The 72,089-nt window shown below is 45.8% G+C and overlaps 2 protein-coding genes across 2 annotated transcripts; one reads left to right on the top strand and one right to left on the bottom strand.

Annotated features, from left to right (window-relative positions):
• Positions 1–24,698: 24,698 nt before the first annotated feature.
• LOC127313168 (ABC transporter C family member 8) lies at positions 24,699–31,097 on the bottom strand. Its single transcript, XM_051343717.2, has 13 exons — positions 30,804–31,097; positions 28,749–30,700; positions 28,325–28,645; positions 28,155–28,241; positions 27,453–28,067; positions 27,158–27,322; positions 26,740–27,034; positions 26,440–26,654; positions 26,053–26,358; positions 25,717–25,780; positions 25,371–25,610; positions 25,052–25,219; positions 24,699–24,973 (listed from the first exon to the last, which is right to left on the bottom strand). Exons 1-12 carry the CDS (start codon positions 30,976–30,978, stop codon positions 25,110–25,112), a joined length of 4,545 nt encoding a protein of 1,514 aa, XP_051199677.1. The 5' UTR covers positions 30,979–31,097; the 3' UTR covers positions 24,699–24,973; positions 25,052–25,109.
• An 8,255-nt stretch (positions 31,098–39,352) lies between these two features.
• Positions 39,353–40,720, top strand: LOC127315335 (uncharacterized). The gene has a single exon (XM_051345830.1). The coding sequence runs from the start codon at positions 39,353–39,355 to the stop codon at positions 40,718–40,720; it is 1,368 nt and encodes a 455-aa protein (XP_051201790.1).
• Positions 40,721–72,089: the final 31,369 nt, after the last annotated feature.

Raw genomic sequence — 72,089 nt, 5'->3', positions numbered from 1 at the left:
ACATCTTGGAACTCCTTCAAAAGAGACAACAAAGACGAAGAAAGTGTTGTTAAGTTGTTAGTCTCCGAGGGTGGCCCCTTGCAAATGAGCACATAGTGCAATTTGGTGGATGGGTTGTGGTGCACTCCTCTCATCTCACTCTTGGTAGCTATGAGGATACTCTTCATCTCACTCACATATGGCTTGTGGCGCTCACTTTCTTTTTGGTGGGTCACTCTCTCACCGCTCATCTCACTAGTGATGGTAGCTTCCTTAGCCCTCGCTAAAGCCTTTGCATTGTCCGCAATTACTTGGCTAGGAGTCATTGGGCGTAGGATGAATGTCTTGTCGCCGACCTTGAAGCTATAGGCATTTGTGTAGCCATCATGGTTTGCTCTTTTGTCATATTGCCAAGGTCGACCAAGTAGCATGTGGCACACCGTCATGGGCACGACATCACAATCAACGGTGTCTTCGTAGGCGCCAATCTTGAAGGATATTGTGACGGTGTGTTGTATCTTCACGTTTCCATTGTCACTTAGCCATTGCACATGGTAGGGATGGGGGTGTTTCCGGAGCGGAAGGTTGAGCTTGGAACATAGTTCGGTGCTTGCAAGATTGTGGCAACTCCCTCCATCGATGATAACCTTTATTGACTTGCCATTGATTCCGGCTCTTGTTTGGAAGATATTGCATCTTTGGTCTTCATTGGGGAGTGCATGGGTTGTCAACACTTTGGTCACCACAAGTGATGGGCTTGCATCATGCACACATAGGACTTGCTCTTGGTCTTCCAAGTCATCATCTTCATGATTGGTTGCGGCTTGTACCAAGGCTTCATATTCACCTTCACTCAAGTACTCCACATCTCCATCATCTCGAGTTATCATAACTCTTGTGTTCTTGCATTCAAAGGATTTATGTCCTTGTGCACCACACTTGCAGCAAGTGATGTTACTAGATCCCGTGGAAGCTTTGGAGGACATAGTTGATTGGTCCGGCTTGAAGCTTGTAGTCTTGATGACACTTCTTGTTTGCTTGGGAGGATCCTTGGAAGCAATAGCACTTGTATTTTTGATGCTTGAAGAGGTACTTGATGCATTTCTTGCGGCAAAGAAGGACTTTGTTTTGGCACTTGCTAAGTCTTCTCGCACTTGGCGCTCGGCCCTTGTAGCTTGATGAAGCAACTCAACCATGTTGGTGTAAGGCAAGAACTCCACTATCCTCTTGACGGGAATGTTCAATCCATTCAAGAATCTTGCCATAGTTTGCTCTTCTCGCTCATCCACATTGGCACTCATCATGGTCATGTGCATCTCTTTGTAGTACTCTGATGACCCACAAGTATAGGGGATCGCAACAGTCTTCGAGGGAAGTAAAACCCAATTTATTGATTCGACACAAGGGGAGACAAAGAATACTTGTAAGCCTTAACAGCGGAGTTGTCAATTCAGCTGCACCTGGAAACAGACTTGCTCGCAAGAGTTTATCAGTAGTAACAGTTTAATAGCAGTAGCAGTAGTGAAATAACAGCAGCAGAGTAACAAAGACAGCAGTAGCGATTATAGTAAACAGCAGGATTAAAATACTGTAGGCACATGGATGGATGAACGGGCGTTGCATGGATGAGAGAAACTCATGTAACAATCAAAGCAGGGCATTTGCAGATAATAATAAAACGGTATCCAAGTACTAATCAATCAATAGGCATGTGTTCCATATATAGTCGTACGTGCTCGCAATGAGAAACTTGCACAACATCTTTTGTCCTACCAGCCGGTGGCAGCCGGGCCTCTAGGGAATCTACTGGAAATTAAGGCACTCCTTTTAATAGAGCACCGGAGCAAAGCATTAACACTCCGTGAACACATGTGATCCTCATATCACCGCCATCCCCTTCGGTTGTCCCAATTTCTGTCACTTTGGGGCCTCGGGTTTCGGACAGCAATACGTGTATACAACTTGCAGGTAAGATCATAAAGCAATGAATATCATAATGAATTGATAACATGTTCAGATCTGAGATCATGGCACTCGGGCCCTAGTGACAAGCATTAAGCATAACAAGTTGCAACAATATCATAAAAGTACCAATTACGGACACTAGGCACTATGCCCTAACAATCTTATGCTATTACATGACCAATCTCATCCAATCCCTACCATCCCCTTCGGCCTACAATGGGGGAATTACTCACACATGGATGGGGGAAACATGGCTGGTCGATGGAGAGGCGTCGGTGGTGATGATGGAGATGATCTCCTCCAATTCCCCGTCCCGACGGAGGGCCAGAACGGAGTTTCTGGCCCCGAGACGGAGTTTCGCGACGGTGGCGGCGTACTGGATGTCTTCTGGCGATTTCGTCTAACTCCCGTGCGTTTTTAGGTCGAAGGCGTTAAGTAGTCCGAAGGAGGGCATCAGAGGCCAGCCGAGGGGGCTACACAATAGGGCGGCGCGCCCCCCTCCTGGGCCGCGCCGGCCTAGTGTGTGGGGGCCTCGGGCCCCCACCTGGCTTGCCCTTCTGGCTCCGTCAATATTCTAGGAAAATAGGACCTTTCGCATAAATTCTGAGGATTTTCCTGAAAGTTGGATTTCTGCACAAAAACGAGACACCAGAGCAATTCTGCTGAAAACAGCGTTAGTCCGTGTTAGTTGTATCCAAAATACACAAATTAGAGGCAAAACAATAGCAAAAGTGTCCGGGAAAGTAGATACGTTTTGGACGTATCAACTCCCCCCAAGCTTAGCTTATTGCTTGTCCTCAAGCAATTCAGTTAACAACTGAGTGCGATAAAAGAACTTTCACGAACACATTTGCTCATATGATGTAAATATTCTCATGATATGGCAAGTACTTAAGCAATTCATAATAAGATACATGCAAATAAAATCATCTAATAGCTATATCAATCATGGAAAAGGTACCAACAAATTAATAAAAAGCATCATGAATCATGTCTATCAGCAGGATTGCAATGTTCATAAAAGGATATGATAAAGTGGTATCTCGCTTGCCCGTATTTGTACAGCAAAACATAAATGCCCGGGCACCTTCGAAGTTCATGGAAAGACTAGAAGTAGAGATTATCAAAGATAAAAGCATCAAAGTTATACCACAAATTAATCATATTTTGGGACAAGCATATTATACTAAGAATGACAGTTGTGCTCTCAAGAAGTACTCAAAGAAAGGATGGAGACTCAATGTAAAAGTAAAAGATTGACCCTTCGCAGAGGGAAGCAGGGATTAACATGTGCTAGAGCTTTTCATTTGTAAAACAGGAGTAAAATTATTTTGAGAGGTGTTTGTTGTTGTCAACGAATGGTAATGGGTACTCTAACTACCTCATCAACCAGACTTTCAAGAGCGGCTCCCATGAAATTTATTTTTGGGTGGCACTCCTTCCAACCTTGCTTTCACAAACCATGGCTAACCGAATCCTCGGGTGCCTGCCAACAATCTCATACCATGAAGGAGTGCCTTTTTGTTTCAGTTTTATTTAGATGACACTCCTCCCCACCTTTGCTTTCTCAAGCCATGGCTAACCGAATCCTCGGGTGCCAACCAACAATCACATACCATGGAGGACTGTCTATTTATAAATTTATGAAGGTTAATTAATTGGGGCTGGGAACCCTGTTGCCAGCTCTTTTTGCAAAATTATTGGATAAGCGGATGTGCCACTAGTCCATTGGTGAAAGTCCGTCCGGAGTAAATGACAAGATTGAAAGATAAACACCACATACTTCCTCATGAGCTATAAAACATAAACACAAATTGAGAAGCATTTTGAAGGTTTTAAAGGTAGCACATGACAATTGCTGGCGCAAAGTTGACGTGGGAGTTAGAGATCTCTGTGGTGCAACTTTTCTTCAGTTCCCCGGCAACGGCGCCAGAAAAAGAGCTTGATACGCGTACAACACGCGTCCGTTGGGAACCCCAAGAGGAAGGTGTGATGCGTACAGCGGCAAGTTTTCCCTCAGTATGAAACCAAGGTTTATCGAACCAGTAGGAGCCAAGAAGCACGTTGAAGGTTGATGGCGGCGGGATGTAGTGCGGCGCAACACCAGGGATTCCGGCGCCAACGTGGAACCTGCACAACACAACCAAAGTACTTTGCCCCAACGAAACAGTGAGGTTGTCAATCTCACCGGCTTGCTGTAACAAAGGATTAGATGTATAGTGTGGATGATGATTGTTTGCGAAAAACAAGAGAACGATGTGCAAGAGATTGTATTTCAGTATAGAGAATTGGACCGGGGTCCACAGTTCACTAGAGGTGTCTCTCCCATAAGATAAACAGCATGTTGGGTGAACAAATTACAGTTGGGCAATTGATAAATAAAGAGGGCATGACCATGCACATACATATTATGATGAGTATTGTGAGATTTAATTGGGCATTACGACAAAGTACATAGACCGCTATCCAGCATGCATCTATGCCTAAAAAGTCCACCTTCAGGTTATCATCCGAACCCCCTCCAGTATTAAGTTGCTAACAACAGACAATTGCATTAAGTATTGCGCGTAATGTAATCAGTGACTATATCCTCGAACATAGCACTAATGTTTTATCCCTAGTGGCAACAGCACATCCATAATCTTAGAGATTTCTGTCACTTCCCCAGATTCACGGAGACATAAACCCACTATCGAGCATAAATACTCCCTCTTGGAGTTACAAGCATCTACTTGGCCAGAGCATCTACGAGTAACGGAGAGCATGCAAGATCATAAACAACACATAGACATAACTTTGATAATCAACATAACAAGTATTCTCTATTCATCGGATCCCAACAAACGCAACATATAGAATTACAGATAGATGATCTTGATCATGTTAGGCAGCTCACAAGATCCGACAATTAAGCACAATGGGGAGAAGACAACCATCTAGCTACTGCTATGGACCCATAGTCCAGGGGTAGACTACTCACACATCACTCCGGAGGTGCCCATGGCGGCGTAGAGTCCTCCGGGAGATGATTCCCCTCTCCGACAGGGTGCCGGAGGCGATCTCCTGAATCCCCCGAGATGGGATTGGCGGCGGTGGCGTCTCTGGAAGGTTTTCCGTATCGTGGCTCTCGGTACTGGGGGTTTCGCGACGGAGGCTTTAAGTAGGCGGAAGGGCAGGTCAGGAGGTGGCACGAGGGCCCCACACCACAGGGCCGCGCGGCCAGGGCAGGGGCCGCGCCGCCCTAGGGTGTGGCTGCCTCGTGGCCCCACTTCGTCTCCTCTTCGGTCTTCTGGAAGCTTCGTGGCAAAATAGGACCCTGGGCGTTGATTTCGTCCAATTCCGAGAATATTTCGTTACTAGGATTTCTGAAACCAAAAACAGCAGAAAACGACATCGGCACTTCGGCATCTTGTTAATAGGTTAGTTCCAGAAAATGCACGAATATGACATAAAGTGTGCATAAAACATGTAGATATCATCAATAATGTGGCATGGAACATAAGAAATTATCGATACGTCAGAGACGTATCAACAATTTACTTGGAATGGTTTGAAATGTCATGCATAGGTATTTATGGTGGACACTCTGGAATAACTTGGTTTTCAGGGGTTTGGAAGCACGAGCAGCGTTCCCGCTCAGTACAAATGAAGGCTAGCAATAGACTGGGAAGCGACAATCAAGAGAGCAGTAATGTCATAATCATGCTTGCGACAAAAATAAATTAACGGAGGCATAAAAGTGATACAAGAACTCTAAGGTAAAGTAAATCATCGAGGCTTAATTGACATTTGTTCAGTCATATGCATGCGTGAGCATGTGCCAAGTTGATTCAAGTGAATTATTCAGAGGAGGATACCACAATATCATACCTATCTATGAATAAAACAATGCAAGCAAATATTTATGACATGCTACTCATATTAATAAATTGGAGCTGATCATGAGAGATCATGAACTACTAGACTTTCTTAAATGACATATACCTCACATGAACCAACTAAGCATGCTCACATGGATGAGTATATGTACAAAAATGAAAACAAATAGAGTTCATACCAGCCTCTCACCACAATCGGATTGTCGTAGATCGTCGTTATTGCCTTTTCACTTGTGTAGCTTGAATAATATGAAATGAAAACCACGCTCCAGCCACCGAAGACCATTGAAATCATAATGAACTTTACAAAACCAAAGAAGAACAGCAAATATTTTTGGTGTTTTCGAATTAGAAACAAGAACAAAAGGAAACAAGCAAACAAAGCAAAATCTTTTTGGATTTTCTTATAGCAAACAAACGATAGCAAATAAAGCAAAATGGGAATAAAAAACCAAGATAAACAAATGGCGAAGAGAAACAACAGAAATATTTTTGGTCTTTTTATGTTTTAGGAAAGAAACAAAGCAAAAACAAGAGAATGAAAACTAGAAGAAACACAGAAAAGCAGGATGGCAGAAATCTGCCAAAACCTGACAGCAGTACAGAAATCAATTTTTACAAAAATCTTCCGTTGCTCAGTTAGAAAAGTGTTCAACTAATGAAAGTTAGATAACAACCTGGGGAACATGCACAAAAATTTGCAACTCAAAATAACGTTCTGGCTGTGCGCACGAATTTTTTTAGTAACAGTCCAGAATCTGTTTTCAGGGAGCACTTCCCCAAATATCATCTCCCTCTTATTAGAAAACCACTTAAAGAAGCTAAACAAGTATATACAAGTATCCAGCAACCATAATATGCAAAGAATGAGTGATGCCGGTATACCTCCCCCCAAGCGAGGGTTAGGGTTCCATGTCGGCGAGTCGTACATGGCGTGATCATAATAAAGTCCTTGTGCAGAGGAATAGCGTGGAGGCTCCGTATGACCGTAATGTTGATGCGAGGAGCTCGTTGCATCGGATGACGAGTCGAGGTGTTCCTCGGCCTCCTCTGTGCCGCCTCTTGCCTGATGGCCATCTCCCTCCAAGTATGCATTCAGTTCACCTTCTGTGACTGACCAATTCTTCCTGGAATCAAGGTTAAACAGAACAGGTGCAGGCAATCCTACTAGTTTTTCAGTTTTCTTAATTGTTCTCCAAGTTTTCTTATAAAATGTTATCTTGTAAAACAGGTTACTCAAGTTAGACGAATCAGAAACAAATTCATGTTTAATCATGGAGACTATATCAAGTTTTTCTACGGAAAGCTGAAAATCAAGATGGTGAGGTTCTACACCATGCATATCTAATAAACGAGAGGCGATAAGACCTCCGCAAATTCCTCCCCTCTCACGGTTAGTAGAAAGTCTATAGGCTATCAAAGCTCCCAAGTTATAAGTCCTATCACCTTGTAATGCAGCAGCTAGAAAAGCTAAATCTTGGATAGATAACTTACTTGAATTCTTTCTAGCAAGAACGCACTTAGTGATGAAATAAGCAAAGTAACGAATGGCTGGGAGTTGAATACTACTGATTTTACCACCATCCTCTGAGAAGCTTCTTCCATGACAAATCATCTTGTAGAGATTCAAGAGCTCTTGCGGCGATCCCCTCATCTTCTCGCACGATCCCCATTGCGGCACTCTAATGGCTGCACAGAAATCATTGAAAGGCAAGTTGACAGTTTTATTATAAATTTTGTACCGAACCATGGGGTTAGATTGAGACCAATTGAATGCAAAATCCTGCACTACAGGCATAGTCAATTTTGCATATTGGCATGGTTCACCAACAACAAAATCATTCAATCCTGCACGGAAGATTAGATCCTAAACATCTCGCAAGATTCCTGCACTCCTCATAAAATCTGTGCACGGGTAGTAAGAGGGGTATACTCCCTCCTCGCGGTTAACTCTCATAACCTGTTGTACCTCCAATTCTTGTTGGTTTAGTTGATGACTACTCCACTCCATTTTCTAAAAAATTTCAACGGACAATGTAAAATTTGATTTGGTGACATATAATTGAGGGAAATTACCATAGGAACTTGCTAGAGTACTAAACATGCATCAAAACTAATTCTTACAACTTAGAACAAGCATGCAAGCTCACTAAACATGTTATCTACAGCAGCAAAATATTCAAAATATACTCAACTAAACAAAATTCTACTTGGACAATCGGAGGAGTCACATACCGGAGAGCAAATGTTCCAAATTTCAGACAGAAATCTGGGCTGAGCAAAGAGATCGAGAAATCTTGAGCACTTGAACAGAAACGCGAGTGAGAGAAAATGAGTACGCGTTTTTTCGGGAGAGAGAGTGCAATGAGTGAAAGAGATGAATAAGTGGGGCAAGGAGGGGCCCACACAACAGGGTGGCGCGCCCCCCTTGCTGGCTGCGCCAGCCTGTGGGGTGCCACCCTGGGGTGCCCCACTGGTCATCCCCAGGTGTTCCCAGGTGCCTCGTCGAAAAATAGGACCAATGGTATAATTTTTGTGAATTTTTGAAAACTTTGAAAAATGCACATTTCTGGGTGTTAAATTTATTATTACTGGGCAGAAAAAGATTTTGAAATCTCTAATTAACTAAAGAACTTTGCAAAACAAAAGTGCTACAACAAATAGATCAAGTGGAGGAAGAAAGAGATGTTGTTTAGTTCCTCTATGCATATAAAATGAATTTGTTAACAAGGTTGATCAAGTCTTGCCACCAAATAAATTTTACATAGCATAAGAAGAAATAAACCTCAAATCAATCATGTTACCTTGTATTGTATTGATATGGATCCAATCACAAGAGTTTGATATTCTTCTTTAGGCTCATATATAGGACAATCAATAGTTCCCACTTTGATAGTTCTCACATTAGAAATTGTATTAACTCCACATGCTTTCTCAATCCTCTTGGGAAAATAAACGGTATGCTCCTTATCATCGACATTGAAAGTAACTTTTCCTTTATTGCAATCAATAACAGCCCCTGCGGTGTTAAGAAAAGGTCTCCCAAGAATAATAGACATATTATCATCTTCAGGCATTTCCAACACAACAAAATCAGTTAATATCAAGCAATTATTAGTAACTTGAACAGGAACATCCTCACATATACCAACAGGAATAGCAGTAGATTTATCAGCCATTTGCAAAGATATATCAGTTGGTATCAACTTATCTAAATAGAGTCTCTTATAAAGAGAGAAAGGCATAACACTAACACCTGCTCCCAAATCACATAGAGCAGTTCTAACATAATTATTCTTAATAGAACAGGGAATAGTCGGTATACCTGGGTCGCCAAGCTTCTTTGGAACCTTACCATTGAAAGATTAATTAGCTAGCATAGTGCAAATCTCCTCATTGGGAATTTTCCTTTTGTTAGAGACAATATCTTTCATATACTTTGAATAAGGAGGCAATTTAATAGCATCAGTCAAAGGGATTTGCAAGAATAAAGGTTTCATCCAATCACAAAATTTATTATAGTGTTCTTCTTCCTTTGATTTTAGTTTCTTAGCAGGAAAAGGCATTTGCTTTTGAACCCAAGGTTCTCTTTCATTACCATGTTTCTTAGCAATAAAATCTTATTTAGTATACTTTTTATTTTTAGCATGCTTTTCAGGTTCATCTTCAACCTCTTCTTTATCAGAAGCATCATTCTTATTGTTATCTTTATCATGTTCATTACCACTTTCAGTTTCAGCATCAGAAATAGAAATACTATTAGGATCATTAACATGCTCAGAGGATTCTACAACAGTTTTATGTTTCTTTTTCTTTTTCTTAGATGGAGCACTAGTTTCAGTTCGTTGAGAATCTTGTTCAACTCTTTTGGGATGCCCTTCAGGATATAGAGGATCCTGGGTAGAAACACCGCCTCTAGTTGTTACTTCATAAGTATGTTTTTCTTTAGAATTATCTTTTAACAAGTCATTTTGCACTTTAGTGAGTTGATCAATTTGAGTTTGAACCATTTGAAAATGTTTAACAAGCATCTTAACATTATTGGAGGTTCTCTCCACAATACCATGCAATTCACCAATAGCTCGAGAATTTTCCATTAAGTGATCCTCTACTCTCATATTGAAATTATTTTGCTTAACAATATAATTATCAAACTCATCTAAGCATTGAGCAGGAGGTTTTGAATACGGAATATCTTCTCTAGTAAAGCGTTCAAGAGAGTGTACCTCAATCATGGATGAAGGGGGAGTGATCTTACATGAATCTTCTATGGGAGGTAAATTCTTCACATCTTCGGATTTAATACCCTTCTCTTTAAGAGATTTCTTGGCTTCCCTCATATCTTCATCATTTAATTTAATCATACCCCTCTTCTTCAATATCGGTGTCGACGTTGGTTCAGGTGTAGACCAATCATCATGATTCCGGCCTATTCTCGCCAATAATTCTTCAGCGTCGTCTGGAGTTCTTTTCCTGAAAACACAACCAGCACAACTATCCAGGTATGCCCTAGACTCAATGGTTAGTCCACTATAAAATATATCAAGTAAATCATGCTTTTCCAAATCATGGTCAGGCCGAGCTCTAATAAGAGAGCAAAATCTAGCCCAAGCCTCAGGCAATTTCTCTCCATCTTCCCGATCAAAATTATAAATTCTCTGCAAAGCAATATGTTGAGCACTAGCAGGAAAGTATTTCCGGAAGAAAACATCAAGCAATTCTTTTGGACTATTAATAGAATCAGGTGGCAAACTATATATACCAAGTTTTAGCATCATCCTTTAAAGATAAAGGGAAAATTTTAGCAACGAAATAAGTACGCTTCTTAACATCATCAGAAAACAAGCTACTCAGAGTAGATAGCTCAATCATGTGTTCTACAGCACTTTCTTTTTCAGTACCACAAAAAGGTGTTTTCTCAAGAATAGATATATGAGACAAATCAAGAGAAAAATCATAATCCTTATCCTTAATATTTATAGGAGAGGTGGCAAATTTAGGATCAGGAGATAGTTTATATCTAACAGTATGTTGTGCAAGCAACCTTTTAATTTTTCTTGCATCAGTAGTAGCATTGCATTTATCAATAAAATCATCATCAAGTTCCACATAATCTTCATCAAGATCATCACTAGAGTATTCAAAAGACTTAGGTGAATTAACAGGTGTAACATCATTTTCGTTAGGAGTTTCAGTATTTTCAATTCGTCTAGACCTAGCAATTGTAGCATCTAGAAAAGATCCTAACGAACCATTATTATCAAGCACAGCAGAAGCATCATCAAAATTATGAGAGGAATTTTCAGATCTTGCAGAAGTACCAGCATGTGAAGCATGTGGTGGTGAAACAAGTTTATCTATCACAGATGGTTAATCAAGAGCAGCAGAGGTACTCAGAGTTGTACCTTTTCTTGTAGTGGATGGTAATATGGCGACTTTAGTATCGCGAGGTTTACCCATAATGGAGAATTTGCAGCGAACAATATCAATCCAAGTGAACTTCCAAATAAAGCTATGCTCCCCGGCAACGGCGCCAGAAAATAGTCTTGATGACCCACAAGTATAGAGGATCGCAACAGTCTTCGAGGGAAGTAAAACCCAATTTATTGATTCGACACAAGGGGAGACAAAGAATACTTGTAAGCCTTAACAGCGGAGTTGTCAATTCAGCTGCACCTGGAAACAGACTTGCTCGCAAGAGTTTATCAGTAGTAACAGTTTTATAGCAGTAGCAGTAGTGAAATAACAGCAGCAGAGTAACAAAGACAGCAGTAGTGATTATAGTAAACAGCAGGATTAAAATACTGTAGGCACAGGGATGGATGAATGGGCGTTGCATGGATGAGAGAAACTCATGTAACAATCAAAGCAGGGCATTTGCAGATAATAATAAAACGGTATCCAAGTACTAATCAATCAATAGGCATGTGTTCCATATATATTCGTACGTGCTCGCAATGAGAAACTTGCACAACATCTTTTGTCCTACCAGCCGGTGGCAGCCGGGCCTCTAGGGAATCTACTGGAAATTAAGGCACTCCTTTTAATAGAGCACCGGAGCAAAGCATTAACACTCCGTGAACACATGTGATCCTCATATCACCGCCATCCCCTTCGGTTGTCCCAATTTCTGTCACTTTGGGGCCTCGGGTTCCGGACATCAATACGTGTATACAACTTGCAGGTAAGATCATAAAGCAATGAATATCATAATGAATTGATAACATGTTCAGATCTGAGATCATGGCACTCGGGCCCTAGTGACAAGCATTAAGCATAACAAGTTGCAACAATATCATAAAAGTACCAATTACGGACACTAGGCACTATGTCCTAACAATCTTATGCTATTACATGACCAATCTCATCCAATCCCTACCATCCCCTTCGGCCTACAGCGGGGGAATTACTCACACATGGATGGGGGAAACATGGCTGGTCGATGGAGAGGCGTCGATGGTGATGATGGCGATGATCTCCTCCAATTCCCCGTCCCGGCGGAGTGCCAGAACGGAGTTTCTGGTCCCGAGACGGAGTTTCGCGACGGTGGCGGCGTACTAGATGTCTTCTGGCGATTTCGTCTAACTCCCGTGCGTTTTTAGGTCGAAGGCGTTAAGTAGTCCGAAGGAGGGCGTCGGAGGCCAGCCGAGGGGGCCACACAATAGGGCGGCGCGCCCCCCTCCTGGGCCGCGCCGGCCTAGTGTGTGGGGGACTCGGGCCCCCACCTGGCTTGCCCTTCTGGCTCCGTCAATATTCTGGGAAAATAGGACCTTTCGCATAAATTCCGAGGATTTTCCTGAAAGTTGGATTTCTGCACAAAAACGAGACACCAGAGCAATTCTGCTAAAAACAGCGTTAGTCCGTGTTAGTTGTATCCAAAATACACAAATTAGAGGCAAAACAATAGCAAAAGTGTTCGGGAAAGTAGATACGTTTTGGACGTATCATACTCCTCAACGGACTTGAAGCTTTGCTTGAGTTGAGTAAGCTTGTTGAAGAGGTCACGCTTGTGGTGGGTGGGCACAAAGCGTTTGTGCATGACTTCTTGCATCTCTTCACATGTGTCAATGGGCTCTAAGTCTTCCTTGTCACGCTTCTTGTTCACTTCTTCCCACCAAACATTTGCATATCCTTCAAACTCAAGGGATGCCATGGCGACTTTCTTTGCTTCGGAGAAGTTGTGGATGCGGAATATCTTGTCAACCTTGAGGACCCAAGACAAGTATGCATCGGGGTCTTCCTCTCCTTGGAACTTGGGCATGGTGAACTTTAGCTTCCCAAAGATTTCTTCCTCATTACGATCATTGCGTCTAGGCGGTGGTCTTTCTTCATCATGGTCTTGACGTGGTCGAGGTTGAGGTTGTGGACCTTGAGCATCTCGATTGTTGTTGCTATGTTGTTGACGAGGAGGTGGTCTTCCATGACCTTCATCTTGATCATCATTGTTGTGGAAGCGTCGAGGCATCACACTTTCTTCACTTGATGCTTGGTGATGACTTGATTCCTCATTTCTTGCCCTTGGAGGTGGTCTTCTAGCATGAGGTCGATCATCATGATGACGGCGATTATCTTGACCTTGAGGGCGTTGAGGTTGAACAACATTGATGATTTGGCGCTCTTGGCGTGCTTGCCTTGCTTCTTCTTCATGAAGGCGATGTCTTCTAGCTTGAGCTTCTTGTACTTGTCGTTGCCACTCTTGTTCTTCAAGTGCTTGTTGTTCATTGCGGAGACGCTCTTGTTCCCTTGCTCGAACTAGCTCTTGATCATGTCGAAGGCGTTCTTGCTCTTGTTGGAATTGAGCATTGAGATTGTCTTGTTGGAGACGCTCTTCTTCAAGGCGTTGACGTTCTTGGACAAGTCGAAGTCGAGCTTGCTCCGCTTCTAGAGCTTGTTGGTGAAGCACTTGAACATCCACATTATGGTGGCGTGGGTCTTCATTGGAATCATGGTGAGACGGTGTAGGAGCTCGTGACCTTGAGCTATGAGAGCGCGAAGACCTTGAGTGGTGTCTTCTATTTTCTTGACGGTTGAGTGTATGGAGGATATTGTCCAACGCCGTCTTCATTTCCCTTGTCTCTTGACCTTGTATGGCGAGTGCTGCCTTCAACTTATTGCCTTGAGTTTCAATCTTCTCATTGAGGTCTTGAACTTGGTTGTTGAGGTCAATCCTTTGCACTTGAGCTCTTTCTTCATAGCGGACGTTGGTATCCTTGATCATGGCTTCAAATTGATTGAGCTTGGCGTGGACGGCTTGAGTAGCTATCCAATGTTGGTGCCGCGTCATCGGTAGTTGGTTCCCTTCTCCACTAGACATGGTTACAACTAAAACAAGAACTATGTGGTGGGTGGTTAGGAAAGACTACCAAAAGTGTCAAAACTTGCAAACCAAAATCGAAAAGGTGTTTCAAGGCGGAGGACAACCGATATGTATGCACACACACAAAACCAAAAACTCTATATGGTGTTAGGTATGGATGTGGAAAGCCAAATGGAAGAACCAAACGAAAAGTCTATTGTCAAAAGTGGGTAAGATCCAAAAGGCACAAGTCAAAGGCGGTGATCACAAAAGGCATACACAAGGTGGAACACACACGTGGGACAAAATGGGGTTAGCGCGACTTGGAAAATGAGCACGAACAAAATTGGTCCTAGCGAAGACTACTAGCTCGGTGTCACGCTAACGCAAGAGAGACCGTGGCTTGGTTGAAAAATTGAGAAGCAATAAGATTTGCGCAAGACGCCTCTCTTCTCTTTTCTCTCTTTTGCTTATAAGCTTTGGACTCTTTTGTGTATAGGTAACTCACACTCTTTTCTCTTTTTGTATTTTTCTTTCTTTTTCTCACTACGCAAGGATACTACTATCTGTGTAAGTATGTCACACTTCTTTTGTTTATCTTTTCACACGAGCTTGCTTCGTAGCTTTGCTCAACACACGCACACCCTCACGGTCGGGACGCTTGCGCAATGCTTCGCAACACTAGAAAGCCACTCTCAATAGGAAAGGTACGCAAAAGAGGCTAGGGCTACAAGTTAGAGGCAAGTTATACCACTTGATGAAGGTGGCCGACGATCTTGAACTTGCTATGGTGGTGGAGGTGTCAAATGAACCGCTTGGATCCTCGGGGTGCCGTCGTCGTTGTCGATGTTGCGGAAGCTTTGTGGTAGCTGAAATGGCACACAAACCGAAGTCCAAACACAAGGGGGTTAGTGCCAAAATGAAAAACGAAGGATGCTGTCAAAATTTTGGCTAGCCGGAACTTCCGGTCCTGAGGGGCGGTACTTCCGGTCCCGGGCGGAACTTCCGGTCGCAATCAGATCTGCGGGCTGTTCTTCGATTTGGGCGGAAATCCGGGCCGAAAATCTTCGAATTCGCGGAAAATTTGGCACTAGAAGCTGTGGGAAAGTGGGGGAATTGCAGATCAACACCAAAGACAAGTTTCTATTGGACCAAAACCACCAAAAACTCAACAAATCGCGAGATCCAACCAAGGCCAATTTGGGGCTATTTTTTTGGGAAAAAATTTTGGGAAATTTTTTGGGCGAAATTGGTGGAATTGGGGATTGTGGGGGTCAAATCCGTGTCAACCAAAGAGCTGCTGATACCATATGATAAGGGCTAAGCCCAAGGATGTGCCCGATCTTTACGGATTTGGGTGGAATTCGTGGGGGAGGTGGATTAACGCGATGAACACGAAGAACGCGAGGGGAATCGTGGGGATACAACACACACACGCACACAATCGGTTTTCCCTCGTTGGCCCGAACCACCAACTCGATAGAGGTTGCAGGAAAAGACCTTCCGGTAGAAGTCCCGCAAAGAGATCGACAAATCGAAGCTCGCAAGATCTAGAAGGGTGAAAAGACCGGAAGGTTGATAGAAGTACAAGCAAAAGACCAAATAGGTAGAAGTGCAAGCAAAAGATCAAACAAACGGTAGAAGTCACCAAAGAGATCTTCACGAGTCGATAAGGAGCCCGGGTGGGTACAAGATCAAAGATCTAGGTAGGGTTCCCACAAGGGTGAGCTAAGCTCAGGTTTAATTTCACATCAAGTCTAATCTCAGATCTGAGCCAACAAGGCTATTTATAGGTGGGGGCGAAGGGATAAGTTACACGCTGAAAAGTGCTGTTGTGCTGAAGTTCGATGGGGCGGAAGTTCCGGTCGTCCTGGGAGGAAGTTCCGGTCATGGGCGAAAGTTCCGGCCGTCCTGGGCGGAAGTTCCGGTCGGGGCGGAAGTTCCGGCCAACTTCCGGCCTAGTTCCGAAAATGGTCCATTTCCTCGCAGTAACATCCAGTGTTGTTTTCGCGCAGTTTCGGAACTTGGGCGGAACTTGGGCGGAAGTTCCGGTGGGGCGGAAGTTCCGGTCCCTCGGGGCGGAAGTTCCGGCCTGATGCTTTTTCCTGGGCGCTGGAGGGCATCTTGGAAGCATCTAGGGGGCATCTGGCCGGAAGTTCCGGTCCTGGGGGGCGGAAGTTCCGGCTGGGGCGCTGTAGCTCCATCTTCATCATTTCCAGCTCTCTCTTCATTGGCTCGGTCTCCATGGCTTGTGTCTTGGTCGATGTACCTGATTGAACATAAGGTATTTGCATGAAGTAGCACGCCATCCAAAGGGGTGTCAAAGGCATATGTAGAGAGGAGCGAATTCACCTCTTGGTGTAGAGCTTTGGCTCGAGCTCGTGTCATTGGACCACGAGGAGGGCTTGTTGGTCTTGAGGAGGCGGTGTCCATAGGCCACCCCGTATCACACTCAGAGGATCCTTGCAACAAATGAAGCTAGGGGTTTTCCAGGGATGCTTGGAAGCATTGACTGCATGCATTGGAAATGGAAGAACTGTCCGTTTGCGTGGTAGAGAATGTACAAGGGTCACAAAAATGGCTGCACTGTGATACTTGAAGCAGTGGCTACCCATGATCTCCGGATTTGGCACTCTTTCTTTGGTATGCCTGGATCCAACAATGACATCAACGTCCTAAACTGCTCCCCGATCTTTTCCAAGCTTGTTGAGGGTCATGCTCCCCCGGTGAACTATGTGATCAATGGTCGGCACTACAACAAAGGATACTACCTTGCAGACGGTATCTATCCAAAGTGGGCAACATTTGTGAAGACTATCTCGAAACCCAGCACCCCTAAACTTTGCAAGTTTGTCAAGAAACAAGAAGCTTGCCGAAAAGACGTCGAGCGTGCATTTGGTGTCCTCCAACAGAGATTTGCTGTCGTCCGGTTCCCCGCTATGATTTGGTCCAAAGATCAGATGTGGGAGGTGATGAATTGTTGTGTGTGCTTACACAACATGATTTTTGAAAATGAGCGAAAACATCCGGTTCCTCTGGCTGAGCAACAAGCACCATATGAGAGAGAGAGTCCTCTTGCACAGCCTAATCACCAGGTGCCTCCATCATGGGCCGCCTTCATTGCTATGCGCCAGGAGATTCAAGACTCTACAATGCATCATCAGTTGCAAGATGATCTGGTGGAACACATATGGACGCTCCGAGGCAACGCCAACGCAGACGCCAACTAGTCTGTCATAATGTGTTTGAAAAATTGTGAAATTGTGTGCTTCATTTGTTTCAGCACTTGTTAAACATTGTACTCCCTCCGGTCCGAAATAAGTGTCGGACGGTTAATACACATGCATTTTTACAGATAACCCCTTCTGAGATCAGAAAACTATGGATCCTCGAATCCAGGTGACCGGCTGACCATTGCCGGCGTGCATCTGCACCAGACCACCTCGGCCACGCGCGGGACGCGGGCTGGCGAACTTGACGGGGCACCACGCGCCGGCGAGGAAGCCCACCGCGCCGGCATGTTTCTAGGCGGAGGCGCCCTCTCGTCAGCGAGGATGTGCCGCCGGCATCGATCTGACGCGAGAGAGCGGAGGCCTTCGAATTGGGAGCGGGAGCGGAGGGAGGAGGTCCAGATGGTGCAGCGCCGGCGAGGTCGGATCGGAATCGAGGTTCGCTGGAGCTGCGTACGAGACGGGGGATCGAGGGAGATGGAAGATCGAGGGAGACTTTTTTTCCGTGAGGAAACCAGTCCGTGTGGCTCTGTGCGTGTCCGGCTGTGGCCTGTGGGCTTTTTTTTTTGTATGAGACGGAGATGGAATAGAATGGGTGGACTGAGGGTTAAGTAAAAAAACAGATACGAGGCTGTTTTTACAAAATGTCCTATCAGACACTTATTTCGGATCGGAGGGAGTACTAATTATCGCCGAATTTGTTTCAGCAATTTTCGTACTCTTGCTCGCCGAACTTGTTAAATTTTTTGTTGAATTTGTTTGAAATATGTCAAATGGTCGAGGTTGGGGGTTTTCTGCCGGGGAGACGGCTGGAACTTCGGCGCTCCCCAGGCCAAATCTTCTTTCAATCCGGACGAAAATTTTGCCGGCCGATTTGGGCATGGGGAGCGCCAACGAGCTGGGATGCTTTAACTACAGGTTTGTCAATGAATTGTCCCTGTTGGGCATTTTGGCTTTGGATTTTGGGATGAGCCAAAACGATGAAAAGAGCTCGCTATTTCACCTCCCAACGATATCCTCTCAGTACTGCGAGATCCCTATTACAGTACTAAAGAAACATAAAAAGCTATGCTAGCATGTCTTCCCAAAGATTCAGCTTGAGCACTTTGATTTCCGATGGTCGTTGATCCATGTCATTCACTGCACATGTAATAAAACCCGCTCATGAACTTAGCACTAATTAGTCCCTTTAATTTTCATCATCACTACCAAAATAAAATCAAAGGGCATATTGCACTTTTACATGAGCAACGAAATGGTGGGTGCAGGTTATACTGTGTAGTAGCTCTTTCTACATGGGCACCATAGTTGTAATTTTGGGTGAAATGCCTTGGATAATTCAATATATCTGATATTCATATTCAAGAAAATAATGTGAAAATATCCGCATGTGAATAAAATGAAATAGGGGAATATCTTGATTTATCATACTAATTTGGTGTTGGATTCTCAAATTCAATGTGGATAAGAAGTGGATACAGACATGCTCAAACAAAACTGCATTACCCAATTTCTGAATTTTAGCCCCTTATACCAATTTTCCAACCTAACATTGTAAGAAGTGGGTCAATTTTGTTTTTGTTTGGTCAAACCTAAAAGCTTCAATTTTGTCCATACGAGTTGGATAAAAAACTCGAATGCCATTTGGTGAGTAATGTTTTTAGGCTATTTCCCAAATGAGATGGTATCTCTCTGTTGTTTAGTGGTAGATGGCATCTCTTATTTTATTAGATCCACAATCTGACTTTATTAATTAAAATAAGACAATCTAACAAAAAAGATGACCAACAAGGTACACCCGCAGACTCTACGGTTGTATTCCCTCTCTACTAAAATGTCGTGCGTATCAGTTTCCAAAAATCAAACGATGTAAGGTTTGAATATGTATGTAAAAATATAACAAAAATATAATTTTAAATACATAAAATGTGAAAGTATAATTCATAAGTATTCTAATAATACTGATTTATTGTTATAGATGTTGATATTTTTTTTTACAGATTTGGTCAAAATTTGCATTATTTTATTAAAAAACTAAGATGCACTACATATTTGCAAAGAGGGAGCATCAAGAAGCCACCATAACTCATTCAATATGCATCTACATATTTTCTTCCATTATTAGTTTTTTTTAGCATTTCTCCCATTATTAGTAGGTAAATATAATCTGAGGAGATCATATTTTTTGGATCTATGCCGCTTGGCTCAAGCTTGTTCCACAATGGTGGCCCGATTTAAGGGATTCTTACTGGACCTGTCCTATAGAAGTTTCATCCTAATTGGGCTTAACAGGGCCGAGTACAAGACGATCATCCCAAGCGGATTGAAGAAGCCTTCGGCTGATTGTAAGAATAAAGCCCCAAACCACATGGGACTCCCTCCTCTGTCCTCTCTGCTTCCAGTTCCTCGTTCCCTGATTTTCTCGCGAGAAGATTTGCCGCAGGGTGGTCTCTCCCATTCCCGCCGCCTCCATGGCAGCTACTGCGATGCTCTTCGCGCATCTCGAACCCCCGAGGTCGCGCTAGTTGGCGGTCTCCCAATCCGAAACAGCCAGACTGCATATTCCTCGTGTTTTTTCTTGGGGGAAATTCGCTCCTGACATCTTCCCGGTACGTCCCTAGTCGCCATAAATTGATAAAAAAAAATTGCCATTCCCCCGCGCATTATGCTTCGGAAGTTCTAACTTAATTGCTGATCCGCGGGATGTTGACCTGGTCATCGGAATCAGTAGCTGCACGAGTGAAATTCCATCCTGCTTTTGTAAGGAATCTATTCGACTGGGCTGTTCAATCGAGAGATTTAGGGTTCCAGGTTTTTGTCCGTTTTATTGAACCCCTAATGAGAGGTCTTTCTGATCAATGTATCAAGAACAACATCAATCAATGTATTAATTTAGTCTACTGCATAAGTTTGGACTCTGTAGCCTTGGCAAAATATATGAACATGCGATGGACAAGTTGGAACAGTGGTTAAATAATTTTTTATTATAATAATTACTCTTTATCTCCTTTCTAGTTTTAACATTTGGCTTTATCTTCTCTCTTTCTTTTTCCTAAGTCATATACCAGAGTAGGGAAAGATATACTACCAGAGTAGGCAACTTCTTTAGCCTGGAAGTCATATACCAGAGTAGGGAAAGATACAGAGTAGGCAACTTCTTTAGCCTCACGTCCCTGGCGGCCGTCACGAGGATTGGGTCTGACCACTGCCCTTTGATTTTGGACAACGGGGAGCGAGGGCTAGTACGCTCCCCACGCTTCTTCTTTCAAACGTGGTGGTTCGGGGTACCAGGCTTTGGGGAGCTGGTACGGGGCAAGATTGATTCGGCCATAATGGCCGCAGGGGAGCACAGGTCGAGTATTGACCTTTGGCAGCATATTGCTCGAGGACTCAGGCAGTTCCTCAAGGGCTGGGGGGCCAATCTAGGGAGAGAACGCCGGGTGTTCCGTGAAGACTTGGTGAAACGGATCCAGGAGTTAGATACGAAGGCTGATGCTGACGAGCTGGATGAGGAGGGATGGGCTCTCCGATACAACTTGGAGGATCAGATCATTGCATCGGACAGCCTTGAGGAGGAGTATTGGAAACAGAGGAGTCGTGTGAGGTGGACGCTGGAGGGAGATGCGTGCACGGCCTACTTCCATGCTTTCGCGAACGGTAGGCGCCGGAAATGCATGATCCCCCGCCTAATTACGGGAGATGGGGAAATCTCCGTTCAACAAGACCTGGTGGACCACATCTATGGTTTTTACCAGGGACTCATGGGGTCGGTGGGGGAGGAGAAAGTTTTCTCCTTAGGCCCAAACCTCTGGCCGGCTGAGGAACGGGTTTCTCAAGGGGAGAATGAGGATCTGTTACTTACCTTCACGCCGGCGGAGCTTGACGAGGTGCTTGCTGAGATGAAACCAGATTCGGCACCTGGACCGGACGGGCTCCCGGTGTTGTTCTTTAAGAGGTTCTGGGAGAGCCTTAAGGGACCCATCCTCAACATCCTCAATGATTTTGCTCTAGGAAGAGTTGACATTGCGCGCCTTAATTATGGTATCATTTCTTTAATTCCGAAGATTAGAGGGGCGGATGAGATTAAACACTACAGGCCTATTGCGCTCATTAACGTGATATTTAAGTTTGTAGCCAAAGCATATGCGACTAGATTGACCCCGATTGCTCATAGGACGATCGATAAGAGTCAGACGGCCTTCATCAGAGGGCGGTGCCTGCACGAGGGGGTGCTAGCACTGCATGAGATTGCCCATGAGCTGCGTGTCAAGAAGCTCAAGGGCCTCCTACTTAAACTGGACTTCGAGAAGGCTTATGACCGAGTGAACTGGGAGTTCCTCCGTGAAGTCCTACTGAGGAAGGGATTCTCAGCTGGGATGGTTCACAGGCTAATGCAACTTGTCTCAGGGGGACAGACGGCGATCAACATCAATGGGGAGGTTGGTCAATATTTCCGGAACGCGCGGGGGGTCCGACAGGGGGACCCCTTGTCCCCCATTCTCTTTGACTTTATGGTGGACGCCCTGGCAGCGATCCTTACCAGGGCCAAGGAGAGTGGACACATACATGGGGTTGTGTCCCACCTCATTCCAGGGGGAATCACCCACCTCCAATATGCTGATGACACGATGATCATGATTGAACCTTCGGATATCGGGATTGCGAATCTGAAGCTGCTTTTACTCTGTTTCAAGAACATGTCGGGTCTCAAGATCAACTTCACTAAGAGTGAGGTGATCGTCACAGGGGTTGACGATGCGGAGCGACGCAGGTTGGCCGACTTGCTTAATTGCAACCTCGGGAGCTTGCCGATGTCTTACCTAGGCCTTCCTGTCTCGGACAAGACTTTATCGGTAGCAGACTGGTACTTCCTGACGGAGAGAGTGGGTCATAGTGTTGACCCATGGCAGGGACTATTTCTGTCTTCGGCTGGGAGGCTCGAGCTGACTAACTCCTGTCTGTCGAGCTTGCCGATGTTCGCCATGGGTATTTATCTTCTACACGAGGCGACACATGGGGAAATGAATAAGTCTAGAGCCCGATTCTTCTGGGATGGAGCCGGGAATAAGAGGAAGTACCATATGGTCGACTGGGCGACGGTATGTAAGCCCAAGGAGCTGGGAGGATTGGGAATCCTCAACACGAAATTGATGAACATTTCGCTGATGTTGAAATGGATTTGGAAGCTTTACCAGGGTGCGGAGGGTCTTTGGGCAGACCTGATCCGAGCCAAGTACCTGGGGGGGAACGATATCTTCTCCCCGCTTGTACCAACGAAGGGCTCCCAGTTTTGGAATGCCATACAGAAGATCAAATGGTACTTTAAGCTGGGAGCGAGGCACAAGGTCGTGGATGGGAGACGTACGTACTTCTGGCTCGATTGGTGGACGGGGAAGGGTCCCCTGAGGCTGTTGTTTCCCCGTCTCTTTCAATGTTGTGACAACCACTTTGCCACAGTTGCGGGAGTGCGGGATGCCAATGGGTGGCACATCAGATTTCGGAGGGCCTTTGGCACTGCGGAGGTCGTGGAATGGGAGAACCTATGTAGGATATTCGATCTCCACCCTTTCTCCGTAGGGGAGGACGAGGTGTCTTGGGCTCTCGAGTCCTCCGGGTGTTTCTCCACCAGATCCATCTACGGGCGCATTTCGCAAGGGGCGGTGGTGACGCACTTTAGGGAAGTCTGGAAGACGAGGGTCCCGCCCAGGATCAGAGTTTTCCTGTGGCAGCTCATCAGGAGCCGGCTACCGTCTGGGGTGCAGGTGGCTAGGAGAAATGGCCCGACGACGGGGGCGTGCGCCTTCTGTGGGGAGGAGGAGGATTGTAACCACATTTTCTTCTCATGCCATCTTGCCAAACTGGCATGGGCGGGAGCGAGGGAGCTCCTGCAATGTAACTGGAACCCAGCAGGGGCTGGGCATCTCATTGCGCTTGTCCAGAGTCTTTCGGGGTCCTTACGTAGGCTAGCTTGGTTCACCTTCGCGGCCCAGTGTTGGGCGCTTTGGAATATTAGGAACAAACTAGCTATGGAAGGAAAGCTTATCAACAACCCCACTGATGTTTTCTTTCACATGCACTCGTATATGCAGCGATGGAGGGCTCTGGTCAGACAGAGGGACCGGGCGACTTTGGACGTGGTGATGGAAGGGGTTAGGAGGCTCCAGACTACGACGCGCGCACAAGACCGATGAAGCCAGCCATCTACCTGTACTCTGGGGTGTCGTGTGGGTGTGTGTTGGCTCCTTGTATCCGGGGTCTCTACATGTGAGGACTTGAGTTGAGGCATGTGTGGTGTTCAGGAACCTGCTTGTATGCTATTCGGATATTGTGATTGCCGTGTGGCTTTATTTATATAAAGCCGGGCCTATGGCCTTATGTTTAAAAAAGATACAAGTGTTCTGAAGTTGGCAATGAGGAGAATTATAACAGTAGCTAACTCTGTATCGGCAATGGTTATAAGGAACATCTATATATCAGCTTGTTAAGCAATACGAAATGAATAGGAAGGTTGGACTTGTTACTAATATCCTGTTTAGCTTTGCTAGTTCAGTGTTCTACACTCAAACAGGTCTTACTTGTTTCCTAACATAAGTACTGTTGCATTAACTGTATTAACTTTGTTTACATCGGTAGTATAACCTAAAGTTTTTGTGTTCCTGGTCACTGATTTTGCCTTAACTTTTTTGTAGTGCGCATTCTCTTCTTAATTATGAGTTAACTTCTTAACTTCAAATTCTGTGTCAACTTATTGGTTTTTAGAAATTAGCAAAACAATCTGACTCCATTTTGTTTAACATATTTCAAATGCACAACTTCGCTGAATAACGTCCTGCTCCTTCTGTGGTTTTGAAATCCCAGACTTAAACTTATGCTACTGATCATTATTCGAAGTGCTGAACAATTTTAAAGGTGGGGAGATTATGCAGTTCACTATCTGTCTCTTGTTAATTTTAAATATTTCAGTGAATTTAGCTATCCAACGACCACTAAGAATAACTGGAGAAATCAATATATGCCATAATAAATTGGTTTCATAGTGCTCTTTAATTAGCGTATGTCTAGACATGATGTTGTCATGCTCTAAGGTACTGAAAAGGGATTCTAAGAAGAAACACTACACAGCCTCTCAATCATGTTAGGCATGGAAAAATTTATCAGGACTTAACTGGTTACTTAGGTACATTCTAAGAAAGCTTGACTTTAATGCATAAAATCTTAAAAGTTAATTGGCACTATCTTCCTTTTGAACAACAATGCATTTCCACACGGTTGAACCAACAATCTCGAAATTTGTCAGTATTAGGACACAATATACACAGTAATTTTTTTGTGTGGCATGCCTTGGGAAAATATCGTAAATACTGGCATCTTGACACTTCTTATTTGCCTTTTATTCATATGGACATACAGCTGAAGTGTGCCATTTATGATGCTACAAGTGGACCCTCAATTCCGTTTTGCAATGAATACCCTACGGCCATATATTGGCATGTTTATTTTGGAGGACCCGGCTCAGTGCATCTCACTCGAGCTAGCTCTCTCCATCAACCCTATCTCCAAAAAATTGTCCTCGCTGACCAAAAGTACACTGTCGTTGATGTCTTCGCTATTTCCAGTAATTTCACCTACCAACAACAGAAGATGATAAGGTCAATCTTGCTATAGATGCAATTTAAAAAACTGGAATGTCAATCTTTCAGTACCTTATATCTTAACTGAATCCCTCATCTCGGTATAATGCAGTGGCACGGAATGATAGAATCAGGTCGAGTTCCGCTTGCAATTAGCCCAATACTCCGCCACAAGTTTAGCAAAGGCTGATTCTTGATCTTCCAACAGCTTGGTGGGTGTGTCATATTCTAGAAGCTTACCTGAACAAGTCATCAACACTCATCATCAAATATAATAAGTGTAGTTATTTACTTATAACTTGATCAGGTTTTATGCCATTGCCAGTTTATCACTGGAAACTCAGGGGAATGGGTCAGAGATTTTATCATTTGTTTGTTTTCTATAACGTACCATAGGAAAGTACCATGACCCTGTCACTGTCTGTCACAGTTGGGACCCTGTGAGCAATGGTTATCACGGTGCAACTAGTGAACTGCTGCCTGATGACACTTTGCAGGATTGCATCAGTTGCTGAGTCGATGGACGCTGTTGCTTCATCTAGCACTAGAATTTTGTTCCTACGGAGGAGAACTCTACCAAGACAGAAGAGCTGGCGCTGTCCAACACTCCAGTTATCGCCATCATCACTCACTGCCATAGGCAAGAGGGAGACATTATTTTAACCTTTTGGTAACTCAAACTGCTTTCTACAGTTTTTGTTTTTTAATAAAATATTTTTATTTCTGCAAATACTTACCGACTGTGTCAAGAAGAGCAGCAGTGCTGCTAATTGATCTCTTTAATTGACACTTCTCCAAGGCCTGAAATGTTCAATGTAAGTAGTCTAATCAGAACCAGATACATACTGTACATATAGCAATCTAGTAAAGTTAAACATGATCAGATCTTACAACATTTTATTTCCATTTTTCTTTGTTTATGAAAAGCTTAGATCTTCTAGTGCTTATGAACTACGATAAGAGAAACTTTATTAAACATGGTTCTTTCAGAACTATGCCCTGTAAGACTTTTTTTTATCTCCTTTCATGACTTAATTTATATCCTTTTTGCAGGAACATCATCTATTTCTCACCTCCCATATCTCATCATCGGAATGCAAGCCAAGGGGGTCCAAGTTATTGCGCACAGTTCCTCTGAAAAGTGTAGGTTCTTGGGGGATAATACTCAGTTTAGTTCTTAGATCCTTGAGACCCACAGAACAGATGTCTAAGTTGTCAATAAGTATCCTCCCACCCACAGGATCAACAAGACGGAACAGTGAGCTTATAAGTGTTGATTTCCCACTTCCTGTCCTCCCGACAACGCCAATTCTTTTTCCAGCAGGGAAGGTGCAACTGATTCCTTTTAGAACAAGTGGCGTGTTCGGACGGTATTTAATCTGCTCAGAAGTGTAAGTTACTGCAAGCTTTTCTTATTGTTCTTAATTTCAACGATAATAAGGAAAGGAAATTCTGTTTACCTTAAGATCTTGCAGGTCTATTCTTCCTTCCTGTGGCCATGAAATTGGAGGCCTGTTATCTGGTATTACAGCGGGGGGCTCTGATGGAAGGTGCATATACTGCTTGATCCTCTCAACTGAAATGATATAATTTTCTAGGTAGGAGTAGAACCTTGTCAGGAAAACCTGTGCCGAAGTCAGGGTCAAAGCATAGGAGAGGCAAAGACCCGCAAAGCCTGTAAATTCATTTGAGAAGTGGTCATCAAATCTGCGGATACAGTTTAAAAAGGGCGACGCTCGCTGTAATGGATACATAGATACCTGGTGAAATTAATCCTGGAGGAATCAAAATAAGGAACATTGATGACGTGAGTATTGTCAAGCTTTGCAGTGCTTCTACTCTTATAAGCACCCACTCTTGGGCAGCAACAGTGTGGAAGAACATTGTTGCGTCATTGTCTATGAGCTGCAGATTGTTGCGGATGAACATGTCTGTTGCAGCAAAAGCCCTGATTGTCACCACACCAAGAATCGATTCTGCGGCATAGTTCATGACAGGTGCCTTTGTTGTTCCATTAATTCTGACTAGCTCTCTGGCTGAGGCTACATAGTACCTCTTCAAAAATTGGAAAACAAAGCATCAGGATGTAAGCTCACAAGATCCATTTTATTATTATGCCATTTGGTACTGATTGTTAAGGTTAATTGCTCGCATCAAGGTACAGCAAAGTAGACTTACCTGAACATATACCATGGTGATTGCAACAGGGACTGCCACAATTAGGACCTGCCAAGTTACAGTACTAATGACCAGTACTGTTGTGACGACCTCGATACCGCCAGTCGCCACAAAAGCCATGGAGTAAGGTATGTCAAAGTCAAGAATGCTTAAGTCTGAAGAAGCCTGCAGAGGATAAACTTTTAGTCAGGGACTGATCAGTACTTGAATGCTTAATCTTCGAATTGGAGTAGTTACAGTTAATCTACTACTATGGTTTATCTTATTTGGAAGCATGATAAGAAAGAAACCATACCCTTGTCAATATTCTCCCAACTGGTGTTGAATCAAAGAATGACATGGGTGCCTTGAATACAGAATCCATTAGACCAGTAAAGAATGCTTTGGAGGCCTTGAGTCCCAGAGTAGCAGCAAATAGGCTTCTAAGGTAGGCAAAGCAGCAGCTGAATATAGAGAGCCCTGAATATGCCCCGACCAGAAGAGCACTACTGACATTGATCTGAATAGCCACAGCCAACCAATATGTGGACATAATCTGGAAGCCTGTGAAAAGCACCTGAGCTATACACATCCCGCAGAAAGGTAAAATTCCCTTAGAGACCTCTATATAGTCTATATATGGCTTCCATCCAAGGTTGCCAATCCCCTTCTCCTCCTCTTCCGTGAGCTGGACCACTGAAGGTCCCTTTGTTGAGACTTCGATGTCGCTAGTCTGCCGTGTTGACAGCAATGCACTTGGCATTATACTTTCGTCAAGCACCTGTTCTTGGACTTGATTTTGTTGGCTGGCAGCTGTATCAAGTGCTGTGATTGAGGACTGGTGAGCAGAAACCAGCTTCTCAAACGCTGTCCCGGATTCCAGCAGTTCTGAGTATTTTCCTTGTTGTTTAACTTGACCGCCTTCCATTACCTGTTGAAAAAAAAATAAAGGATCATCTGATAGAAGAATCATTGATTTATGAAATCATGAGCAATCATGTTCAGAAGATCATCTTACCAGGATCCTATTAGTTTCAGTTAGAAATTCAACTTGGTGCGTCACAAGAATGACAGTCTTCTTTGAAAGTGCTGTCATTACACAATCCTGCATGAACATTGACATCAGAATCTCGTATTGAGGAGGAAACAGTTTGTTATTTTTGATAGAGATTTAGAGCAATCTCTTACATAGAAAAGAACCGCGGCAGTGTGTGCGTCGACGGCACTGAAAGGGTCATCTAGGAGGTAGATATCCGCATCGTTGTAGACGGCTCTGGCAAGCTGAATCCTTTGCTTCTGGCCCCCACTCATGTTTAGCCCTCTCTGACCGATCTCTGTTAGGTCACCATGATTGAAATTTTCTATATCTTTGTCCAAAGCACAAGATTTGATTGCCTTCTCATAGAGTTCCTTGTTGAAAGGCTTTCCGAAGAGTATATTATCGCGAACAGTCCCACTTTGTATCCAAGAGTTCTGTGACACATATGCCAGGGAGCCAAATACCTCAACCTGCAAGAAAATACAATTTTAGCATGTACCCTTTCAGATATGAATGAACATGATTAAACCTTTCTATCTGCATGAAGAGAGCATGTATTTTTCTGTCACTTACTGATCCTGATGTTCTAGGTATCTCCCTAAGTAATGCATAAAGGAGCGAAGATTTTCCTGAGCCAACCGCGCCACAAACAGCCACCTTCTCTCCTTGACGAATGGTAAGGTTAACATTCCTCAGCGCCAGATCGGCTGCATTTGCATTCCAGCTGAAATTCCCATCTTGGACATGAACTCGGATATCGGAGTTATTATCTGATGATGCCCTCTCGACAGCTCCTGTGATCTCATCTTCTACGAGAAATTTCTCGATACGGTCCAGCGACACCTTGTACTGGATCATCATTGTCAGGATCTCGGGAAGCATCCTCACCGGCTCAGCCATGACCCTGAGGGTGGCCAGGACCGTGAAGAGCGTGCTGGCATTCAGGGGCGCGCTCCCCAGAATGGCCGTGGCGGTGTACATGACCGCGGAGACGACGGTCGGGGACATCCAGTACATGACGGCGCCGTAGGCCTTCTTCATCTGGGTCTCCTTCAGCCACCTGAACTCGGCGTCTCTGAGGGACTCGACCATGGTCCGGAACTTGTCCTCCCACGACTGCAGCTTGATGATCTTCATGCTGTTGAGCACCTCGGACGTGGAGCGGAGCCTTTCGTCCTGGGCCACCATGAACTTGGCCTGGTACCCTTGCAGAAGCTTCGCGAACGGTACGTTGAGGAAGCCGAAGATGACCAGGGGGACGAGGCCCGGGAGAGCCCCGAGCCTGAGCGCCCAGAAGAGCGTACCTACTGCGAAGGCCAGCTGAAGCGGCGAGCTCCACGCCATGTGCAGCCAGCTGAGAGCATCGCCGAGCCGGTAAGCGTCCACCGCAATGTAGTTGACGATCTCTCCTGTAGAGTGGTTCTTTCTTCCTTGACTGGATAGCTTGAGCTGCTTCTGAAAGATGACCGCCATGAGCGCGGACCGGATGCGCATCCCGGTCCTCCTGGAGTCAAAGAACCAGTGGCGCTGGGACAGCGACTCGACGAGCTTGATGAGGAGCAGGCAGCCGACGAGTGACAGTCCGACGCCGTGATCCCTCTGTTCTTGGCTGCTGTAGCGCACGAACGCGAAGAGCAGCGCGGGGGAGACTGCTATGGCGAGCGTCCTCATGAAGGCGTAGAAGCCGGCGATCATGATCTCCCTGAGGAAGCACTTGAACAGGACGAGGGCGAGCCTGTTGGCGCGCCCGCTCTGTGACTTGTCCTGGCGGTGGCGGCTCCACGCCTCGGAGAACTTGCGCGAGGCCTGCTGCGCGCAGTCGTCGGCGGCGATGAGCGGGATGTCGGCGAGGTCCAGCGCCTTGGAGCGGCCGAGGCGCAGCAGAGGGTTGAGCCACGAGAAGGCGAGCTGGCCGAAGAGGCCTGCTCGGTATAGCTCCGAGTCGTGCGCCGGCCCTGCCTTGTCGATCAGAGGCTCTGACAGGCCGTCGTCGTCGTCCTGACGGGCGTGGCTCCGCCGGAGCAGCGTTGCGATGGCGCTGAGCAGGAGGAACAGGTTCACCGCCCAGGCCAGCGCCTCCGTGACGTCGAGGCCGTACCCCATGGCGAGCATCTCCGCATTGTACGCGGTGATCAGCAGCGAGAAGAGCGTCCACCAGAGGACCGCCACGGTTCTCGCTGGCCTCGTCGGGTGGACGTGCAACGAAGCCGCCACAGCCAGCCATACCAGCCCCCTGACGACGGAAGCCGCGGCGGCCGTCGCCTCCGTGAACCCGGCGACGGCGTACGCGGCCGCGACCGCCACGCAGCAGACGGACACGACGGCCACCTCCCACCGCCGTCTCCCAGCGCCGCTTCTTCCCCGGCCATCCCACTGACCCCTGACGCAGGCCACGAGCAGCGCGGAGACGTAGGCGACGAGGAGCAGCACATTGACGCAGTCGATCAGGCTCCTCTGCACGCACGGCGACGCGAGGTTGAGCCCGCTGGCGCCCTCCTTCCCGCAAATCCAAGAGGACGGCCAATCTGCCAGGACGATCGATGAGCTAATTAAGCCGATGAAACAAAGGAGGGATCAAGAATCAGGAAGGGTTTACAAGAAGAGGGAGGGAAGGTTCGTCGTCCTTACCGAGAAGGGCAATGGCCATGGCCGGGTCGCCGAGCTTATCATCGGCCATTATTCCTGCCCCTCCCATGCAGTGGCCGACGCGACGCCTATTATTGGGTAGGACGAGGAGGAGCCACTGGTTTATGCTGCTCAGTTGGAGCGTAGCTAGACTAGTGTGTAGTGTATTCGTGCACATAGATACGCACGCGCGGACGTATACGGCCAGACGGAGGAGCCGGAATAATGGCCGCGCGCTAGCTGCAGCCTGTGGCGGCCGGTGGACGCCCTGCAAAACTCGGATTTCTCCGCCGTCGCTTTCTGCTCGCGCGCGGCGTGGTGACGATCGAGCTCGTGGAAGTAGATCAAGTCGCACGCTGGCGGCCCCGATGGGGATTTTCTTTGCCACTGGCCCTGCAGGCTGGTCTGCGTACGTATGGCGTGACGTGGCCAAGGACGCGGCTGGCAGATGTGAGACGGCAGGTGGTTGTCGAATGCTCATCGATCGAGGTAGCTTGGATAGCTGGCTAGAGCATATATCGTGCTGATATGGTTAATGATGGGAGAAATCGTACTGATATCAATACCATATTATATTATAACACTAGAATTAAAAGAATTAATGTTAAATATATTTTGTGCATTACTTTTGCTTTAAGATTTTACAAATCAATAAATTTTGTGTGACTGATACTATACATTAGGCTGGCTATAGTGGTAAATATCATGTACATGCGTATGATACTTGTGTATGGTATTTTCTCTATAGTGCCTAGTATCATGAAGTAGTACAATATCATTGTCCTGCTATATTTATTGTCTTTTAAATCTCAATGCAAACTTGTGCACAAGATTTGTTTGGCATTAACTTTTCTCGTGAAATGCGCAGGAGCGAAGCTCCCCTTAGGGCAAGGCAGGGCAGCCGCCCTACCTTGATTTTGATGAATACATTTAGATGCAGATATTTTTTCTGAATATTTTGAGTAGCTGTGCATCAAAAATAGACTCTGTATGATAAAGTTATGTGAACACTATGTAAAATCGACTTCGAACCGGAAACATAGACTCATATTCTATATTCAATGTAAATAACAATGATTCTATATTTCTATTATATAGATTTATCATGAATCTTAGTATATGCAGGCTAACTTTGTGATATTCATTATTCAAACGTGTAGAATTGAGCTTTAGAGATTTCTTGATATTTGAAAGACACATCATGATTTCATCAAAGATATTATCACCTCATTGAGATGGTGAATTGGAAGGGTTTATTGGCGACAAAAATCATTAAGACGTAGTTGCTCAACGATGGATATTGATAAAATTATTCTTTTTTACAAAAAAAAGTAGAGCTTTGGCATTGAAGTGGTATTATTGTTATGTTTTTGGTTCTACATGTATCAAATATGTCTTTGTTTCTATCGTACTAAGTTATTTCGTTAGAATCATATATTACTTTCATGTCTTACGACTACTTTGATATTTGCATCAGTTTTTTAGTTTGCCCTACCTCAATTTTTTTCCATCCTTCGCCACTGGACATGCGCTATGATACATTATCCACCTATGTTGTTCTAATCTCCTCTCCCCTCTTTAATTTTTTTTGAAAGGTATATACGTGTTTCAATATTGGTTAATGGTGTGGGCATTACCCTTCAGGTACTCGACATTGGTCTACCTCCTTTGGCCCAACAAGGGGCCCATGAGGATTGTCATGATCCAAGGTGGGCCCATATGTCAGTTATAACAAATAAGACTTACAAGAAAACGGATTCTTGATGAACAAGGCAAGGAGGCGTCGATAAAGGAAAGGATAGATTAGATCTTGATGTAACCTAGTCGAGTACGTTTGGACATGACTCTCGGGACCTGGCCTCCTATATAAAGGCCAGGAGGGGACATGCCGAACGACACACTTACGCAACCAACATTATTTAGCATGCACCAACCCTAGAAAAAACCTTGCCTCTCCCGCGAGTTCACCATAGCAGTCTATGGGCTGCCCCATTGTAACCTATTTTATTCGATAAATCAAGATCAGACAATCAGGAGTAAGGGTTTTACCTCATCGAGGGCCCCGAACTTGAGTAAATCTCACTCCCTGTTCGTTTGGTATGCGATGTCTCGTATTAACCTGCAGGATTCCGTCAACCCTAAACCCCTCATGGTGGGCCTTGCCGAGGAGCTCCCTCGTTCGTTAAAGTTACAACACACGTAGTCCCATACTAGACAGAGCAAGGACAAAAGTCCTGATACATTTGCATAGAACACCCCGAGAAGAGATACATTACAACTACCTCCTCGAAGATGCCTTTGCAGATCGCCAACTGCCATCGATCTCCGCCACCGTGACGGCACCGCCGGTGACAAGAGGGACAACAAACCTTCATACCCAGGTCCGAACAAGCACCATCACAGACAAAGCCGCTTTATGAGCCAATGAACTTGCCTGCCGCGAACGACAGAACCTTCTCCGATGTGGCTCGTCAGCTGGGGAGCATCCCCATGCTCGTCGAACTCCAGAACCATCATCTTCATCCGATCATATCACAGAAGAGCACTGGATCTGCTTGCCACCATGCACAAACCATGCACCGAACCAACCATGCTCAGGCCGTCGCCATCCTACTCCAAAGACATGACAACCGCCGGCCCACTCCGTCCTAAACAAATCTCGTAGACTCCTAGACGGCGCTGGAGCGCATGCCGTCGAGACGACGAAGCCGGAGAACACAATTCCAAGATGGGGTCGCCGCCGCTGCTACCATATCCGGAAAAAACTAACCTTGCCGATCCGAACGACCAGCGAAGAACACATGATGTCGACTCCTTTACACCGCCGCGAGCAGCCTTGTCGAGATGGGGGGCGTGGACACCTTATTCGCTGGAACGACGGCGCTGCCTCCATTAAAACGCCGCCACCACACAAACTAGGCCCTGAGCCATCTACAAGCCGTAGCCTAGCATCGGGGTCCTCCACTCCTTCCGCTGCCGGAACGGCAGTCGGAGGAGGGAAGAACGCACAGGCTGGCCGGCGGTGGATGGTAGGATCTGGTAACCGCCTTCTCCTACGACGGGAGAGAAGAGTAGCTGCCACATCAACATTTTTGTGGGACCAATGTGCATGACACTAGTTATGATACTAGCACTATGGCTAGCCTTAGAAATAGTACCATATGCATGACACTATCTTATAATACTGCCTGAAAATAAGTACTATGTACCCTCACTAATGTATGTAAGATCTTTTAGACTAGTCACAATTTTTGTCAAAGTCAAACTTTGTTAAGTTTGATCAAATATATAGCAAAATCTATCAACTTCTACAATACCAAATCAATGGTATTATAATCATCATGACTTATATTTTATAATATAAACATTTTTTTTATTGTGGATGTCGATATTTTCTTCTTATACTAACTCAAATTTTACTCCCTCCGTTCATTTCTATAGTGCCTATAGATTTTTGGCATTTGTTTCACAATATAAGGTTGTCGCTTGGCTTTTTTTCAGTTACCCCTCCACCGGTCAACTTCCACACGACATGCATTAAAAAATCCATACAAAATAAGAAACAATTAATTGAGATTCCTAATGCATGGCCCCAAGGATTGCTTAGATTTAGGAAGCAATATTTTTCTTGTCTTAATTAAACCTGTCTGCACATATATGGAGAGTCAACCAGACAGATTTGTGGGATTTATTATGGTAAGTTAGGAAGTTATTGATTTCCCTAATTTTAGTATGATCTCAAATCGTTCAGCCGGTGGGTCTTGTGTAAAAAATACGCTTGCGCTAATTTCTGTGCCAAAAATCTGTAGGCACTATAGAAAGAAATGAAAGGAGCATAATATTTTGATTTTGGCTAAGAATTATATGTAACATATTTTAAAACAGGAAAGTTTATATACTAATGTACTTACATACATGCGAATCTAACAAATTCAAGTCACTAGCACGGAGCCAGGGACTTGTGCCAAATGACAACTAGCATGTCAGCTCTACACATCATTCGATCTGACTACCTAGCTACCGTTGTCATGAGAGGATACCTTTTGTTTCTGATCCAAACAAAGTGGAGAGGATTTGTTCTAGGGAAGAAATAAACAAAAGAAGACGAAATGTACTCTATTGTTCATAATAAGCGTACATTTTTCTTTTGTCATTAGTTAAAACTTTTAATATTTGTCCTCTGTTTTATAGAAGTAGTAAAATATAATATTCAGTATATCACGAAACTACAAATCATAACGAATCGAATGATACCTAATGAGTGTCCTAAATGTTACCATGTTTTCCTAGAAATTGGTTAGTTTTTTAATTTAAAATAAAAGCTAGAAGTATACTTATTTTTTAGCGGACCAATACAGTACAACTTGGGACAATTATTCAGCAGCAAGATATGAGCACAGAATTGAAGGAGCCAGGTCCATCTATCCAGTAATTCACGAGGCATGGCCTACAGCTGATTATAGTGGGGAGTAACTTACACTAGTAACATGGAGAAACTCAATTCGGTTCCCAGGTTGGCCGGGTGCGTATGATCCCTCTACCATAAAACATATTTCCAAGTGTTAAAAAATTTAGACAAAAAAATTTACATGTACATCTCCATAATATATGTGTATTCACCAAGTTTCACGAAAAAATAATATTTTTTGTAGTCTACGTGAAAAATAGAAAATTTATTTTGTGACAAGTCTTTATTTTAGCACCGAATTTTGTCTTTTTACACACGCCACATGACAACTCGTTTTTTCACGAAATGACTTTGTGAGCGCGTAGCACATGAAGATGTACGTGCGGAATTTTTGTTTCAGTTTTTTTGATATTTCAAAATGTGTTTAACATGCATTTCGAAATAAAGGGAGCATACGCTCCCATGTGCCAAAACATCACTCCCAGTAACATGGTAGTAACTTATACTCCCTCTAGCCCAAAATATGTTGCATATAAAATTTGGTCAAAGTCAAAATTTGTAAAGTTTATTTATCTATATTAATAAAAATATACATGTACAACAAATTATAATATTTTCAGAATTGTTATGAAATATATTTTCATATTATGTGCACATCATAAAATAGGCAGGATGGAGTATATATGGTTTCATGCATTGTGTCATTTATTATGTTTTTGTCTTGAGGCGTGTAATGCTATAATAACATAACGTAATGCCTCCATCTCAAAGCTTAAGGCTTATTATTTTTCAAAAAATCAAACCAAGAAAATTTTGACTAAACTTTTAGAAAAATCTGCCAACAAGTATGATATTTTGTAGATATCATATGAAAATATATTTCATTATCTATCTAATGATATTGGATTTGTATTTCACATGTTAATAATATTTGGTAAAAAATTAATCAAACTTGACATGGTTTCTGAAAATAACATAAGCCTTAAGATATACTAGGATTGAGGTAGTAGCTAGTTACGTGCCACTTTACTCTTTTTCTTTGTTTATTGTCATGACATGCCATCAAAGTATCTTGAAGTATGTGATATTACTCCCTCCGTTTCAGTTTATTAGATCTACACGTATCCCTAGATCATTAATTTAAGCAATATAACATATGATATATATTACAAAAAATATATCATTAGAAACTTTAGATTTTAGATTTTTTAATGGTACTTCATATAATTTTTATGTTATATTATTTATATTATTTAGATCAAATTAACGATCAGTTACACGTGCATGCCTAGTAAACTGAGATATAGATCAATTTGTTTCCTACCGTACTACTTATATTAGGACATTATAAATAGTCTACAAATGCCCACACATTTCCAATGACAAACGTGAGCTGTTGCTTTCGAAATTCAATGCAAGTAAAGCGTATATCGCACTCACCTGGACTATCCGTGGGGATCGCTCACTGGCGCTCCAATTTTGATCTCCGTTCGATTGACAGATCGACAGATCGTCAATCGCTGTTCATGCAAGTTGTTTCTCTCAGACAACATCTGCGACCTATCTCATCGATTAATTTAGAGAGTATGCTGTCACAAAAGTCAAAGTACCCGGTGTACCAACGAAGCTATGTTGTTTGTCTGGCAGTGGCTCGTAACTTGTTTGATTAGAGCATCTGCAGCGGGGGCCATGACCGAAAATGCATCTGGATCCTCCTTCAGCGAATTTTTGGTAAAAAGGACCACCTGCCTCAATGAAATGGCAAAAAGGACCACCTGTGAGTGAAAATGGCAAAAGTGCCATGGCGGCACGCTCGCCAGCCGACACGTGGCAGGTGCCGCCGCCGGCTGTGGCGGCAGGCCCTACCGCCGTGGGTTGTGGCGGCACGTCCGCTCGGTCAGGTCGCCGTTCACCCGCCGTTACGGCCATCGACCGAGGTGGGCCCTGCCGCCACGAAGAAGGGCGGCACGCTGACGTGGCCACCTGCCTCCGCCGGCTGTGGCAGCAAGTCAGCTGCCGGCCCGACAAGGGCAGCAGGCCTGCTGCACTGATTCCCACGAGCGCTGATTCCCACGAGCACTGATTCCCACGCATTGCTTTTCAGTTGATTGCTTTGCTTTTTTGCCCTGGTTTTGGCTGTGGCGCTTGAATGGAGGGACTGCAGCTGATGATCTCGATGCTGTATGGGTGTAACTCGCCCGATTCGCATGCATTTGGTGCAGACATGATTCGACTGATACAGGAAATAGACCACCGAAAGTGCTTCAGCAGTCTGACTCCGCATGCTTTAAAAGCAGCTGATGCTCACTCCTCACAGAGCAAGTTCTCACTCACGCGCAGCTACTGCTTCTCTTGCTTCTCTCGCTTCTCTCGTACGAACAGATAGAAAATTAGCATAGCTAGTGATTAAGTGCGTGATTAAGTGCATGAAGGGGCAGTAGAAGGGCTAATACATCAAGGTGAGTTATGTGAGATATTTGATTATATTCGTACATGCACAAATTTTGTTACCATTTGTTGTTTACTGCAGTGTATCTTACTTTAGTAATTAGACATGTAACATTGAATTTGCTTAGTCTAGTGAAATATTATTGTATGTATGAGTGAAATTTTAACATATGAACAAATGAATGAATTTAGGTGGATTGGAGCATATATCTGCTAGTGTAGTATTATTGTATGTATGAGTGAAATTATAACATATGAGGAAAAGAACTAATTTATTGAAGAAGTGAGTACGCACGTTAGCTGGATGATATTAGTTGGAAATATTGTGAGGCGTAATTTATTGTTTGACGAATTCTTATAGGTAAAATAATCCTTTTTAACAATAAATGAGTAGTAATTTTGAAAAAGCCATAATGTCATGTTAAAATATCTGATGTAACGAAATTATTAAAACATGAATATGATTTAAGGTAGGATGTTACTAATATTATTTTAAAAATCTGGTTGTGCGGTAGGTACGATGGAAAAATTGGTAGTGTTCTATGGGGATGTCGTACGTGATGAATTTGGAGGGGTGGATTTCTCGAACTGTGACTCGATGGAAGTTACAGTGATAGATATGGTTAACACAGCATTTGAGGATGTAAGAAAATGCATCCGAGTCCCATTTGGTCAGGGGATGCGTGGCATGAGGATGACAGTTGAGGCTCTTATCTGCGTAGAAGGGAATGATAGGACAGGACCTCCCCGTTGGGGTTTGCGGGAGGTAAAAAATGATACAAATTGGCGTACGTATATGAGGTTTGCAAGCACACCTGGTGCTGCTATGTACAGACGGCCGATGGTGTATGTGAAATTTATTTCAGCTAGTGATGATGTCGGAAGTAGTAGGAGCGCTGCAGAGGAGCAATTGTTCATCACCGCATGCCCTAGTACCGGCCCGTCGGAGCAGCTTGCCATCACCGCTGCTCCTAGCATGGGCCCATCAGAGCAGATGCCTAGCCACCATAATGCTGGCCCAGGATATTGGTCCGCGGTCGTCGACATCAGCGAACACGTGGAGGGATTGCCTGAGGCGTTAGATGATGACGCTCATTCATCTTCGTCTGAATCCTCATCGGACGAAGAAGGCGCCGGTCCTTCCCAGAGGGCGGTTGCAGGTCCAATGGACCCTGACTTCTTACAGACCATGACCATAAGCAATGAATTTCGCTCTGTTCCAGGCCTAGGAGAGGACAGTCTGCTAGTTGGGCAAAGTTTCCCTGACAAGGAATCCGCTGACCAGGCAATAAAGAGGTATGCATTGGGAATATCTCGACAGCACAGAGTGAAGCAGTCTGATCGAAGTTAGCTAAAAGTGATATGTGTCAAAATGAGTGCGGGGTGTAGGGGGAGAGTGATCGCTCGAAAGAGCTCTGGGGTATGTCAGCCCTGGCATATCTCAAAAATAGAACCACATACCTGCGAGCAGGTTGGGGCTCTAGATAACCACCGGAACGTCACCGCAAAATATGTGTCACATATCATGCAAGTGTTGGTGGAAAAAGACATCAATGTCAGTGTGAAGACGCTGCAAGAGACTGCAGAAGATCAGATTGGCTTCCATGTCAGCTCCGGAAAGGCAAGGCGTGCGTAGGAGGAGATCTTCCAGAGGCTGTATGGCACATATGAGCAAGCATATGACCTAGCCCCCAGAATGATCCATCAGATATCGTCAAGTAACCCCGGGACTCAAGTATTCAGGAGACAACGTCAACACCCCAGGGAGCCAAATGAAGAAATACTTGACCGTTTATTCTGGGCATTCTCCCAGGCTATACAGGCATTCCAACACTGTCGTCCGGTGATATCTATAGATAGTACCTTCCTCACTGGAAAGTACAAGGGCACACTCCTGTTGGCGATCGCAATAGATGCAAACAATCAGCTCCTTCCTATTGCATATGCATTGGTGGAGAGCGAGAATAAAGATAGCTGGTTCTGGTTCCTGTGCTGCTTAAAGATTTCAGTTGTCGGAAATCTCCCTGATGTTTGCATCGTCTCTGATCGCAACACGGGGCTATTGAGCGTGCTAGAATTTTTGAAGGTGGCACAAGATCCTGAATGGGGGTGGCCCGATCTAGAGACAAGGTGGTGCATGCGGCATTTGGCAACCAATTTTTACTCAAAATTCAAGAACAAGGATTGGTTCAAGTTGTTCAAGAGAATGTGCATGCAGAAGACAACAGAGAAGATGAATGCAATTTGGAGTGGAATCAATGCAGAAATTGAGAAAGCTGCATTGCCACAGAGAACAAATCGGAGGGGTCAAACCAGGACAGTTAATTTGTCTATGTGGATTGCCGAGAGTTGCCCCGATTTTAGCAAGTGGGCGCTTGCTTACGACTCTGGGGCTCGGTACGGCATAATGACCACCAACATGTCAGAGGTGTACAATGGCGTGCTGAAAGGTGTGCACGCCCTCCCTATCACGGCGCGGATTAATGAAACTTGGAACCGGACTTTGTCGTACTTTGCAGACAGAGTTCAGGTTGCCAACGCTTGGGACGCAATGAACAAGCCATGGTCTGAAAAGATGCAGCGACATCTCAACGAGAAAGTCAAAAAAGCACAAAGCCATGGTTTCCGTCAAATTGATGCACTTAGGAATAAGTGGGAAATACATGTACGCGCCAAGTTTGTGAGAGGTCACCACAGAGGCTCAAGAAAGCATGTTGTCACCCTCGGACCTAGCTCATGTGAGTGCAGTTGTAACAAGCCAAAACTTTTGGGATACCCCTGTAGTCATGTCCTCAAGGCTGCTTCAGCACAGAACATCAGCGTGGAGACCTACATATCTCCGTACTTCAACACATACAATCTACTGCACACATGGAACGGTGAGTTCTGGACATGGGGCATTGGGCAACACTATAGGGATGTATGGCCGGATAAATCCACCATATGGGTTCCGGACCCGATGTTGAAGAGGACCGCGAAGGGTCGACGCCAATCTCGTCATCATAGAAATGACATGGACCATAGTCCGAGTCAACGCAAGCGGATGCAGCGCTTTTTCCCTTGAAATATTCATTGCTCTTAGCCAGGCTCCTCGGCGTGAAGACTTCTTCGTCATCCTTCGGTTTCTTCTTCTCAAACCTTGCTTGCAACCTAAGAAGCTCTTGTCGTAATTCCACCGGAGTTCGGCCAGGCATACCTGCGTGCTTAGAAAAAAGCTTGCCTACCTCAACGAGGAGGGTCACATTCGTGACCAGATCTTCGACATTGTCTATGTTATTGGCACTCATAACTGAAGTAGCAGAGGAGATAAGAGGAGCAGCCATACGTGCAGTAAAACTACGATCTCCCCGAGGAGCCATCTTGTGGCGACTTCGATTGTGTACAACAAATGAATGCCCGGGGAGGGGTTTTATAGCACGCGGCTCAGAGAAAAGGTGGGAAATCTTGGCGGGAATTCATGGCGCGAAATTTTGGCGGGAAAAAATAAGGCGGGAACTTTAGGCGGGAAAATTTACGCGCGAACTTTTTCCGGGAAATCAACATTTATTATTAATACATCTGCCGAAATAAAGTTGGAAATTTAACTTAAATTAAAATACGGCTAATCACTACAACGGAATTTAAGATACGACCCGAAAGTAAAACAGAAATTAAAATACGTAGTTACTACAACAGATCACTCTATTTGCCCTGCGTCCAGCGTGGCCATTTTCCAGTCTTGTCGCCGCGTTCTTCTGCTGCCTGCGCCTCAGCAGCCCTTTCTCTTAATCTCTTCCTTTCCGCTTCACGGGCCTCCCTGCGCACCTCTTCCTCTGCATACCTACGTGCAGCCTCATCATCCATCCGCTTCTGATTTACCTCGCGATTTCGAGCTTGCTCTGCCCTTAATTTTTGGATTTGTCTCTCTCTTTCTGCTTTATCATTAGCAATAGCCTTTTCGAAACGCTCCTCCTCATGGAACCTTGCCCATGCACGCCTCTGTTTTTCCTCCACCTCACGGCGCGCCCAATCAGGCTGCTCCTGGTCTATCTAGTGAAACCAGTTGCAAAGGGGCGGGGGAGACTGCAACAAAAATAACACGGTTAATAAACGAAAATTAATGAAACATACCGCAGGCCTCGAGGATTTTTAATCATGCTTTTAGAACATACCGCAGGCCTCGAGGACGATGAACTTGTTCGTGCGGGTGGATCATGATCGTAATAAGCGCACATGAAATATTTCATGCCGAACTTATCAGAAAAATCCACCACCTCCTTCACCTTCGCAAGGCGGCCGCACCAACACCTCTCTGCTGTAACCCCCGGTGGCAAGCTTGCATTCTTCCCCTTCATCGGCCTAAAATCCTGGTGGGAGCAAGGCACACTCATGCTGGCTAAGGTATAACGACTTATCACTTGTGTACCAAATAACATCGATGGCTGTTTTTATATAGAACTGGACAGATCGAGCGGGAGAATTAGGCGGGAAATTACTGCAATCAGCAAAAAGCGAAGCAATCATCAAAAGCGAAGCAATCAGCAAAAATATTCGTGGGTATCAGTGCGCACGCACTACGACGCGCAGGCCTGCCGGCCGTGTCTCCTGGCCTGGGAGCTTGCCGCCACGACTGGTGGAGGCATCCGCCACGTCAGCGTGCCGCCGCACCCTGTGGCGGCAGGGCCCACCTGGCGTCGACGGCGCAAACGGCGCAACGGACGACGCCCTGGGGACGGACGTGCCGCCACACGCGACGGCGGCAGGGCCTGCCGCCACAGCCGGTGGCGGCACCCGCCACGTGTCGCCTGGCTAGCGTGCCGCCGTGGTACTTTTGCCATTTACACTGAGAGGTGGTCCTTTTTGCCATTTCACTGGGGCAGGTGGTTCTTTTTGACAAAACTTCTCCTTCAGCGGGCGATGCAAAGTGATCGGACCATCCGCGGCAACGTAAACCTAGCTCATTGGGCCAGGTTTGTGTCTCCGTGGACGCTCCGCGGTCGCGCCGAGTGTCCGCTAAAAATGACATAGGATCCATGTGTCAGTGGCAGGGAGGCTGATAACATTCCCGCCAGTTGCCATTCCCGGCGCGAAATATCAAAGTAGACCGGCGCGAGCAGTCCAGAAGCGATGGACGTCCTCGCCGCCGAAGCCACCACCATGGATGCCGAGGTAACCCTCGCACCCGCCGCCGCCCCACACTCCCCTGTAGCCACGACCATAGCCACCATGGAGGATGCAGCTCCGGCGGAAGCAAAGCGGGCCGCCACCGGCGGCCGGGACGCAAAACCGAAGGCGGCAAAGAAGATGCTGTCCAAGGAGGAGAAATACGTCGAGGCCGCGAAGCGTCGCGGCCAGCGCAAGAGCCTGAAGGAGAGGAATGCAGCGGCCGCCGGCCAGCAGGCGTGGCAGATGCAGGTGAAAGCCGGCGTCGCGCAAGTAGGCCTCCATCCGAGCTTAGCGGAGGCCTACATGCTCGTCAAGCGAGAGGGGATCGCCGGCATCGCTCCTCCGGCCTCGTCGGTGAGCTCGGTAAGTTCACAGCTGCGTCCTGGAACTCCCGGTCCCTTGCAGGGCCACCCGTCGTCGCGGTTCGCCTCCGGTGTGGCGTCGGTGCAGTTCAACGGGTCGCCGGTTCCCGACCTCAACCGGACACCTAGAAGCGGTGACTCATGTCCGGGCGCCACACACAAGACGCACTAGCTGCCAGAGGAGAGAATGCCGGAGCCCCGCATCCTATTTGACGAAATGGCAGTGACTGCCTCGACGATAGACGACCCGGTATGTGAGCACTCTCAATGTGTGCGACTGCCCTATATCATGCGTCTGACGTCCGGTCATTCGTAGGCCTATTGGACGGACCGGAATGAGACAGACATCCAGGACATAATCTTCGGCGGTGGCTTCGTTGGCGACGATAGGGACGGGACAGGCCCGCAAGATGAGTGGGCACCGACGCAAGATGCGGAGGACATCGAGCGCGCACGGCTGTTCGCCACCCAGCCCACACAGCCAACACCCGTGTGCGTCGACGACTTTGAGGACGTGCCAACACAGCCTGTCCACACCACGGACAATGCTACGAAGAAGAAGGGGGAGAGCCACAGGACACAAGGATACATCGACGACGAGGACAAGTGTTTGTGCGACGCGTGGCTGGCAACAAGCCATGACTGCATCAATGGCGCCCAACAAAAGGGCAAGGTGTACTTGGCTAAGGTCATGAAGGAGTACAACGAGACGAAGATGCACCCACCCTACCACATCCCAAGCCCTCGCACGGAAGAGTCCCTCGGAAAAAGATGGAACTACATCAAACAAGAGACAAGCAGGTTCTGCTCGGTCGTCGAACATTGCATCAACAACCCCGTTAGCGGCGCTGGCATCATATCAGTGGTAAACAAGAGACAACCATGATCATCCTATTCTATGTACGTCATTAGCGGCTTTGGCGTGATTGCAGGTATCCCGGGCCTTGGAGAGGTTCAGGGCAGTGCATAAGAAGGGCTACCATATGATCCATTGCTGGGACAGGCTCAAGGACGCGCAAAAGTGGAGGACAAGCTTTGCGGCCTATGATGAAGCTGTGAAGAATGGGACAACGGTCAACCTCGATGGCGAAGATGACGATCATGGCCGTCAAGCACTTCCACCTCGTCCCCACGGCCACAAGGCTACCAAGGCCGATCTAGCCCGGGAGGCACAGGCCATTGCGTTCATCCAGAGCCTGGAGAAGATGATGGCCGACAATCAAGCCGTCTTGGCTGCTAGGGACGAGAAGAGGCGTCTGGAAAAAGAGGCCGCTGCTGCCATCTTCCTCAACCTCATGAAAGAGGTCATTGAGGTCCAGAAGGCAGACGCCAAGGCCAAATTGCGTGACGCCGAGGCTAGGAGGATGGACGCTGAGGCCAAGACCCGTCCAGAGAACACAAGGATCATGCTAGTCGACTTGAGGAGCGTCAATGACGATACCAGGGGCTGGTTCATGAAGAGGTGCGCCGAAATCCGCGCGCGAGACGCCGGATCACCCGCGCCATGCGCTCAGCACCTTGACCTCCTTTTGTACTTTTTATGCTGTTCAGACCTTGTTGTGCCCCTTTTGGACTCCACTTTGCATCATACCATGTGCAAAGTGTGATAAACTTATTTCGGACCTCAATTTAACGTAATTTGAGGCTTCTAATTCATGCAAATTAGAGCTAATTTGCTATTTTCTGAATTTTCTGAGACCCGTGTCGGAAATGCGTCGCTCCGTGAAGATGCTCTTAGACTCACTCTTACATTCTGTCGGACTGATTGCTCTGTGCCACTCCGTTTACTTTTCAGTGCATGCATGGGAAAAAGCAGTGCCCCCTGGATGCATGCGATAGCTCGTGATCCATGAGATGATGAGAACTGCCGAGCTATACAAGTGTTGCACATGCATGGCGATTTGCACAAAAATAACCCAAAGCTGAAAGAAAAGCACAGACTGACCCCCGGCGAAACTATTTCACGGATCTAACCCTTTTGTGTGGCGCTCCTCTCACGGGCGCCACACATGCCCATGTGGCGCCCCTGGCGCTGGCGCCACACACCCATCCGACGTGGCCCGTGGACGCTGAGCTGGTGACTCCGGTCCGACGTGGCAGCACGAGTGGCGCGCCGGCGCCACACTTTGAAAGTGTGGCGCCCGTGGCAAGGGCGCCACACATTCACTTAAGTTTGGGCCGCGCGCGCCCCCAGCCCGACCCTTCTTCTTTCTCCTCCCTCTGTTCTTCTCCTCCCTCTCCCCCCAGCCCGGTTCTCTCTCTCCTCCCTCTCCCCCCACCAAATCCACCACCAAATCGTCAGATCTGTCCGTGGAGATCGTTCCCCATCCATTTGTCAAGGTAATCTCCTTCAAATCTTCTCCATTCATCCACTAATTTCATAGATCGGGCTATATTTGGACATGAACCCTAGATATGTTTTTTTTCTTTTGTGCACTCTATATTGTATTGTTTGTGTTGGAGATGGTAGCCTCATGTGTGCATGTGTTTGAACCATAGATTTGTAGAAATCTACATATGAAATTTCACATGTATGTGTATGAACTCTATGTATGTATGCATATGTATGTGTATGAATCCACATGTATGCCTAGTATTTGTGATGGAGTAACTCATATTTGTTAGTGGAATGGATCGTAATATGGTTCAAAAATGTAAACATGTAGGATGGCGGGTCCCGGTGGCCGGGGAAGGGGCCGCCGCGGTCCTGGGCGCCCCCCGGGCCGGGGAAGGGGCCGCCGCGGTGGAGCAGCAAGGGCCCCACGGTCACCGTCACCTGCATCCTCCTCGTCTTCGCATGAGGAACGCTGCTTCGAGTTCCTCCTCTGCATCGACAACGACCCACTCGGCATCAAGCGGCTACCGGACAAGTTTGCCGAGTTCGTCGACGGCCACGAGCCGGCGCACTTGCAGCTACGGGAGGCTAGCTGCAACTTCTGCCGCTGGTCCGTGGAGGTCCTGTTCGACGGGCAGGGCAAGATGTACCTGCACACGGGGTGGGACAAGTTCGCCCGTGACCTCCACCTCGAGCCCGGCTGCCAGCTCACCTTCCTGTACGAGGGGGACGGCGAGATGATCGTCAAGGTGTTCGACGACACCGCCTGCCGTGTGCACTACCCCCACACCGGCGAATCCGGCTCCGACACCGATAGTTAGATCGTCGAGTGTTGTCAACTCTATCTTCATTGGTTCGTGTTGTTCGAATGCTATCTTAAATTGTATGAAACTATGTGCTACGATGTTAGGTATGATGATGTTATGTCCATGATGTGTGTACAAAATGGCTGTTGATATGATGTGTGTATGACATGGCTTTTGACATGATGGCAGTTTTGTTGGTATATGGTAGGATTTTTCATGGTTTTAACACAAGTCAATGTGTGGCGCCCTTCCCACTGGCGCCACAATGCACTGTGTGGCGCCCGTGGCATCGGCGCCACACATCCATGTCTAACTGCCCAAAACATACTGTAAGACAAATCGTCTGGGACTTAGCCATTTTGGCGAGGCTCTTTGTGTGGCGCCGATGCCACGGGCGCCACACTAGCACGTGTGGCGCCAGTGGGAAGGGCGCCACACAAAGAGCCTCGCCAAAACGGCTAAGGACTTATCGTCCGGAGCCCCTGGATGTTTTCGACCTAATAGTTCATATAAGTTGGAATGTGTGGCGCCGATGCCACGGGCGCCACACTAGCATGTGTGGCGCCAGTGGGAAGGGCGCCACACATTGACTTGTGTTAAAAACATGAAAAATCCTACCATTTTCCAACAGTTTTGACAACAAGAACATTGCACTGAATATGTACCACACATTGACACAGCATAATGGTTCAAATGACAAATAAGGTTCGACGACATCAAGGTTTCAATTACAATAAGGTTCAACGACACGAAGGTTCGAGAAGATCAAGGTTCGACAACAAGAACATAGCCAAAGGGACATCACTGCGTCGCAAAGGCGCCCTCCCCCCTTGCCTTCTTCTTCTTAGCTTCTTCAGCCAATTCTTCCTTCTCCCTTAAGTCACGAGCCAACTGAACGACCGAATCGAAGAAGTGGTGGCGCTCCTCCGTCTTTGCAGCTTCCGCTTGAGCTCTCTCCTCCTTGATGCGTTCAGCCTCCCTAGCCACCTCCTCTAGGTGCATCCTATTGGCCCTCTCCCTCGCAATTTGCTCAAGTTGGCAGCTCCTCAGGAATTTTATCCGTGCCTCGCGGTCCCGTTCGGCCTTCAGCTTGGCATTCCTCCTCTTGTGGAACAATATGTATTCGTCATACTATTTTTGCATACGGGCACGCTCCGCCATCTTGTTGTCTTCCTCCTCCTTCTTCTTCCTCTCTAGTTCTTCCTTCTCCTTCTTCCGCACCGTCCTTACCGCCTCCTCCCAAGCGGACTCCTCCTTCTCATTGCCCTCCCATGCTCCCTTCCCCTTGGTGGGTTGAGTTGCCATACCTGTAAACCAAATTGAAAAACCAAAGTTAGTCATGGAATATGAAAATAGAAAGTACAATGCAATTAGTAACTTGGAGACACATACGGATAAGGCCCCGCTAGGTATCGTAGCATACTAGCACCGCGACGGCCACCTCTACTAAGCCCTACGTGAATCCTTTGTTGCCTTGGAGCTTGTCGCCATTGTGGTTGATGCCTTGAGGCTTGTTGCCGTTGGGCTTGTGTGCTTGGGGTTTGTTGCTATTGGGCTTATGTGCTTGGAGCTTGTTGACGCGTTTGGCTTGGAGGAGGTTGACGCGTTTGGCTTGGAGGAGTTTGACGCGGTTGGCTTGGAGGAGTTTGACGCGGTTGGCTTGGAGCTTGTTGGCTTGGAGCTTGTTGGCTTGGGGTTTGTTGGCTTGGAGGTTGATTTGAAGCTTGTTGGCTACTTGATGCTTGACTTGTGCTAGCATCATTGCCCTTTGATTTTCTGCCGGATGTGCACTTTCTTTTATTTTGGCCCTTACTATTGCATGATCCACAATTAGTTGGCTCGCGAGCCTCTTGGAATAACTTGTTTCCCGAATGACCCCATCTATCCATATCTCCGTGATACCTCTTGGTCTTTCTTCTTCCACGTTTCACAACCTTCCATTCCGGATCTGGCCAAACTTGCACTCCATGATACTCCGGCCATTGTGATTGATCCAAGTAAGGAGAAAACCTTGGAGCCCATGTCCTCTTTGTGGCTTCGATTGAGAACTCGGACTCCCGAACGGTGAGCGGGTTATTGTAGTCGACACGTCTAGTGCGTGCCGCTGTGAGCAAGTGGGAGCAAGCCAAATGAAGCAAAGAGGGCCTCCTACATGTGCATTCACATGTCTTTAGGGACACACGGAAAGCCCGGCCTCCATGTTGGACACCACCTTGTGTGGTGCCTCCCGGCTCATTCACTTGGTAAATCCATTCAACATTGTCATAACATGTAGCTGTTTGGGAGTCCGCCTTCCTCGCCTGAAATTCCATGAACTCTTCAACCTTCGTAGGGAACTCGCAATTCCTAGCAATTTCCTTCTCCGTTTCATCGGTGTAGTTCTGGAAATAGACATTCAACTTCTCGAATGTGTATTGAATGATTGCCGTCACGGGCAATGCACGGACACCCTTCAACACATTGTTGAAGCACTCGGCCATGTTGCTTGTCATTTGGCCATATCTCCTCCCATCCTCATCATAAGCTCTTGCCCACTTTGAGTTAAATATGAGGTGTCTATGAAGAAACTCTTGACCACCCGCGTTGAGGTCTTTGTGCTTCAGCAAGCCATTGTATAGGTTTGCGAAGCGGTGCTCAGAGTAAGCGAGGCAACAATATTGAAGGAGGTCAGACAACTCTTTGCTCTTGCATGCCCGGTAGAAGTTTGCACAAAAATGCCTCATGCACCATCGGTGATGCAAGGGAGCATGCCCGGGAATTGCAACCTCCACCGCATTGAGAATTCCTTGATGACGATCGGAGATGACACACACTTCCTTTGAGGGTGGTATGACCCTCGTCCTCAATATATGGAAAAACCATTGCCAGTTATCATTGTTCTCAATCTCTACCAATGCAAAAGCCAATGGTACTAAACGGTTGCTCGCATCACTTGCTATTGCCACCAATAGTGTGCCCTTGTACTAACCGGTCAAGAAGGTACCATCCACGGCTATGACGGGCCTACAATGTTCGAATGCCCTCGTGCATTGCTCGAATGACCAAAATGCACGGTGAAATACCCTCACTCTTTTACCATCATGCAATGTCATTTTGGTTGCGGAAGGCTCCACCACATGCACCATGCCCGGGTTAGTTGCGGCCATCGCTAACAACAACCTAGGGATACGGTTGTATGCTTCCTCCCAATCACCGTACAACATCTTGAATGCGGCTTGTTTGGCCTTCCATGCCTTCCCGTACTTGACGTCGTATGCAAAGGTGGATTTGACCGTATCTTGCACGGACCTAATGCTCATGATAGGAAGTGATGAGATCTCCGCCGAGAGCTTGTATGCAATGAACTCGGATGTGAGTTGACGGTGGTCCGGCTGTGCATCCTTGCCATCAAGCTTCGGCCCCCGGCACATGTGAGTGGCTACACAACTTGTTATGTGCCAAGAGGGCCCTTTTTTAAAGGTCGTGCACGGACAACCCATGGGCACCTTTTATCCACACATTTTAGCGTGTACCGCTTCTTCAAGTCCGAGTGAACAACGATGTAAGGGCGATGATGCTTAATGGAGAACTCCTTCAACCATATCTTCAATTCCAAGAATGTATCAAACGTTAGCCCTTTAGAGATCATAGCCGTCCTACCATCCACATCTCTCTTGGATTGTGGCCTAGCTCCAAGAAGTAAACTTTTGCCACCATCAACCACGGCTCCATCCGCAAGACTAACATCACGGAACAATGGTACCCGGATATCCCGTCCGGTTACCTTCTTGAAGATCTCGGCTCTTTCGGCTTCCTTAGCCGTGAAGCCATCCTCGTCAACCTCCTCTTCGGGTCCATCATCATCCGAGTCCGACGCATAGCATCGGGAATAAGGAATGGAGTGGTCCATCTCCTCTTGCCTCCAATATTTATCCAAATCACCGATATTGTTGCAATTCATCTCGAAACCATCATCACCATCGTCATGCTCATCATACTCATTATCCAACGGAGGTTGTTGGGCAATGGGAGATTGGACAATGGGAGATTGGGTGGCCTCTTCTTGGCTCATGGGTGGAGGAGTCCTCTCTCGAACGGGGGAGGAGGGCCGGTTAAGGTCAAGCTCGATACGAGCCTCAACCGTCTTGGTTGCAAACAACTCCAAAGCCTTATCTTGTGACCCGGCCACCGTATCCTTGTAAATGGACCAACGTTGCTCCGAGTTGATACGCATTATCTTCCAACGGGTGTGCATTCCAAACCCCACATTATGCCTTCCCTCTAGCTCAACACCATCATTTGGCTCATTCCAATTCAACTCAACCTTAACTTGTGCTACCACCTCCGCAAAGCTAGGGCTAACGTCAAGCACCAAGTCAACCTCTTCCGGGTCCGGCTCTATGTTTCCCTTCAAGAAAGCATCCTTCTCCACATGATGAACATGAACAATTCTTTCCATCCCCCTAGCATAATGGGAACACATACACACATGTGTTCATTAGTTACCATAATCAACATAATCTACCCATAGAAACTAGCACACTACCATTTCTTCTACTTCAACAACCCTAACATCCAACCAAATCCATCTCCACCCTCAAATCAACCAAATCCACATCTAGGGTTTCAAATATAGATTGGAGCAAATACACAAAATCAATGGATGAAAAGAGGGGAAACGGAGGAGATTACCTCAAGCAACGAATTGGGAACGATCCCCATGGACAGATCTGACGATTTGGTGGTTGATTTGGTGGGGGGGAGAGAGGGGGAGAGAGAAAACCGGGCGCCTCCCTGTGAGAGAAGAAGAAGAGAGGGAGAAAGAAAGAACTGGTCGGGCTGGGGGCGCGCGCGCGGCCCAAACTTAAGTGAATGTGTGGCGCCCTTGCCACGGGCGCCACACTTTCAAAGTGTGGCGCCGGCGAGAGCGGCGCCACTCGTGCTGCCACGTCGGACCGGGGGCACCAGCTCAGCGTCGACGGGCCACGTCGGATGGGTGTGTGGCGCCAGGGCCAGGGGCGCCACATGGGCATGTGTGGCGCCCGTGAGAGGGGCGCCACACAAAAGGGTTAGATCCGTGAAATAGTTTCGCCGGAGGGTCAGTCAGTGCTTTTCTTTCAGTTTTGGGTTATTTTTGTGCAAATCGCCCACATGCATCGACATAAGTACATCCGCGTAGGAGTGGTACTCTGACAGAATAAAAACATGATATCTTTCGCTAATCAGCATTCGTTTTGCCTCCGCAGACCGGAAATGCGTCGTACCCTGCTTTAGCGGGACAACGCAAAATAACCAGGTGTCACGCTGAGTGACGGGTGAAACTTGCATAGGACCCGCGCGTCAGTGGCAGGAGACCGATAACAATCCCGCTAGTGACCATTTCCCGCGCGAAAAATCAAACTAGACCGGCACTCCAGACCATAGGGATGGACATCCTCGGCGCCGTAGCCATCATAGATTCCGAGGGAACCCTCGCAGCCGCTGCCGCCCCGAACTCCCCCATAGCCACCACCATAACCCCAATGGAGGCCGCATCTCCGGCGGAAGCAAAGCGTGCCGCCACTGGCGGCCGGGAAGGTAAGCCGAAGGCGGAAAAGAAGGTGTTGTTCAAGGAGGAGAAAGGCGTCGAGTCCATGAAGCGTCGCTGTCGGCGCAAGAATCTGAAGGAGAGGAATGCAGTGGCCGCTGCCATGGAGGCCACCCAGCAGATGGTGTGGCAGATTCAGCTGAAAGCCGGCGTGGCGTAAGTAGGCCTCCATCCGAGCCTAGCGGAGGCCATGCTCCTCGTCAAGCGAGAGGGGATCGTCGGCGTCGCTCCCCCGACCTCGTCGGTGAGCTCGGTAAGTTCCCAGCTGCGTCCTAGAACGCCTGCTCCCTTGCAGGTCCATGCGGCATCGCGCTGGTGCAGTTCAATGGGGCGCCGGTTCCCAACCTGAACCGGACGCAGAGAAGCGGTGACTCGTGACCGAGTGCGACACAGAAGACTCGTCAGATCCCGGAGGAGAGCATGCTGGTGCCCCGCAACCTATTTGACGAAATGGCACTATCTGCCCCGACGATGGATGACCCGGTATGTAAGCTCTCTCACTGCGTGGGTCTGCCATGTGTCATGCGTCCGATATCCGGTGATTCGTAGGCCTATTGGAAGGGACGCAATGAGAGCCACGTCGAGGCCATGATCTACGGCGGCGACTTCGTTGGCGACGTCGGCGCCGGGACATGGTCGCATGATTAGTGGCCACAAACGCATGATGAGGTGGACATCGGTGGCGCACAGCTGTTCTCTAGCCAGCCCACAAGGAAACAACCATCTGCGTCGATGGCTACGAGGACGCGCCAACAGGCATGTCCTCACCACGGATGGTGGTACCAAGAAGAAGGGGAGAACCACAGGATTCGTGGCTTCAATGACTACGAGGACAAGTGTTTGTGCGAGGCATGGCTGTCGACGTGCCATGACTGCATTAATGGCGCGCATCAAAATGGCAAGGTGTACTAGGCTAAGATGGTGCAGAAGTACCATGAGAGAAAGCGTCCCGCGCCCTACGAGATGAAAAGCCCTCGCACGGAAGAGTCCATCAGAAAAAGATGGAAATACATCAAACAAGAGACAAACAAGTTCTGCTCCGCTGTCGAACATGTTGTGAACAACCCCATGAGCGGCGGTGGCGTGATTTCAGTGGTAAACAAACGAGCATCATCATTCTATTCTATGTACATCATTCGCAAAACATGATCCGGCCTTTACCAATTGCAGGTATCACTGGCCTTGGAGAGGTTCAAGGCAACACATAAGAAGGATTTCCATATGGTCCATTGCTGGGACAAGCAGAAGGACACTCAAAAGTGGCAGACAAGCTTTGTGGCCTACGATGAAGTTGCAAGAATGGGACACCACCGGTTGTCGTTGACGGCGAAGATGACGATCATGGGCGTAAAGCCCTTCCACCTCGCCCCCGGGGCCATAAGGCTACCAAGGCCGATCTAGCCCGGGAGGCAGAAGCCCTTGCATTCATGTAGAGCTTGGAGAAGATGATGGCCGAGAATCAAGCAGCCATGGAGAAAAGGGACGAGAAGAAGCGTCTGGAAAAAGAGGTCGTGATGTGTTGCAAACATATCTATAATTTTTGATGCTCCATGCTTGTTTTACACCAATTGCTATATGTTTTGTTTACACTTCGTGGTACTTTTATGTATTTTTCAGCACTAACCTATTGACAAGATGCCACAGTGTCAGTTCCATGTTTTCTACTGTTTTGTATTTCAGAAAAGTTGTACAGTAAATATTCTCGGAATTGGACGAAACAAAAGCCGAAGTTAACATTTCACCGTAACGAAGATGGTGTCCAAAGCAGAGACGGAGGGGGCGCCGAGGTGGCCAAACCACCCCTAGGCGTGGGCCCACCTCTGGCCGCGCCTAGGCATGGTGTGGGGCCACCTGGCCTCCACCGACCTCACCCTTCCGCCTATATATTTCCTTCGATGTGAAAACCCTAAACGAATCAGCCTCCATCCACGAAAAGTTCCGTAGCTCCGCCGTCGTCACAGACAAGATTCGGGGGACAGAAGTCTCTGTTCCAGCACCCTGCCGGGACGGGAAATTGCCCCCGGAGCCATCTCCATCGACTCCACCGCTATCTTCATCGCCATTACTGACTCCCATGATGAGGAGAGAGTAGTTCTCCCCTGGGGCTGAGGGCTCTACTGGTAGCTATGTGGTTTATCTCTCTCTCCCATGGTGTGATTTTTATGGGATCATGAGCTTTTTAATCTAGATGTCGTTATGCTATTCAAGTGGATTTTACTTATGTGATCTCTGGAGACTCCTTGTCCCACGTTTGTAAAGGTGACGGTGTGTACACCGTGTGGGTCTCTTAGGATATATTTCACAAAATACTTGTTCACTAAATTATGATTTGAGTTGGATGTCTCTATGAAATTATGGTGTGTTAGTACCTCCTATGAATGCTCAAGTGACGGAGTGGGGTGTTCATTAGTACTTGGGGATACATCTTTAAGGTTTACTTTTGCAGCCCTACGCAATGAATTAGTGTTCGTTATCCAACCGGAGAGTAGAGTAGCATAGTGAAGTGCTGATACGTCCATTTTGCATCACTATTTTATATCATAATTTACTGTTATTCATTGATATATTTCATATTTAGAGGTGATACTTATGTTATTTCATCTATTTTGCATGTTTCATGATTATTGGAGAATCCCGCACCGGAGTCAGGATTCTGCTGGAAAAAGCACCGTCAGAATGCAATATTTCGGAAGATCAACAATTGACGGAAATTACACTAAAAATCCTATTTTTCCAGAAGACGAAGATAGCCAAAAGGAGGAGCCGAGGAGGGCCGCCATGGGCCCCCCATAGGCCGGCACAGGCCCAGGCCTGGCCGCGCCGCCTTGTGGGGAGGGGGCCCATAGCCCCCTCTGGCCTCCTCTCCTTCGCGTACTTCTTCATCCCGAAAACCTAAGCTCCAGGGGATAGTCGCGAAGAGTCACAGCCGCCCCTGCGGGGCGGAAAACACCAGAGAGAAAAGAGCTCTCCGGCAGGCTGAAATCTGCCGGGGAAATTCCCTCCTGGAGGGGGAAATCGACGCCATCGTCACCGTCATCGAGCTGGACATCATTGGGATCATCATCACCATCATCTCCATCATCATCACCGCCATCTCCACCGCTGCACCTCGTCACCGCTGTAACATCTAGGGTTGAATCTTGATTGTTTGATAGGGGAAACTCTCCCGGTATTGATTTCTACTTGTTATTGATGCTATTGAGTGAAACCATTGAACCAAGGTTTATGTTCAGATTGTTATTCATCATCATATCACCTCTGATCATGTTCCCTATGATGTCTCGTGAGTAGTTCGTTTAGTTTTTGAGGACATGGGTGAAGTCTAAATGTTAGTAGTGAATTATGTTGGGTAATATTCAATGGTTTGATATTTAAGTTGTGGTGTTATTCTTCTAGTGGTGTCATGTGAACGTCGACTACATGATACTTCACATTTATGGGCCTAGGGGAATACATCTTGTATTCGTTTGCCAATTGCGGGGTTGCCGGAGTGACAGAAACCTGAACCCCCGTTGGTATATCGATGCAGGAGGGATATCAGGATCTCAGAGTTTAAGGCTCACTACAAGAAAAGTTCTGATAGACAACGTCTCAAAATCGTCCGCTAAGGGGTATTTTTCGTCGCCTATGGGCCTAACCCGACGATATGGGTTCTGTTGTGGAAACTGCGTCAGGCAAAGTCCTACGACGATTTTTTCGGTCCGTCGCGCTTGGGCGCCCTTCCGCCACGGAAAATCGGACCGTTGCCCAAGTGTTTCCGGGAGCCCGTTGACTGCTGACGTCATGCAAACTGACACGTGGCAGACGCCGTTAACTAGCAGTTAACGGCGTTAACCGGCTGAAACCCCGTGGTAGATGGTAGGCCCACACGAGGCCTGCCACGTCTTAAGCGGGCCGGCCCATTAAGTTTGCGGGCCAGGCCAGCTGACTTAGTTTGACCGGTCAACTATATAGCTGGGCTGGTCAATTAGTTACGTGGGCCGGGCCTAACCTCTAAGGTTGACTGGTCAAAACTTTAATGGGCCGGCCCACTAAGTATGTGGGCCGGGCCGAATGCACTCGTTTGACCGGTCAACAGGCAAAAGGGCCGGCCCACAAGACATGTGGGACCCACTTTCCTGGTATCGGGCCGGCCCATTTACAAAGTGGGGTCCACATTAAAGCAACTGGGCCGGCCAAGAAGTTATTGGGCCGGCCCAATTAGCATGTGGGTCCCACTTTCCTGCTATCGGGCCGGCCCATTTAGTACGTGGGGTCCACATTTGATCAAATGGGCTGGCCCAACAAGCCGATGGGCGGGCCAAAAGCACCTGGTGGGTCCCACTTTCTGTTAAAGGGCCAGCCCATTTAGTATGTGGGGTCCACCATATAGCAAGTGGGCCGGCCCAACAAGATTGTGGGCGGGCCAAAAACACAGTGGGTCCCACTTTCCGGTTAAAGGCCGGCCCATTTAGTATGTGGGGTCCACCATATAGCAAGTGGGCCGCCCAACAAGATAGTGGGCGGGCCAAAACACCGGTGGGTCCCACTTTCTGTTAAAGGGCCGGCCCATTTAGTATGTGGGGTCCACCATATAGCAAGTGGGCCGGCCCAACACGCTAGTGGGCCGGGCCAAAACACAGTGGGTCCCACTTTCCGGTTAAAGGGCTGGCCCATTTAGTATGTGGGGTCCACCATATAGCAAGTGGCCGGCCCAACAAGATAGTGGGCCGGGCCAAAAACACAGTGGGTCCACTTTCGTCTTAAAGGGCCGGCCCATTTAGTATGTGGGGGCCACCACAAAAGCAATTGGGCTGGCCCAACTAGTTAGTGGGCCGGCCCAGTAGTGGGTGGGGTCCACCTTAAAGCAAGTGGGTCGGCCCAATAAAAGTGTGGGGTCCACAGTAAATCAAGTGGGCTGGCCCAATAAGTAAGTGGGCCAGCCCGTTTAGTTGTTGTTTATATGCCGGCGTAATAGGCGCTTTAGGATTTTGCGGGCCGGCACATATGTGATTTCGCTTAATTGGGCCGTTTAAGGGATGGGAATTCGTGATTTAGATACTGAGAATATTTACGCAGCATTGATTTCTGTCGGATAGCCTCACTTACCACAAGCACCAAAGAAAAAATGCGCGAAAGAACTATAAAAACTAACTAAATATTACATCAGCTGCAAGGCATTGAAAAAATATTACAGAACCCAGAGAAATTGAATGGTAATTAAACCTAGCAATACAATGAAGGGATCCGGCAATCTTTTAAGTTGTCCATGCAGCACCTATATCCGAAACAAAGACATTACAAGTTAAGACAACAACAATGGAAAGGCAAAGACACTACAATATTGTTTGCCAAAGAATTTGGAACTCATCATTTCGTCGTTATAACAAGATCATTGTAATGCGCACAATAAGCAAACAAAGAGTGCATGCCGCATACCAACAACCAATATAACTGAGCATGTTAGAATGAAGCAATAGACTTACTACCTGTCGAGTCCCATGCAAACCAACATGTTCGGGGAGTACAAAATTGGCATGAACAACATAGTAGCGAGGCTATAAATTTTGTAATAACAGTGAGCAAGATGAAGTTATGATGGCTACATCTACAGAGCGAGGGAATGTAAACCAAAAATAGAAGTTACGATGGCAAAAGCTAAAGAGGAGGGAATGTGAACCAACATGTGCCAAGTGCAATTACTTCATTTTGGCCGTGAACTAAATAATACTCCTGAACTTATAGTGAAGGGGATGCAAATCAAGATGTTTCGGGATATAAACTTGTAATGAGCAACACATAGAGGATAGTTAATGCTGGAGCTTAGGATGGACCAGATACAGAATATAGTGGGATCACCTGTGAACTTGTATAAGAGGGAATGCAAACCAATATGTTCAGCTTTCCATATGTGAGCGTCATGCCAAGTCAGAGAAACAAGTCAATAATGCAGCTTTTGAAGAACAAGATGGCACGCAAAATTATTATCTAGTAGTATGACAAGTTTATTTGTACTACAGGCTAGATAGCAGAGTGATAGCATGCCAAACTAAGTCCTTACTTTGTTAGCTTACAATGAACTAGATACAAAAAATGGCATCACCTGTAGTACAGGGAATGCAAGCCAACATGTTCATGGAGTAAAAAATTGGCACAAACAATATAGTAGCAGGCCATAATTTTTGTAACAACGACTGAGCAAGATAAAGTTATGATGGCTAGATCTACAGAGCAGGGAATGTAAACCAAATATAGAAGTTACGATGCCAAAAGCTATAGAGCAGGGAATGCGAACCAACATGTGCAATTACTTAAAATTGGCCATGAACTAAATAATAGCAGGATGTTACTATAATACCTATAATTTTTGTAACAACAACTGAGCAAGATAGAAGTTATGATGGCTACATCTACAGAGCAGGGAATGCAAACCAAAATGTTCAATCGCTTAAAGTTAGCAATGAAGTAGAAAAATAGCAACGTGTTACGGTCATAGCTAGGAATGAACTAAAAGAGCTTCAGACAAACAAGCATCTGAACCCAGAACATGGCGCTAAAACAAGGGACTTACATTAGGAGAAGCACTCTGTGGGAGTCACAGCAGATCTTCCTGGGGTTGATAGATCCAGTGATGAAGTACGCTACATGTGCTACTTGGGGTTGGAGAGACGGCCATTACACTTCATGGTTACTCATCTCATCTGCAAAAAACGTAACGGCGCGTCGTTAGCACAAACAGGTTCCCCCAAGATTAAACAAGAACTTGCAGGCAAGCAATAGAAAAGCGACAGTAGAAGAGTTTAGATCATGCACGGTGCCGGTGAAGCAGATCCGGTTCATGCACAGCGGTGTCGGTGAGCAAGATACGATGCGGTGGACGACGGATTCGGCGAAGCGGCTCCGGTGGGGTGGACGATACCGCAGCTGAAGCGACTGCGGTAGACTGCTGGATGAGCATATGGTTTCGAGGTTCGGCGGGGATGATCCGGTCCGGTTGATGACGGCGTCGATGAAGCGGCTCCGGCAGGCAGCCGGATGACGAGGATCGCGAGGGCTCGGGTAGGCCAGGGAAGTCCGGCGGGGATGTTCCGGTGCGGTGGTCGTGGAGGTGGGAGAGAGGGACTTGGGAAGTTCCGGTGGGTGGTCTGAAGGAAATGTATTTTTTTGGGAGGGTTTCCTGGGCTAGGGAGGTGGTGATCCAAAAAATGACGGGCAGACCCCCCCACCAACCGACTTTGCTGCCATCTCCACAGGGGTAGAATAGGAATTTGGAAGCGTGTGAAATTTTTGTATTTTGTGGGTGGCAAGTTTTGCCGCTATGAGATTTTGAATTTGGCCACCGTCCAAGTATAATGATAAAAAATTGTGACACCGTACTAGTACCTCTGTTCAAGGCCGAGTGCAAAATCAAATCATCATCACGTTGAATATAGGTCACTACCATGATCATGATCTATCTTCTGGACAGAGATCCAGTGCCCCCACGTTCACAGGGCACAACGTGACCTGAGGCTTCCCATCCACCATTCGTTTCAATCCAACGGCAAGGAAAGCAACAGCGTGACCCGATTAATTTCTGCTGAGCTGAAGAGCTGCTGTGTTCTCTCGAACCTGAAGAAATAGAGAAGGGAACAGAAGATGATTTCGGTTCCGAGCGCATCTGTCCGGGCCAAAAATGTATCTGGTACAAACTCTAGCGGGACGACGCATAGTGACTGGGCCGTTGATGGCGTGTAACTCACACGTTCGTTGGGAACCCCAAGAGGAAGGTATGATGCCCACAGCAGCAAGTTTTCCCTCAGAAAGAAACCAAGGTTTATCGAACCAGGAGGAGCCAAGAAGCACGTTGAAGGTTGATGGCGGCGGGATGTAGTGCGGCGCAACACCAGGGATTCCGGCACCAACGTGGAACCTGCACAACACAACCAAAGTACTTTGCCCCAACGAAACAGTGAGGTTGTCAATCTCACCGGCTTGCTGTAACAAAGGATTAACCGTATTGTGTGGAAGATGATTGTTTGCAGAAAACAGTAGAACAAGTATTGCAGTAGATTGTATTTCAGTATAGAGAATTGGACCGGGGTCCACAGTTCACTAGAGGTGTCTCTCCCATAAGATAAACAGCATGTTGGGTGAACAAATTACAGTTGGGCAATTGACAAATAAAGAGGGCATGACCATGCACATACATATCATGATGAGTATAGTGAGATTTAATTGGGCATTACGACAAAGTACATAGACCGCCATCCAACTGCATCTATGCCTAAAAAGTCCACCTTCAGGTTATCATCCGAACCCCCTCCAGTATTAAGTTGCAAAGCAACAGACAATTGCATTAAGTATGGTGCGTAATGTAATCAACAACTACATCCTTGGACATAGCATCAATGTTTTATCCCTAGTGGCAACAGCACAACACAACCTTAGAACTTTACATCCTTGTCCCAGGTGTCAATGCAGGCATGAACCCACTATCGAGCATAAATACTCCCTCTTGGAGTTACAAGCATCTACTTGGCCAGAGCATCTACTAGTAACGGAGAGCATGCAAGATCATAAACAACACATAGATATAACTTTGATAATCAACATAACAAGTATTCTCTATTCATCGGATCCCAACAAACGCAACATATAGAATTACAGATAGATGATCTTGATCATGTTAGGCAGCTCACAAGATCCGACAATGATAGCACAATGGGGAGAAGACAACCATCTAGCTACTGCTATGGACCCATAGTCCAGGGGTAGACTACTCACTCATCACACCGGAGGCGACCATGGCGGCGTAGAGTTCTCCGGGAGATGATTCCCCTCTCCGGCAGGGTGCCGGAGGCGATCTCCTGGATCCCCCGAGATGGGATTGGCGGCGGCGGCGTCTCTGGAAGGTTTTCCGTATCGTGGCTCTCGGTACTGGGGTTTTCGCAACGGAGGCTTTAAGTAGGCGGAAGGGCAGGTCAGGAGGCGGCACGAGGGCCCCACACCACAGGGCCGCGCGGCCAAGGGGGGGGGGGGTCGCGCCGCCCTAGGGTGTGGCCCCCTCGTGGCTCCACTTCGTCTCCTCTTCGGACTTCTGGAAGCTTCGTGGCAAAATAGGACCCTGGGCGTTGATTTCGTCCAATTCCAAGAATATTTCGTTACTAGGATTTCTGAAACCAAAAACAGCAGAAAACAAAGAATCGGCACTTCGGCATCTTGTTAATAGGTTAGTTCCAGAAAATGCACGAATATGACATAAAGTGTGCATAAAACATGTAGATAACATCAATAATGTGGCATGGAACATAAGAAATTATTGATACGTCAGAGACGTATCAGCATCCCCAAGCTTAGTTCTGCTCGTCCCGAGCAGGTAAAACGATAACACAGATAATTTCTGGAGTGACATGCCATCATAACCTTGATCATACTATTTGTAAAGCATATGTAGTGAATGCAGCGATCAAAACAATGTATATGACATGAGTAAACAAGTGAATCATAAAGCAAAGACTTTTCATGAATAGCACTTCAAGACAAGCATCAATTAAGTCTTGCATAAGAGTTAACTCATAAAGCAATAATTCAAAGTAAAAGCATTGAAGCAACACAAAAGAAGATTAAGTTTCAGCGGTTGCTTTCAACTTGTAACATGTATATCTCATGGATATTGTCAACATAGAGTAATATAACAAGTGCAATAAACAAGTATGTAGGAATCAATGCACAGTTCACACAAGTGTTTGCTTCTTGAGGTGGAGAGAAATAGGTGAACTGACTCAACATTGAAAGTAAAAGAATTGTCCTCCATAGAGGAAAAGCATCGCTTGCTATATTTGTGCTAGAGCTTTGATTTTGAAAACATGAAACAATTTTGTCAACGGTAGTAATAAAGCATATGTATCATGTAAATTATATCTTATAAGTTGCAAGCCTCATGCATAGCATACTAATAGTGCCCGCACCTTGTCCTAATTAGCTTGGACTACCGGATCATCACAATGCACATGTTTTAACCAAGTGTCACAAAGGGGTACCTCTATGCCGCCTGTACAAAGGTCTATGGAGAAGGCTCGCATTGGATTTCTCGCTATTGATTATTCTCAACTTAGACATCTATACCGGGACAACATAGACAACAGATAATGGACTCCTCTTTTATGCATAAGCATGTAACAACAATTAATAATTTTCTCATTTGAGATTGAGGATATATGTCCAAAACTGAAACTTCCACCATGGATCATGGCTTTAGTTAGCGGCCCAATGTTCTTCTCTAACAATATGCATGCTTAACCATAAGGTGGTAGATCTCTCTTACTTCAGACAAGACGAACATGCATAGCAACTCACATGAAATTCAACAATGAATAGTTGATGGCGTCCCCAGTGAACATGGTTATCGCTCAACAAGCAACTTAATAAGAGATAAAGTGCATAATCACATATTCAATACCACAATAGTTTTTAAGCTATTTGTCCCATGAGCTATGTATTGCAAAGGTGAATGATGGAATTTTAAAGGTAGCACTCAAGCAATTTACTTTGGAATGACGGAAAATACCATGTAGTAGGTAGGTATGGTGGACACAAATGGCATAGTGGTTGGCTCAAGTATTTTGGATGCATGAGAAGTAATCCCTCTCGATACAAGGTTTAGGCTAGCAAGGCTTATTTGAAACAAACACAAGGATGAACCGGTGCAGCAAAACTCACATAAAAGATATATTGAAAACATTGTAAGACTCTACACCGTCTTCCTTGTTGTTCAAACTCAATACTAGAAATTATCTAGACCTTAGAGAAACCAAATATGCGAACCAAATTTTAGCATGCTCTATGTATTTCTTCATTAATGGGTGCAAAGCATATGATGCAAGAGCTTAATCATGAGCACAACAATTGCCAAGTATCACATTACCCAAGACATTAATAGCAATTACTACATGTATCATTTTCCAATTCCAACCATATAACAATTTAACGAAGAAGAAACTTCGCCATGAATACTATGAGTAGAAACCAAGGACATACTTGTCCATATGCTACAGCGGAGCGTGTCTCTCTCCCATAAAGTGAATGCTAGGATCCATTTTATTCAAACAAAACAAAAAACAAAAACAAACCGACGCTCCAAGAAAAGCACATAAGATGTGATGGAATAAAAATATAGTTTCAGGGGAGGAACCTGATAATGTTGTCGATGAAGAAGGGGATGCCTTGGGCATCCCCAAGCTTAGACGCTTGAGTCTTCTTGATATATGCAGGGGTGAACCACCGGGGCATCCCCAAGCTTAGAGCTTTCACTCTCCTTGATCATGTTGCATCATACTCCTCTCTTGATCCTTGAAAACTTCCTCCACACCAAACTTAGAACAACTCATTAGAGGGTTAGCGACAATAAAAATTAACATATTCAGAGGTGACACAATCATTCTTAACACTTCTGAACATTGCATAAAGCTACTGGACATTAATGGATCAAAGAAATTCATCCAACATAGCAAAAGAGGCAATGCGAAATAAAAGGCAGAATCTGTCAAAACAGAACAGTTCGTATTGACGAATTTTATCGAGGCACCAGACTTGCTCAAATGAAAATGCTCAAATTGAATGAAAGTTGTGTACATATCTTAGGATCACTCACGTAAATTGGCATAATTTTCTGAGTTACCTACAGGGAAAACAGCCCAGATTCGTGACAGCAAAGAAATCTGTTTCTGCGCAGTAATCCAAATCTAGTATGAACTTTTCTATCAACGACTTTACTTGGCACAACAAAACACAAAACTAAGATAAGGAGAGGTTGCTACAGTAGTAAACAACTTCCAAGACACAAAATAAAAACAAAGTACTATAGGTAAAAACATGGGTTGTCTCCCATAAGCGCTTTTCTTTAACGCCTTTCAGCTAGGCGCAGAAAGTGTGTATCAAGTATTATCAAGAGACGAAGTGTCAACATCATAATTTGTTCTCATAATAGAATCAAAAGGGTACTTTATTCTCTTTCTAGGGAAGTGTTCCATACCTTTCTTGAGAGGAAATTGATATTTTATATTACCTTCCTTCATATCAATGATAGCACCAACAGTTCGAAGAAAAGGTCTTCCCAATATAATGGGACAAGATGCGTTGCATTCAATATCCAAGACAACAAAATCAATGGGGACAAGGTTATTGTTAACGGTAATGCGAACATTATCAACTTTCCCCAAAGGTTTCTTTGTAGAATGATCAGCAAGATTAACATCCAAATAACAATTTTTTAGCGGTGGCAAGTCAAGCATATTATAAATTTTCTTAGGCATAACAGAAATACTTGCACCAAGATCACATAAAGCATTACAATAAAAATCTTTAACCTTCATCTTAATGATGGGCTCCCAACCATCCTCTAGCTTTTTAGGAATAGAGGCTTCGCGCTCTAGTTTCTCTTCTCTAGCTTTTATGAGAGCATTTGTAATATGTTGCGTGAAAGCCAAATTTATAGCACTAGCATTAGGACTTTTAGCAAGTTTTTGCAAGAACTTTATAACTTCAGAGATGTGGCAATCATCAAAATTCAAACCATTATAATCTAAAGCAATGGGATCATCATCCCCAATGTTGGAAAAAATTTCAGCAGTTTTATCACAGGCAGTTTCAGCAGTTTTAGCAGTTTCAGGCAGTTTCTCGCGCTTTGCATTAGAAGTGGAAACATTGCTAACACCAATTCTTTTATTATTATTAGTAGGAGGTGCAGAAACATGTGAAGAATCAACATTACTTGTGGTGGTAATAGTCCAAACTTTAGCTACATTTTTCTCTTTAGCTAGTTTTTCATTTTCTTCTCTATCCCACCTAGCACGCAATTCAGCCATTAATCTTATATTCACATTAATTCTAACTTGGATGGCATTTGCTGTAGTAACAATTTTATTATGATGATTTTCATTAGGCACAACTTTCGATTTCAAAAGATCAACATCAGCAGCAAGACTATCGACTTTAGAAGCAAGTATATCAATTTTCCCAAGCTTTTCTTAAACAGATTTGTTAAAAGCAGTTTGTGTACTAATAAATTCTTTAAGCATGGCTTCAAGTCCAGGGGGTGAACTCCTATTATTGTTGTAAGAATTCCCATAAGAATTACCATAGCCGTTGCCATTATTATAAGGATATGGCCTATAGTTGTTACTAGAATTGTTCCGGTAAGTATTGTTGTTGAAATTATTATTTTTAATGAAGTTTACATCAACATGTTCTTCTTGTGCAACCAATGAAGCTAATGGAACATTATTAGGATCAATATTAGTCCTATCATTCACAAGCATAGACATAATAACATCAATCTTATCACTCAAGGAAGAGGTTTCTTCGACAGAATTTACCTTCTTACCTTGTGGAGCTCTTTCCGTGTGCCATTCAGAGTAGTTGATCATCATATTATCAAGAAGCTTTGTTGCTTCACCAAGAGTGATGGACATAAAGGTACCTCCAGCAGCTGAATCCAATAAATTCCGTGAAGAAAAATTTAGTCCTGCATAGAAGGTTTGGATGATCATCCAAGTAGTCAGTCCATGGGTTGGGCAATTTTTAACCAGAGATTTCATTCTTTCCCATGCTTGAGCAACATGTTCAGTATCTAATTGTTTAAAATTCATTATGCTACTCCTCAAAGATATAATTTTAGCAGGGGGATAATATCTACCAATAAAAGCATCCTTGCATTTAGTCCATGAATCAATACTATTCATAGGCAGAGATAGCAACCAATCTTTAGCTCTTCCTCTTAATGAGAAAGGGAACAATTTTAGTTTAATAATATCACCATCTACATCTTTATATTTTTGCATTTCACATAGTTCAACAAAATTATTAAGATGGGCAGCAGCATCATCAGAACTAACACCAGAAAATTGCTCTCGCATAACAAGATTCAGTAAAGCAGGTTTAATTTCAAAGAATTCTGCTGTAGTAGCAGGTGGAGCAATAGGTGTGCATAGGAAATCATTATTATTTGTGGTTGTGAAGTCACACAACTTAGTATTTTCTGGGTTGGCCATTTTAGCAATAGTAAATAAAGCAAACTAGATAAAGTAAATGCAAGTAACTAATTTTTTTGTGTTTTTGATATAGCAAACAAGATAGCAAATAAAGTAAAACTAGCAACTAATTTTTTTGTATTTTGATTTAGTGCAGCAAACAAAATAGTAAATAAAACTAAGCAAGACAAAAACAAAGTAAAGAGATTGGGAAGTGGAGACTCCCCTTGCAGCGTGTCTTGATCTCCCCGGCAACGGCGCCAGAAAAAGAGCTTGATGGCGTGTAACTCACACGTTCGTTGGGAACCCCAAGAGGAAGGTATGATGCGCACAGCAGCAAGTTTTCCCTCAGAAAGAAACCAAGGTTTATCGAACCAGGAGGAGCCAAGAAGCACGTTGAAGGTTGATGGCGGCGGGATGTAGTGCGGCGCAACACCAGGGATTCCGGCGCCAACGTGGAACCTGCACAACACAACCAAAGTACTTTGCCCCAACGAAACAGTGAGGTTGTCAATCTCACCGGCTTGCTGTAACAAAGGATTAACCGTATTGTGTGGAAGATGATTGTTTGCAGAAAACAGTAGAACAAGTATTGCAGTAGATTGTATTTCAATATAGAGAATTGGACCGGGGTCCACAGTTCACTAGAGGTGTCTCTCCCATAAGATAAACAGCATGTTGGGTGAACAAATTACAGTTGGGCAATTGACAAATAAAGAGGGCATGACCATGCACATACATATCATGATGAGTATAGTGAGATTTAATTGGGCATTACGACAAAGTACATAGACCGCCATCCAACTGCATCTATGCCTAAAAAGTCCACCTTCAGGTTATCATCCGAACCCCCTCCAGTATTAAGTTGCAAAGCAACAGACAATTGCATTAAGTATGGTGCGTAATGTAATCAACAACTACATCCTTGGACATAGCATCAATGTTTTATCCCTAGTGGCAACAGCACAACACAACCTTAGAACTTTCGTCACTATCCTGTGTCAATGCAGGCATGAACCCACTATCGAGCATAAATACTCCCTCTTGGAGTTACAAGCATCTACTTGGCCAGAGCATCTACTAGTAATGGAGAGCATGCAAGATCATAAACAACACATAGATATAACTTTGATAATCAACATAACAAGTATTCTCTATTCATCGGATCCCAACAAACGCAACATATAGAATTACAGATAGATGATCTTGATCATGTTAGGCAGCTCACAAGATCCGACAATGATAGCACAATGGGGAGAAGACAACCATCTAGCTACTGCTATGGACCCATAGTCCAGGGGTAGACTACTCACTCATCACACCGGAGGCGACCATGGCGGCGTAGAGTCCTCCGGGAGATGATTCCCCTCTCCGGCAGGGTGCCGAAGGCGATCTCCTGGATCCCCCGAGATGGGATCGGCGGCGGCGGCGTCTCTGGAAGGTTTTCCGTATCGTGGCTCTCGGTACTGGGGTTTTCGCAACGGAGGCTTTAAGTAGGCGGAAGGGCAGGTCAGGAGGCGGCACGAGGGCCCCACACCACAGGGCCGCGCGGCCAAGGGGGGGGGGCCGCGCCGCCCTAGGGTGTGGCCCCCTCGTGGCTCCACTTCGTCTCCTCTTCGGACTTCTGGAAGCTTCGTGGCAAAATAGGACCCTGGGCGTTGATTTCGTCCAATTCCGAGAATATTTCGTTACTAGGATTTCTGAAACCAAAAACAGCAAGAAAACAAAGAATCGGCACTTCGGCATCTTGTTAATAGGTTAGTTCCAGAAAATGCACGAATATGACATAAAGTGTGCATAAAACATGTAGATAACATCAATAATGTGGCATGGAACATAAGAAATTATCGATACGTCGGAGACGTATCAGCCGTTCGCAGCGACGCAAACATGCCCAAATATGTGTCTCGGATCCGTCGCGCGGACGCTGCGTGGACGCGTAAAGTGTCCGCTCGCGTCTGGCGAACGTTTCGTCGGGCCCGCTTGGCAGTGACCCAGCGTCGATGCATCTTCTCCGCGGCGCCGCTTCGGCAGTCTGCGGTCGCGTAAAATGGCGATGCCTCGGGTGGCACGCGTCGTCACCTACCTCTGCGAATGGTGATGCCACGCGTGCAGCGGCCGTCGCGTGCCTCCGACCTATATAAACAGGAGCGTACGCATATCATCTCCTCCCACACTAAACCCTAGCCGCTGCCGCTCAACCTCCTACTGGGTTTTGTATAGAACTAGAACGCATAATTTAATCTCAAGTTTGATGTGCCCTGTGAACGTGGGGGCACTGGATCTATGTCCCTATCTTCTTAATCCCAATCAAAAATGCGTTTGAAATATTTCAGGATTGGTGGGAGATTTTGCCGCCCGACTGAGATTAAATTAAACCACGCGTTCGACAATTCAAACTTGAGACCAAGGCTATGATACCATTTAAGTTCGAACTGATTGAAAAAGGCTATGTAATTAATTTATATAACATCCACAGGAACAACTACCAAGTTGATCCCAACCGCAGATAAATGCATCCACCAACAAAAGTAGGAACGGTGCCTTATTCTAAGGAAACATTTCACAAGACCAATGTACTCACTATGTAGTGTTCATCTCCAATTATCTATGGCATTTTCTAAGTCTTTGGGAGATTATAACGAACTTGATTGGCCTCGTGCAATAGGGCATCACATGCTTCTAATCTCGATCTCAACATGTTAACTTTTGTTCTTAGCATAGCTGTTGCAACTCGTTCTACTTGGAGTTGTTCCTCCAAAACTTGAGCAGAGAAAGACTTGGACTTGGGCTTCAAAACCTAGCATTTCGCAGGAAAGAGATATCTTTATCTTTCCCATGTTTTGCCATCTCGAATTTCATATTAGCATGACAAGTTTTGAGTTGTGTAAAAAGAAAAGTTATTACAAAGAAAAATGCAGATGGTAGATTTAATGTGTACGAACTACTTTTAATCATACAAGTTGGCATGCCTGACTATAATAAGGACCGTCTATCTTGCTAGCAGGCATAATTATTAAGGTATTATTAATGGGCTACCATGTTCATAGTCTTCGAAGAAACAGCCTTTATTGCATTACGAGCAGAAAACAGTTCACACGTGCGCTCAGATTCAAATTTTCAGCATGCAGCCGATTTATGGTTTAATTGAAGTACACATCATTATATTATTTCACACAGAATACAGCAGCCACATGGAACATATCTAATTTTAGTACAACAACAAAATTTGCAATTATTACAGACCAGGAAATTTTGAACGAAATTTTGAGCAGTAATTAATTACAGCATTGGCATCATGATCCACTTGGTGAACAACAGAATCAAAGTTTATTTAGACACCTTCAATTCCCAGACACATCACAACTGGCTTACCATGACAAGTGCATAGGAGATTCTTTAGAACATTTTCTGTCAAAGTTTGCCTATTTTTCAATTCATGTATCTCTTGGCGTGTGTTGGCAATTATTTCATCGTAATCTTTGTTTTCCCGCCCAAATATATCAACTGCCTCTTGGAGTGCATCCCCCAAATCTCTTTGTGCCGGATTAAGTTGAGCAATAGATACCATGGGCCTATGCGAGCAATATGCACTCTCACTGCTGCTTTGTGAAACATCAATACTTGAGGCATTGGCCCTTGCTTCTGGCTTTGTAGCTTTATTTGAAGCCTGAAATTTAGATAAAACAAGTTACAACATCATATGATGCAATAAAAGACCTCCAATTTCAAGAGCATCATTGAGCTGATATAACATAGCAAGCAATCCAAAATAGAGCCTCGTACATCTATTTCTTGGAACGGTTGGTGTCTTGGACTCAGTGGACCAATGAGAGCACGTGCCACTTTATCCTTTGTTGCTCTGTGAAATGACCGCAACACTTGATAAATGGGTTGTCCCTACTGACATTACAGCTTTGTTTGCAGGCTGAAACTAAGACAAAACAAGTTAAAATGCAATACAATACACAGCAAACAAACAGCACTGTTGACATAATTTTGAAAGAACCATGGGCAGATATAACAAAGAAACCAGTTAAGCCACATGCCTCTTAGAACAAACCAAACTACTCCCTCCGGTCTCTTTTAATTGACTCGGATTTAGTACAACTTTGTACTAAATTCGAGTCAATTAAAAAGGACCGGAGGGAGTAGATCATGGCGATGATGTATACAATGAACCAAGCAACTAGACATCATGTGCCCAATAACGAAGCCAGGTCACTGCACAGAAGAAATCTAGCAAATAGCCAAATACAGTCAAAACATGTGCATGTTGGATTGGATACAATTAGGAAAATAATGTATGATTGATTTAAGCATGCTCAGATAGTGCCTTCGACAACGTAGAAGGTCAATGCAACAATTAATTGTATGGCTTGTATGAAGTGCCATAACATTTAAATTAAGCATAACGAGGCATTGCTTAATCTGAGAACTGAGTGCTAGCTCAGTGGCAAGGCTTGCGAGTGCACAACCAGCCCACCCGGGTTCGAGTACCAACGGGACCGAATTAAACAAGAATGAAGCGAGATGTCAGTACAAGTAGTGGCAATAGAAATGCAAAATCCATAACAGGGCCAATGACAACATTCACTTGCCAACAAAATCTAAGGATTTAGGGTCTGTTTGTTTGGGCTGCAGCTTTTGAGAAGCAGCTGTAGCTGGTGGGCTGTGAAAAAGCATTGTGAGAAGCATTTGTTGGAAGCAGAGATTTGATGTCTGGTTGAAGTGCTTTTTATGGCAGCTTTCTGTTGGTTTAGGAGTGAAATGTCCGAAATGCCCCTGAGTGCTGAAGATGTTGAATATATGCAGATTTGAAACGAATTTGCTATTTATAATAGTTTCATTACATAATTATCATGTTTAATAACCCCAAAATACTTCAATTTATCTTTCTTTTTTGCTAAAATAATTTTGAACACTTTTTGTATCAGAATATTTTGGAGTGTTGTTTAGAATTAAATATAGCTTTTGGCTTCTAAGTTAAAGTTTTTACGGCTTTAAAAAAAGTGTAAACAATATCACAAGACATCTCACTAACCGTTAATTGATCGATCACCTTAATTTTAGGAATTAATCAGTCGATTGTTAATCAGCGAGGTTGCTTTAAATGGGCAGGCTCTAAGCTCTAAAATATGCTCGTATATTGAAAAGTAAGATTTGCAAAATAGCGCACAAAAGGATTTTTGCAGAAGTATTGCCTTGATTGCTTGAAGTAAACGATGACATCCAAAATAAAATATATATGAATAGGATTGTCAAATCCTTCTCATCTTCACCGTCATGTGAAACTGGTAGCTACCATATACAGTACAGGAGAGGAAAATAAAATTGCATCGCATGAACACCGTGCTCTGTACCAAACTACCAATTACTCTGTACATCAATACTTCAATACTGTGGATTGGACGGAGCGTGGAGGAAGAATTTCCTGCAGCAGCCGAGCGGGTAGTGAAGAGCCTCGCGCCGGAGTGAAGATGGACCAACCGATGGAAGAGCAGCTCCAGGCGGTCTGCTGAATGAGAAATTGCGACCCCGCGACGCCTCGAGCACCTCCTGTCGCCGGTGGCCGTGCTCAGATTCCTCCTCCTAGGTCGCGCCTCCCTGCTCAGCGTCCTCCTCCTAGGCCGCGCTTCCCTGCTTGTCCACCTACGCGCAGAGGAGGCGGTCGACCTGGCCCTCGGCCTCGAGGCTGACCATGGGGCCACGCATGCTATCGCGGCGGAGGCGCGCCCCTGCTGCAGGAGCTCCTACACCATGCTCTCTGGCGTTCCCGACGAGCTTGCAAGTGGGGACGGACTACTGGGACGGCGGCGGCGGATACTGGCGACGATGCCGGCCGGAACGACGATGGCGGCCGGGCAGGAAACCCTAACCCTATCCTTTCATTGAACGGGACAGGAAGAAGGGGAAAATGGGCACTGGGCTCTCGGGCGGGGAACGATTGGAAGGGCGGGCCGAGTTGTACGTGACGGCAGTTTTTCGTTGTTAGCGGCAAGTGTTAGGGGCATTTTGGTCCACCGCCGCTCGGGAGCGAGAAGAAGCTCGGGAAGCGGGTCTCGCCCAACTTCCGGATTGCTAGTTCATTTAGGCACGGCGCTTCTTCAAAGCGCTTTTCTAATTGTTGGTGTTTGTTTGGGCTGCTACTTTTGGACCTCAAAAGCTCTAAAAGCGACGAAGCCCAAACAAACAGGGCCTTAGCTTTGATATACCCTCAAAATTTAAAAT

The sequence above is a fragment of the Lolium perenne genome, chromosome 7 (genome assembly GCF_019359855.2).
Source record: "Lolium perenne isolate Kyuss_39 chromosome 7, Kyuss_2.0, whole genome shotgun sequence".
Taxonomy (NCBI): Eukaryota; Viridiplantae; Streptophyta; class Magnoliopsida; order Poales; family Poaceae; genus Lolium; species Lolium perenne.
This window is presented reverse-complemented; position numbering and strand designations above follow the sequence as displayed.

Coding starts and splice junctions, on each gene's coding strand:
- LOC127313168 (XM_051343717.2), bottom strand. CDS start 30,978: ATGTGCACGAATACACTACACACTAGTCTAGCTACGCTCCAACTGAGC. Junction 28,646..28,748: donor TACCTAGAACATCAGGATCA/GTAAGTGACAGA, acceptor ATTTTCTTGCAG/GTTGAGGTATTTGGCTCCCT. Junction 26,655..26,739: donor TCCAGGATTAATTTCACCAG/GTATCTATGTAT, acceptor ATGAATTTACAG/GCTTTGCGGGTCTTTGCCTC.
- LOC127315335 (XM_051345830.1), top strand. CDS start 39,353: ATGATCCATCAGATATCGTCAAGTAACCCCGGGACTCAAGTATTCAGG.